The sequence below is a fragment of the Panicum virgatum genome, chromosome 1N, assembly GCF_016808335.1.
Source record: "Panicum virgatum strain AP13 chromosome 1N, P.virgatum_v5, whole genome shotgun sequence".
Lineage (NCBI taxonomy): Eukaryota > Viridiplantae > Streptophyta > Magnoliopsida > Poales > Poaceae > Panicum > Panicum virgatum.
This window is the reverse complement of record NC_053145.1, coordinates 36,848,859-36,920,608: the sequence shown is the minus strand read 5'-3', so window position 1 is coordinate 36,920,608 and position 71,750 is coordinate 36,848,859. Positions and strand designations below refer to the sequence as shown.

Genomic DNA, 71,750 nt, shown 5'->3' with positions numbered 1-71,750 from the left:
AGGAGGAGAGGACGGGCCGAGTTCGGCCCAGAAGGCCACGGAGGAAGAGAAGCCTAGGAGGACATTCGGCCCAACGACGCACGCTTTCTTTTTCTTTTCTTTCCACGGCACTGACACGCGGGTCCCACCTGTCGGTGAGACCCGCTGACTAACCAGTGGGCCCCCCGAGACCAACGGCCGTTGACCGCTGACCGGGTCAACATTGACCTGGTCAACGATGACGTCAGCATGGGCCATGCTGAAGTCATCATACCCGACCCCCCTGATGACGTCATGCTGACGTCAGCATGCCATGTGGCACGCCCAGAGGCTGCCATGTGTCATTGATTTTTCTTTTATGTTTTCCGAAATCCTTTTATTACTTCCAGAAATGCTTTTAGGCTTAGAAAATTGATAATAAATCAACCGTAGCTCTGAAAATTATGAAACTAGTTTCATAATTCTTCTAAAATCATGACCTACACGTTAGAGTAGGAGTTACTGTGTTTTGGATCTTCTTTTGAGGAGTTTTGTGCATCTTTGCACTTGGACCCTTATACTTTCCCGTAATTACAATTAGGACCTGATGCCGAGGAGCAGACCGGAGGCTACGACTACCCCGACTTCCAGGAGCACTACGAGGAGACCCCAGGTTCACGCCCATCCATGTTTTGAGTACCTATTAGGCATCACTTGCTAGACACGCTACGCCCCCAAATTGAGTGTTGAGATGAGCTTGCATGGCCATTTACTACTGTATTCCTTGTTACCCATGTTTATCATTGTTGTTGTATGCTATTGCTACTATGTATGTGAGATTGGGGTTTGGGGAATACATATATATGATATAGTCCTTGCGTGCTGGAAGATGCCTCCACCTATATAGGAGTTGGGGATAGGTTACAGCGGGGCGAGCGGACCCTTTCTCCGACCTTAGGGTTGGGAGTTGGGGGTTGTGTGTTGGGCACGACCCTGTGAGCACCTGTGATGGGTGACGAGCACCTGTGGCGGGTGCAAGGTTGTTCCCGTGGGAACATGAGTTGAGGAGTTGAGGTGGCGATACCTGTAATGGGTGCTGATCGCGAACCGTGTTTACGGAACACAAATTGTGGACGAAGACGCTCGCCCTTGCGGGATTAAGGACTTGACTTTGTGGCCCTAGTGACGGAACTATGTCAAACGTGCACACCACTTATCCTTTATGAGGGGGGACCCAGCCCGAGCTAGCTACGCGCGGCACCATTACTGCAGGAGGAGAGTGTTTCAGTGTCAGGGGGAGTGGGCAGGACCCTTTAGCCCCCGATCGCAGGATCCATGGAGATTCCATTCTAGATAGCTTCACAGCTCCGGGCGACCTACTACAGGAGGACGCGCCCCAGACCGGGAGTAGGATGGTGCCGTAGCCATTAGTTTCGTTGACTGGTGCCTCGGAGATAGTCGGAGTTGCTTGCCGGCTGGATTCGGGGCGAGTGGGTACAGGTGTACAACCCCTGCAGGGTGAAAACTATATATATATAGTCGTGTACTCGGTCATGTACAACTCTTGATCTGGCCCCACGAATGTAGTTAGATCCACATATACTTTTCTACCTTCCTCTAGTCCACTTTTCCTGCTCGGATAGCAGCTGAGGTGCGGGGAGAAGGAGTTCCCGCACCGAACTTGGGTAGTTGTTGTAGTGGAAGTTAGCTGACCGGGAGTCCGGGTGCCGGAGCTGCCCGCGTCTGAAGGTGAATGGATGACTTGTTATAAATGCTTGCATAGTAAACCATAGCCTTTTCCTTGGCATTGTTTTACCTTAATGCATCCACATATTGCTTCATGTGGATGGTGACGTGAACCTATCCCATCCTTGGGGATAGACTGGATAGATGCAGGGTATGACTCGGAGTACGATAACAATGACGACGGGTGGTACAACTGAAGGCGTGCTACACTCAAGGATGCCTGTAGAGAAGAAGATTCCCGGAGGAGAACCAGCATGAAGTCTTAGTTACCATTACGCTTTTTGTTTGCACCTCAATTAGCCCATCGGGCTTGTACTCGGAGATTATTACTTTTATCCCGAATGCTGTAATAAGTTAAACCCATGAATGTTCTGTAATCGCTGGTATGACTGTGATTTTTGCCTGAAATGAGTTCTGTATGTGATAGCGACTGATCCAGGGACTATCATGACGATACAGGGAGTCGGGTTGCCCTTTCGGGAACCCGGTTCGTTTCAACCACCATCGCCAACATCTCCGACCAGGACGGCATTGACTGTTACCACAATGACTTCTACGAGCGGGTCACCTACCGGGACTTCGGTCACAATCACCCATAAGACTGTTACGAAGCCCCGCGACATGATGCAAGGCTGGGAGGCAAGGAGGACTAGGAGTGCGAGCACTACTCAAGACACGGCGTTGACTAAAATAATGACAAGTAGAACAATGAACAATGCAACGATAATAGAGGCCAGCAGGACTACTATGGTAACTCCTGAAAGTGCAAGCAAGCGATACCGTCGTGGCTATTGAGCACCCCCCGCTCGGCAAGAAGTCATCCACAATGCAGGAGCAGTTCGTGAAACTTCTGCAAAAGCAATGCTTATGGAACCCAAACTCCATGCACTCAACCATCTAGTGCTACAACCTCCGAAGGATGTTCAATGCCCCAAATATTGACACGGACAAGAAAAAGGGCAAGGACAAGGAGGACAAGGAGGATGAGGACAAGTCGGAAGGTACCAACTTCCAGGATGCCTGCAAAGAAGTCAACGTCATCTTCAGCAGCGACTCCGGCTTCCTCGCTAGGTGGGCCCAAAAGCTCACACTCTGTGTGATTATGGTAATTGAGCCAGCTGTTGACACCAAATTTTAACACGTGTCAATGAAGAGTGTTGCGATGGAGAAAAGGTTTTGTTTAGGCGTGAGCGGTGGACTTGGCAGGGTGATCGTACGTTGCCGGTGGAAATTCTGTTGACCGAAGAAGACGGAATTGACCAAGATATTTTGGCTTCGGTTTGGCAAGGGGTATCTTATTTTAGAAGTAGTTTTTATTTTTTTGAGTTAGAATCATGTTTTGCTGTGATCGGCTAGGACTTTGTTAGTGTGGGGTATAAATATGAGCCCTCGGTCATTATAGAAGATTGATACACATCCACCAAACAAAACTTTACTCTACTTGCACTTTACTTTTCCGTCGGCGACTTCGCCATCTTTTTTTCTTTTTCGCGAGTTCTTTCGAGCTGATCAAGGACGCCTCACATTCGAGCGACTTGGTTTGCTAGTAAGTTTTTGTTTACCGAGTAAATCTGAGCTTTAGCTTCCGGGCGCATCGCTGTAGCTTCGTTTAGATCTATTCAAAAGTTATCGAATTTATCTAAGCTTTGATCTCGGGCGCATCGTTGTTTTCTCGTTTAGATCTATTCACAATTTATCCGGCTTAGCAATCTGTTTAATCGGCTATCAGTTCTTTTGTTGTAGCGTTAGATCTTGAAAAGCTGATTAGATCGGTTGTAAGCTTAGTTTTGCTCAGATCCATACATTTGTGGGTTTGTGCATTGTTATCTGGCACGTGTCGGTTTTAGATCTAGCCGTCTAGTTGCGTACCGATATCGGCAGCTCCTTGCCGATTCCTCTCAGATCGCTTTTAATACACGCTCTTTATACCCAATTCATTGTCGTTTTCTGTATCGGTAGAGCCTTGCCGATACGAGGCGTAAGAGTTATTCGGAATTCCAGCCGATACACTCTTGAATTTTATGGTTTGCTGTTTCCTTGTCAATTTACATGTCAAATTGACTGGCATGCCTTAGTTTGAATCAAGTGTAGTCTGAGCTTGGCATACGGGGCTCTCGGGCTTTGGTGTGTGATCGTTTTGCGTCAACACCAGCCACATTACGGTTCATAAGGTATGAGGAAATCCCTATTACCTTCTCCAAAGAGGACCGGTGGACTAGTTTCTCTGAGTCGAGAATATTTGCAATTGTATTGAACCTCGTGGTGGCAGGCATCAAGCTCACCAAGGTGCTCATCGACGGAGAGAGTGGGCTTAATGTACTTTTCATGAGTATTTTGAAGAAGATAGGGTTTGGACATCACCAAGATGTTCACCCCGACAAAGGCTCCATTCTACGGGATCATTCCAGGGAACACGACTATGCCCCTAGGCCTGGTGGTATTACCAGTTACCTTTGGAACCCGTGACAAATAAAGGACCGAGTACGTCAAGTTTGAGGTGGAAAACTTCGAGACCTCATACCACGCCATCCTCGAACAATCGGCCCTAGCAAAATGCATGGCAGTACCACACTATGTGTACCTACTGCTCAAGATGCCGGGAGTGCACGGAGTACCAACTCTCCACAGGGACTTGAAAAAATCGTACGACTGTGACTAGTAGGCCATCGAGTATGCCTCAACCATATGTGTGCCAGATACTTCTTCAGAAGTACTCGCGGTCGCGCAGCAACTCCAGTCTGTGATGGAGATCTCGACAAAGAAGTCGAGCTAGTCAAAGGTGCAGAACACCAATGACGTCGGTACGAAGACCATCGAACGGCAGGAGAGCAACAATTCCAAGACAACCCTGATTGGTGCAGGGCTGGACCCTAAATTGGAAGGCACACTCATTAGTTTGCTTAGACCTAATCAAGACATCTTCATGTAGAAACTAGCAAACATGCCAGGAGTTCCCATGGAGTTGATTGAGAATTCTCGCTACATGGACCCCAAGGCCACCCCAAAGAAGAAACACATGCAAATGTTTGCATAAGATAAGAGAGAGTCATTCAAGGAGATAGCAAAACTACTCGCGATAGGATTCATCGTAGAGGTGGGGGAGGGGGCAGCGGCATTTGTTGGAGACGAAGAAGATATGGAGGGGAGGGGGGGAGAGAGATGGGAATGATAGGGAGAGGAAGGTGATAAGAGGGGAGGAGAGGGGGTGGGAGGTCCTTGCTTGCGTCAACGGATGGAAACATGTTATCTTTTTTTGAAACTAAATTGTGGGGGAAATCCCCACAGCATTCTATTTCAAAAGCAAAAGAGGACCAAGTTTACAAAGAAAGTTATAAGAAAGGGGTAAAGAATGGGAAATTACATAATAGATTCTAGCCATTGTAAAACTAGAGGTCTAAAGTCATCCCTAACTCTATGAAGTAGCCGGATGATCAGTTCTTTGAACCGCATGGTAAAAAGCGTCAAAGTAGCTCTATTTCCTTCAAAAAGTTTTCCCATTTCTCAGGTTCCACAATCCCCACATTGCAAATGAAAATTTCCATGAAATAGGGTAGTTGCATAACCTATTTTGTCCTTGCAATTCTGTTATGTATACAGTTTTAGTACTGCCAACCAGGGGCGGATCTAGTTGTGGGGCGGACGGAGTTCAAGCCCCCCAACATTTCTAGGAAGAAGCAAGAGAAAGAAGGAATAGGAGGAAGAATGAGCCCCTCCTTGGCTCGTTGGCTAGCTCCACCAATGTGCCAACCAATACCTAGCTTATGCCAACATGAAATTACAAATGGGGATGATATATCTTCCCCTACCTGATCATTGCATAGGACACAATAGGTGCCTAGCTAGACTGTGAAGTTTCAAAGACTCAACATTCACTTAGTGTTGAGGCGATCAACCAAAATGAACTAGGCAAAGTACTTCAGGCGAGGAGTGCACTTTGATTTCCATAACCATCTGAACATTGGAGGAACATACAGATGGGTGGGGATTTCTCAGACTCTAAACCTCGAATGAGGGATTTCATAAATACAAGAGTTCTTAGACTCTAAACCTCGAAAGAGGGATTCACAAATATAAGAAACAAAGCTGTAAAAGAAAGAAAGAAAGCTAGAAGACTAAGCTTCAATCTTCTTCTTCATTCCCACTTCAACCATGCAATAAATTTACGCGGGATCAATCCATCACATCTCTCGTCTGCTTAGAAACTCGATGTCCGGATTATCTGTTGCTTTCCGAATCTTTCCCATAAATCATCGCCTAGCGCATGGTGTGAGGAGATATACCGACATCGCCTCTAGGAAAATTGTGCCATCTAAAGATGATACCTGACGTGGAGTGAATCTGTATGAGATATGGGATGGGGCATGTCCTATACTCATATGTCATGTAACTACTCGTGTAGATTTAAAACTAGTCGGAATAGATAGAAACCACCCGAGTAGTACTCGGGAGGGACTCTTAGATTTATACCGATCTAGGGTTCCATATAACACTGTCCTCCAGACTATATAAGGGCGGGCAGAGACCCCTCCAACGCATTCTATAACCCTCAAGCAATACAAACCACAAAAAAAGATGTAGGGCATTACATAACTCGCGGTCCGAACCCTCGTGTTGCTTGCACCATCATGTTCTTGATCTCGGTGATCCCCTACGAGCAGTCTACTACCTTAGAGTATCCCTAGGTAGGTTTACCAATAAAACACCGACAAATGTTGACACCAGCATAACGCCGAATAAGTTTCCTCAAATAGTTTCTTGTAACACTTGTCGTCGACACGGACTTGCAGCTAGGGTAGTGTATCGTCAAAGCCTCCAATGAGGATAGCGATGCAAGAACTTTTGCCGGCCAGCATGTATCGTTCCTCTCGGGTGGCACGGGCGGAACCCAGAAGCCTGGCCACATGCCAGCCGGCAAAGGCCGACCTGGCGGCTGTGGCTAGGGCTCCGCCATATCCCGAGAGGGACAATACATTTGTGCCACACTGGCCTAAAGACCACCTTTCTAAACAAAGCAGACATACAATCCGATTTATACCATAGAAAGTATTAAACCTTTGAGTGCTCAGCTTCCCTTATTATGTCAGAAGCAAACCAGTGAATACAATGTAAATTGAGACAAAACAGTGTAAATTGAAAACAAATCGCACACAGTTGGGTTGGTTGGAGATGGGACCAGTGAGCTCGATCGATCGAGTTCCATACGTTCACGCATGCAAGTCAGAGAGCTACCGATGATCAACTTACAAATGGTTTGCCTGGACAGGAAGCGCGACGGAGTTCCATATGTGCACGCAGCAGCACATCAGGAAGCGTGCCACCTTGGCCAGCCACGATCAGAACCCCAGCGGCGCCACCACTGTCAGGCAGAGACGGACTTCGCCAGCCTTGTCCGGCTTGATCGGAGGTGACCTAGGTCCTAGGAAGCACGGGCACCCCAACGCTGCCGGTGGTCGGACTTTGCGGGCAGGATTTGGTAGTTGAGAGCGTATATAGGAGGCGGATGTATATATATAGAGAGGTAAATGGTTAAAGTGCAGGTGGTTTATATCGTCGCTTGTGTTGTACTCCCTCCGTTTTGTTCAAAATAGAGCTCGTTTTGAGTTTTCTAAATTTATAGTATGACTATACATCTAGATATAAATATATATCTAAACACATAGTAAAAAATATAAACTTAGAAAAGTGAAAACGACCAACATTTTAGAATGGAGGAAGTATAGTATGAACCTACATTTTAGAACAGAAGGATTACGTACAGTATTGCTATACATCTGGATATAATGTCTAGATCCATAGCAAAAGTTATGAGCTTAGAAAAGCCAAAACGATCTATGGAGAGAGTACATGTGCTAATGTGCATGTGTACATATGCTATCTATAGATGAGAACGTGACTAACAGGATTCATGAATTGCTACGGCAGCTATGAAACTGGATTTGTGTCGAATTAGCTCTGAATACTTTGCCAAACTAGAGATTTTCCAGATAAAAAAAAGGAAAAGAGAAAAAAAATGTGAGCTCGAACAGAAGGTGGAGCAACTAGGTTATCTAGAGAAGCTCCAACCACATACCCTTACACGCGCTCTTCACTATCTGATCCTGTAACACGAAACTCAAAGCAAACCATGCGGATTTGGGGAGTAAAACAAACCTAAGATAAGGAGCAGGGATCAATGATTAACTGAGCCCCAGACCCAAAAACTGAGACTAGAAATAACCGAGTCACACCATGAGACCGTCAGCGCCATGCAAGATCACAGGGAGCTCCTCCAAGTTGAATGTGCAGTGTCACGAAATGAAAGTGGATCACACGAGTGATCATCAGAGATCTCAATCCTGGTTGCTGGATGGTTTCCGAAGCTATAGGTATCAGATAGCATGCCACTCTTCGTGCTGATTGCCCTTCAAATCCAAGCTGCGGAAAGCTCAATATTCTGCAGTTTACATTCCGCGTGTACTTGACCTGAACGTTATCAGCAATCCAAGATTAGACTTTGTGGTTCTAATTGCTAAGCCAAATCTTACCAGCCACCGATTCTCACAATTTCAGCAATATCAAAACAGAAAGTAAGTGCAAAATTGACCCTTTCCCTTGCAGAAACTACATAGTTCAGATTCAGCACCGTTAATTTTTATCAAGTTCCCTAATCTTCATAAACAAAACATAGATATCACAGAACTGGACAGCTGCAGTTCAAGCAGTCTCCCCGAAGTCTCAATTTCTTACAAAACTCCACTAAAACAAAATTTGATGGCTTAGCAGATGATTGAACACTTCTTTTCTTTTTCCCTCGAATACACAGAACTACATGTCATTGTATCAGGATTCGGAAAAGGTTCTATTACAACACACACACACACGCGCGCCTTGCTTTCAAAACAATACATTTGTGCCACACTGGCCTAAAGACCACCTTTCTAAACAAAGCAGACACACTATCAGATTTACCATAGAAAGTATTAAACCTTTGAGTGCTCTGCTTCCCTTATTATGTCAGAAGCAAAGCTAGTTAATACAGTGTAAACTGAGACAAAACAGTGTAAATTGAAATCCAAAGAATTGGCCCTGTTCGCTTGGCTGGTGCTGGAGGCTGCTGCTAGAGTGGTGTGAGAGGAAAACACTGTTGGCTGGCTGGTGCTGGAGGAGTGGTGTGAGAGGAAAATACTGCTGACTGGCTGGAGGCCGCTGGAGCAGAACAGGGTCACTAACACAGCCATCACTCGGATTGTAGTATTATCCAGGTAATCCAAAACATGAGTATAGTTCAAAACTCATAATGCACTAGCATTGTTGCTTCTATTTTTCCACGGGAGAACTTAACCAATTTGCTCTGTTTCCCGGGTATCTTCAAGTTTTACCTTGCCTAAAGATTTCATGACATAGGGCATAATATCAAAGTTTCTAGCACTGCTAAAATGATTTTGTAGAGTTCGGCAAAAGACAATGAGAGAAGTGATACTACAGATCATTTTATTGTGTACAAGTTATGCATAGGAGGTGACCAGAAATTGGTCAACAGAATTGAGACAACCTTGATGTATGCAGCGTAAATGTCAGAAATGATACATATAACGTCACGGCTCCACCAGCAGGCATGCCATCTTGGACCTCTATAACCTGACAAAGTACCGTAATTCAGTGTTCCAAGAGCAGCAGTTATAATATCTATACAATATGGGCAGTGAATATACAAAAGAAGGATGCAGTCATATTACACAATTCCAACCCACATTTGGCAGCTGGTACAATATGCAAGTCAATAATAAAACATTCAAGAACTCATCAACTGCACATTATATGATCAATGATTGATGTGAAACAGCTAGAGTTTCATCGAATAACTTCACAAAACTTCAACTTGCAAGAAGTCTGGCAAATTCGTTATACCATATAATTCATTAATGTCAAGAATATAAAAAATTTACCTTGATCAGGTGATCTAGGGAATGCTTACTTCAAAACTTGAGGCAGCATGGTTTGACAATTTGTCCATTGATTGAAAGAGCACTGTTTCAATATCAACAATTCATTAAAAAATACATTTCTTTGAACATAGAAATAAAAATTACATGTGAATTCCTAAAGTGAATACAGCTGCACAGTATTTACAATTTACCATTCATTGAATCTATTTATTGATTTGTTTTACAAATATGACAGTAACCAAACATGCAACTCATAAATCTGCCAGATATTCTACTAGCAAATAGATTGTAAAGTTCTATTTTCATCATCTATCAATAGCATGACCGCAAGAAAAGCTGATTACAAACATTATTAGGTTTAATAACTTGTTCATTTATCTTTATTCTTTCATGATAAATGTATGATAAAAGGAAAAAGAAAAAGGAATGAACATTCTGCCTTAGGTTACGTGCCTGCAACAAACCTGATGCTGCATCCGGTCCGGACCCAGATTCAGTAATTTCTATAAATTTCTGTAGAACATATTTGAATCCATCACTTAATTCTTTCAGCATCCCTGCATGATTAAGATTACAACATGTCCAGATATAACAAAAGTCCCAACTCCCAGATCAATGAAGTAGAACTAAGTATTAGTAATTTCCACATTTGTACTTATACATATTCAAGCAGGGTCACAGCCCACTGGAGACAGTTAGAAGTTGAAATATACAAATGTGCGCGCTCAGATATGGTTGGAAAAACTCTTGCAAATTAATGACAGAAAAGGTTGATGACAAAGTCATAGCAATCAATGCACAGGAAGTTGTGGCATTGAGATGAATCCAAAATATATGAACATGGAGATTGATGAGTACACAAGGGGCGACTAGTAGACATTAGTGCCAGTGCATCCTATGGGAAAAAAAGTATATGATTTGTTAAAATAAGAAACTCTAATAATTGAATAACATCATATTGACATCATGTGGTTGAGATCTAATGCTAAGTTTACCATAGCTGTTGAAGTGATGTATGGAGATACAAAGGTATCCTTTGACTCGCACAACAATGAAAGGAATCCTCTGATCATGGCACATCCCCAGTATTCGAATATAAGAGCCAAGGGCCAACTGACAAATATGTCTTGAGTTTCAGTACACATAATGACACAAAGATCAGACAACACGAGAGACCCAAGAGTAGGACAATCTTGCCAGGACCTGGAAAATCAGTCCCAAAAATCTACATCCCTAAGCTGAAGGTCACAATTGTTAAATTACTTGTTTTTCATCACTGATGTTTATAGCAAAAGTAATGTACCACATCCAGCAAGTTCATTACAAAGGAATGTGGAAGTTGATAACAGCATGGTGCAAGTTTAGGGCTCCGCACTACCCTAAAGCAAATGTTAGATGCATTTGATGTAACTCTGCAACTGCATAGCCATAAAAGCAATGTCCAGCTCTTCAACCAACAACACAACAAATGCAACCAGTTCATGTATGAACTCTACCCTCGACCATTACTTCATTAGAGTGATAATGTACAGAACTGTAGCCCTGTGCAATATTATGACACCTTATCATCCAGGGATGTAAACTTACAAGCATAGCTCGCTTTTGTGTGCATGTGATTGCAGTAGTCTAGAAAAACAAAATACAGCAGTTTACTCCAATGCTAGCATACTCCCTCCATCCTGAAATATAGGGCATCCTAGCATTTTCAATTGTCATTTCACTGATTTCAGGGAAGGCTGTTTGGTACACTTACCAAAAATGAAGCAGATTAGTTTCCAAAACATTTTAGGATGCCTTATATTTGGGTACAAAATTTTGAACGCTTCGGGGCCTTATATTTCAGGACAGAGGGAGTATTTATGAAGCAAGAAAAAAAAAGCTGGAAAACAACAAAAGGAATTGTAAAGAATACTGAAGACAAATTTACTTTGTTATTTCAAGATCTGGTGCATTTTGTACGGCGTTCATGAAAAGCCACACTGAAAAGAATATATTGTGAACTCCTAAACTATATGAATCAACTAAGCTGAACAGTTGTAAGAAGCCTTGTGAGTTTACTGAGGGTTTCTCGAGCAGAAACAGTGTCAGGATGGTGCTCGCCACAGATAGAAGTGCGGATAAATATTGCCTTTCTTATCAGGTCATCTCCAACGTCATATTGTCCACCTCGGAGCATCAACTTCGCCCTTGTTTCCAATACAGAAGCTTTCAGAAGAGCCAGCTCCTGCCAAAGATAAGTGTACTGGGCTTCCGACTGAGCTTGCCTGAAGCAGGAGAATGATGTTTCTCTCCATTTGCCAGCATGAGCAAGCATGGACTCAGCTGCTCTCTCTAGCGCATCAGTGCATAGGCGCAGCAGCTCCAGTGCTGCGTTACAACGGGAGTATGTTATAAATGTGTGTATAGCAAGTGGCACGACAATCTGTTTCACAAAGAACATCAGTTCAGATGGCCTCAATTCTACCAGCAGAGGATCAGAACCAAATCCAAAAACCATGAAGCAGGAAGCCCACAGGTGCTCAGAAGAATGTTTGATTGAGCCTTGGAGGTACACTGATTGGACCACAGCCTGAGCTGTTCGTGTGCCTCCTCGCTGTCGAGCATATAGCCTGATCAGATCATGAAACTGTACATGTTCAGGCTTTGAGCTGCATCTCGCAATTCCAAACCTCATTAACATTGCAGCTGCTTCAGCTTCAGATCTCTTCATCCTAGAAGTTGCAAGGCCACAAGTTAGTGACCGCCACAACTTCCTCCACCTTGGATCCCTCCAGTGCTTCTTTGGGACTTTATGTGCAGCCAGAGCCAACATGTGAACTGGAATTGCAGAGGGTGCAAACCAACCACTCACTTGAACCATCCGAGTTGCCAGACTCCTAGGACCATCTGCATGGTCAAATATCGATAAGCACACATCCAGCAGCCGGACAAGGATTTCATGATTTTTCAAGCTGAGAACTTCTCTCTCGTTCCACGAGAAATTTCTTATGAGTGATGTCCGATTCAATGAGTCAAGTAGCCTAGTCGGAGTGATTGGGAGCTCCGAGAGTATAGCTCCAACAATACTTAGGCCGAGAGGGAGTCTTCCAAGCTTTTCCTCAATGGTTTTGAGAGCATCAATTTCCACCAGTGGATAGTCCTTGACACCTCCCTTCATTAAAGTCATTGCCTCAGCACCAGATAAATAAGAAAGCTTCATTGGCTCCAAGTTCATTATGTGTGGAAGACGTGTTGTTATGATGAAGTGAGTCTCCCCACCAAAGTGGGGCAGAATGTCCATTATTATTCTCTTATCCCACCAGTCCTTCTCACTCTCCAAATTATCAATTATGACTAAGAATGGTATGTCGCGCATCAATTCTTGCCGGATTTTGGCAATGGCTTCCTCTTCCTGCTCTTCAAAGCATCTGTCACTTCCCTTTTCATGCATGTGACTATCCACGCTTAGATCTACTTCCAGAAAAGTTCGCAGAGCCAAATAGTTCTGTTGAATATATCTGCTTTCCCCTTTGACCCATAAAACCATCTTATATCTCTGGAAGAATCTATACGTGTACTCCAAAACCAACTCTGTCTTGCCAATTCCAGCCTCCCCTGATATGCAAGCAATACCCTTTCCATAAAGTATCTTCCTAGATCTTCTCTTCCTCCCATGGCTTACTCCATTCTTCACTCTCAATGGACGCCCATGTCGCGATGGACTACCGAGTCTCTGCATCTCAACGTCTTTCTCAGTCTCCTTCCACAAAACTGGCTCCTTACCTTTGCTTTCATCGGTATTTACTTTCTCATGATTGTTAGCGGACCGCCTAACCGCAAGGCCTTTTCTTCTCTGCTTTGTCTTGAGCTCAAAATATTCTCTCTCTCCATCTCCCGTGACGTCACCAAACAAAATGAGCTCCAATTCTGAGAGCTCTTTTTTCCTGCCGACAAAATCGTCGTTTCGGGGGAAAGGAAATTCCTCCTTCTCCATCCTCCCTTTCCATCTGTTCACCCTATCAACCACACTTCTCCTTCCTAATTTTGTGGCCAAAAGAATAACTGCTTGCAGTATGCAATCTCTCCAGTTGCCATCATTCGCTTCTAATTGCACATCTACCACCCGAGAAAGAGAATCAACTGATTCCATCCACTCATGTTCCATCCCACCATACAACATCCACAGCTCACCACCATGTTTCTCCCACAGTTCTCCTCTCTTCTCGATGATATCCCTGGCAAGGCAATCAGCTGCATCCAAGTTGAAAAATATAGGGATGAGATTTTTCTTGCCAAAGAAGTTCCTAAGCTCCTCAATGGTATAAGGGTTGCCGAATGACTTCTTCGTGAGAATAACAACTCCATATGTGGAAGCATTCATTATCCTCTCAACAGCATCGTGGCTGTGAGAATTCCGGCATCTAGACCTGTCAGAAACAAAGCAGCTGATTCCATGGATCTCTAGTTCTGCACGAAGCCAGTTTGTGAACCTCAGCAGCGAAGCCTTGCGGCCATGAAATCCAATGTACACATCATAACTCCGCAGTCTACTGACAGATGTAGCTGATGTCGTCGGTTGGGATGATGAAGATTTGCGATACATTGCCCCCAGCCTCTTCTGCTTATCTTTCCGGGCCGAACGATCGCCATTGCTGGTCGCTGATGAGCTACCTTGACAGGGGCCATTGAAAGTGGAAACGAAGCTGGGATTGTTGTAGACAATCGCTGGAGTGCCAAAGTTGCTTGAAGTGCAAAGGCTGATAGGAGGAGACGCATCTGATGGCAAGATCCCGACGTTAGCTGAAGGTAGCTGCTCCGGCTGTAAGGAGTCACCGGAGAGTATGTCACTGATTTTCAGCGCAATGCCATTCGCGGAGCACTTGTTCTCAGGACCAGCATGCTCAGGGGCACGAGCAGACAGCGAGCGTGGTGTGAAGAAAGGGGACTGGTTCGCTGAAACAAATGCCGAGGACGAGGAAGAGAGGTTCCTTGATGCTGCCGAGACCAAAGCCTCGGCATCGGAGGTTTCATGCTGAAGCTTCATGAAACCATTTTCAGCACTGCCCAGCCCTCAGACTAGCTTGGAGTTCAGCTCATCCCTCCGGTGGCAATGGTCATCTGCATAAGTTAAGAAATGATCCACTTAGTGATCTGAACGTACAGGATAAACTGATAATACATTGGACTGCTGGCAATCAACATCATGTGTAAGCAGTACAGCAGAAACGCCAAGCATTTGGGTGATCTATGAGATGAGGAAACAGACAAACAAGTACTAGCAGCAAAAATGACTTTATTTCCAGGCCAAAAGACAAGGTACTACTCGTAACCACTGACTGAAACAGGAGCAAGTAAGACTCAGAAATAAAGAGAGAAAAACGGGCTGTAAGCTTAGCGGCGCATTAAATCGGTGATCCAGAGAAAGCAGCCAATCAGTGGTTCAATCAGTAGCACGTACAGTAGTAGCCGACCAAGTACCGCGAGACAAGTAAAACCACTCAACGAAGGAAACCGAGGAGGGCGGGAAATGTACTAAAAGGCGGTGACGCCTCCCTGTGCGCGCGCTCCGCTGTGTCGGCAATCAATGCGCGGCGCGGGCACGATAACAGCGGCATCACTGGGTGGAGGTAACCACGGGGATGGGAGTAGGAAATTGGGCGATGCTGCTGCCGAAGGTGCCGAGAGCGACGACCAACCTGGAGGGACCGGAGCGGCGGTGGGCTCGGAGCGCGGCCGCGCCTTCATCGGGCGCGCGGGCGGGAAGTGCAGTCCGGCGTCGTCAGCTCGCGCGTTCGACCTTGAGGCGGCGCTGAGGTGGGGAAGCAGGGAGCACCTGGATCGAGCCGCGGACGGAGGATGGATTCGGATTAGCAGGGGCGGAGAACAACCCAGACCAATAGAGGGAGCGAGCGAGGGGGAGAGAGAGTGTGAGATTCGGATCTGGATGGCAAGCGTACCAACCGAATCTCGGGAGGAGCGGGGCGACTCACCGGCGACTCGAGTCCGCGCGGATCTCGGCTGGAAGGGTGCACTCCGCCCCGCCCCGCTCCGCTGGAGTGGGGAGGCCGGCAAGCGGCCGCCGCTTTCGGTGCTGGCGGAGGGAGGATCCAGCGGGGGGGAGCACGAGGAAAGGCGAGCGGGCGGAAAGGTGGGGGCGAGACGAGGCGAGGGAGTGAAGCGAACCGGGGGTGGGATTAGTGGGGGGAACTGGGAAGCAGCGAGGCTAATCGCCGTGGGCGGGGTGGATTAGGATTAGATTAGAGTGGAGGAGTAGAGTGGCGTGTGCCATGCCTATGCCTATGCCGGTGTGGTAATGGGCCATGGTCCTAATGGGCCCGGTCCTTAGATTTTCTAATTCAAAATGTTGGGCCATTTACCACCCCTAACCATGTCATGCCGCGTTGCCATGTGTGGACAACGCGGGGTGCGGGCTGCCAGTGCCAGGCCGGATGGCTTGCGGGAGTGGGAAAAGTGGGAACCGGAGGGGCAAGCAGCAGGGGGCGTCTATTTGTCACTAATAGCGATTGGCGATGATTGCGTCGCAGAAGTCTCTCCGGCGTCGCTTCCCCGCCAACTCCCACCTCCCTCGGCTCCGGCGCCGCCACCAACCCTAACCAAGCTCGCCGTCGTGCCGCCTTCTCGCTCCCGCCGCCACCACCGCCCACCGGGGCTCCTGCCCTGCCCGGCCGGCGGCGCTCCCGCGCCGCCTCGCCCTCTGCCGAACGAACCATCGCTGCCGCCGGTCCTCCGCCGCCCCCGGCCCCCTCTTCTATGGCCGCCGGCCATTGGAAGCCCTGGCAACCCGAAACCCTAAAGGTCCGCCGCCGCCCTCCACCACCCCGACCGCTGGCGACCTCGCCGGCGGCTGCTCCCCCCACCTTCCACCCCCGGCCGACCTCCCCCACCTCCCACCCCTCACCGGCGTGCTCGTCTCCGCGCGGAAGATGAACAGTGGCGGCGCTTCTTCTCCTTCCTCCTCCTTCTGCGACGGCATCGCTCGCACTCGCGCGCGCGATGAATAGATTCGCCGCAAGTAGCAGGCCCGATAGCGGAGCCAGGCGGAAGCTGACCCAGGCGGCCAGACCCAACCCCAACCCGCCCGACCGGGTGAGCTGCGTGTGAACGAACGGACTTGCTGCAGTGCTGCTTGATGGGGGACGCCGCAGCAAACACACGATCCCCGTGGCAGGGAGAGAGTGCCCTACCGGCTGTTTGTCATTATCGCGTCCAAGATAGAACGCATTATCGTCGCAGGACCATTTCATGAGTTCTGATTAGTGGCTTTAACGGCTCAATATATCAATGCTATCCTCACGATCCAATTTAACTCTTATTTATTTTTAATTTAAATATTTATAAAATATAAGTTTTATCTTTATATTAGGGCATCTTCAACATATTAGCAAAACAGATCAGATAAAAAAGTACAAACATCTTTAAAATAGGCTTCCAATAGTCTCTTCAAATTCCTCGCTAATCTACCTCACTTACCATCCCTACTCGTCATCTCCGAAATTCGGCACCTGCACGCCTGTTTCCTGCGGCTACGTAGCTGGAGGCAGCGGCAGCGAGCTGGCGTGGAGGTGGGTGGCGGCGACCTCGGCGCGGAGGCATGCGGCGAAGAGGACGAGAGGCGCGGCATGGAGAACGGGAGGTGATTGATTCGTCCAAAGCCTCCTCCGACCACCTCCTACCTGCCTCTTATCTCAAATCGATCGCAGGTGATCCTCTCATGCTCCCCCACCACTTCCCCACCGTCGGCAAGCCCTCCCCTTGCCGGAATTTCGCCTCCATCGCCGAAGCCATATCCCGGGAACTACATTGCAAGCCCCAAGTTCTTTATAGGGCGCTTAGTGCAAAATTCAGGCAGTGACTGAGTCAATTTAGGGGTTGTTTGGTTGGCAGAGCCAAAACTCGCCACACTCTGTGATGGTCGATTTGCTCGCCACAAGCTATGGCGCCACCGCACATATGGTGGCAAATGATAGCTGCCAACCAAACAGCCCCTTAGACTAGCTGGAGGGGTTGTTTGATTTTCTTCCTCCTCCCAACTCTCCTTTCCTTCTTTTTCCTCCTCAAATTTGTAGGAGGGAGGAGGGCTTAGGGGGTTCCATGGGAATCACGACGGTAGGGGGCTCGAGCCCCTCCCGCCTCACTGCTAGATCCGGTATTGAATCTAGGGACTTTATTTGAATTTTACGCTCTTAAGGTTTACCTAGTCTGTTGGTTTTCTCACCATTTAGGAGGTTCTCTATTTTTTATAGGGTTGGAAAAACTCCAAATTTAGCTACGAGGATACTATTCTATTGGAGTTGCTCTTATCTAGGCCCTATTTAGATTCATGCGTTATTTTTTTATCCCTCCCTCAAATAGCTCAAATAACCCTATAGGGAGCCAAACATGTGGGTTATTTTAGGGCTATTTGAAAATAACCCACCCTAAAAACTATCCCCCCAGAGGTGATATTTGAGTTATTTTGAGCGGGGTCCACTGCAATAAGAGAGAGATAATGGGCCCCAATGATTGGAAAAATACATTAAATGCCAAATAACCTTAGGATCCAAACAGCTCAAGGGTTATTTTAGTGTAGAGGTATTTCTATGGGTTAAAGAATAGTCTAAAAAATAACCCTGGGAATAGTCTAAATTTTGAAACGTTTTACCACCCCTAATTATGATAGAACATGCCTTTCCTCGTTAGTATTAAACAACTTCGGGTGTGTTTAGTTGGTGAAAAAGATTGGGTTTTGGTACTATAGCACATTTCGTTGTTACTTGACAAATAATGTCCAATTATGGACTAGTTAGACTTAAAAGATTCAGCTCGTGCTAATCAGTTGGACTATGTAATTAGTTATTTTTTCAACTACATTTAATGCTGCATGCATGTATCCGAAGATTCGATGTGACGGGTACTGTGCAAATTTTTTTGGGAACTAAACACTTTGTCGCGGAAGGGGGAAGTTGCTTTGTTTTTGTTTGCAATATCGTCAGCAGCATTCCCTCCTTTCTGCTTCGATTTTAATGTAAAAGAAGATGAAAGCTCTTCCAACTCTTGAATACTAGCAAGAATCGTAGTGTGCTCAATGTCTGTGCTGAGTGTAAATTCTACTTGCACTGTTTCGCCATTTAATTCTAAATATCAAGTTTCAGTTGACAAAGTTTCTTTTTATTCCAAATGTGTGTCCAAGCGAGTTAAGCACGAATATTTTGTTCAGTAGGTTCGTGCCCGTGCGTTGCAACGGCACACAATAAATATTTTTCAAACAAACAAATGGCCTTAGCATTACAATAATTGTAATGGAAAGTATGTTACAAGAGTTAGAAACTTAGAAGCCGGTCTAAGCATACTAAGCATATAACTAAATCAGCAATAGATTAAGTGACTCGCTGAGGGCACGAGGCTATAAGATTGTATATACGCCAGCACATTTTCGCGATGCTAGTGGAATCTCGGAAGCGCAGCATAACAAGAGCGTGGTTTTCTCGGAACCATTAAGAAGACCCAATTATCATAGACTCACTGAAATCATCTGATAGGGCAGCAACTATGATCTCTCATCACCATAACATGAAACAGAACAGCTAACTACAATATTTTATACTCCCAAAAAAAATTGACTTATATTGCCCACCATCATAAAAAGTCAGTGCTGCCATCATCAATGGTCATCTGCTTTCCAAGGCAAACTGGCCAGCCTCAAATACAAATTCGAAGTCCTTTTTATTCATCTCTACTAAGCTCAAATTTCAGCAAGTCAAAGCCAAAGTTTAGGACATTATCATCATAAGCTCAAATATCAATACGTTGATCATGAAGTTCTGTACATATGCTCGCCTCAACAGGACTGGAGGTAACCTGAGCTTGATTCATGCACGCACCAGTGATGCACAAAATCATTTGGCAGGGGATGCTCAATTTCAGGACCGGCCAGCGTTAGAATAATTAAGGGCTGCAAAAACCTCTGATTTACGGTGCGTGTTTCAGACCATATGGAATTGCTACTAAGACATCTGATACCTGTCTTGTTTTCTTTAGTGGAGGCATCTGCTTTCTTCTTCCTATAAACCTCTCATCGTGGTGCGTCAGATGGCCATCCAATGATGTTGTGTCTTTTTACACATAAACCCTCCCACCACACCATCTAATTGGCAAACAAATATACCAAAAAACCCCCTAGGAAAATTAATCCCGACCAATCTCTCTAATCCCTGCATATCCCGCTAATCGCTGAATCATCGCGACATCTGGACGTCCTCATTTCAGGTGGAGAAGCCGCCGTCCTCCGAACTCGTCGTAGAGGCCGGCGCGCGGCCACCGGCAACTACCATCTCGACGGCGCACGGATTGCCACCATGTGCATGTGCCAGTTTGCCACCATGCCGAACAACAATTCTAAGAAGCTAATAAGATCTTGACCTGAACTTGCACGTATCTGGGATGGAGTAACGATGGGATGGAGTAACGATGTGTCGCGGCGTCGATTTCCGTCGGCAAGATGGCAGTGCCCGGTGGCCGTCGGCGAGATGATAGTGGCCGGTGGCCGTGCGCCGGCGAGATGGTATTGCCGGTGGTTCTTGTTCCATTCATTCCTCTACTCATTAGTCATGGACGCATTCTTAATTCTCTCCCTCTGCAGTTTCAAATCTTTAGAGCCTACAATTTGAGTGCCTGCGAGACGTAACAAGCATATGACCAGAGGGTGCAGATGTCAGATTCAACAAGCTTACGTAAACCTGAAAACTTAAGGTGAAACCTTTGGCATTGCAGTTTGTAACATCGTCGAAACTACAATGCGAACGACATCAGGCACGTACCTTACGTGGTCGCGACGTCGAACAGCTCCACTGTGGTGGCGACGGCACGTGGCCGCAAGAAGCGCGGTGGTCGCGACGACCAGTGGTCGCGACAGCGAGCGTTGTGGGCCGTGGTCGCGGCGGTGAGGCGCGAGACGGCAAGGGCCGTGGCGGCGAGAGCGAGACGGCAAGGAGCGCCGCAGCTTCGAGGAGTGAGGGTCTCGGCGGCAGCGGTGGTAGGGAAGGATCCCGTACCGATTGCAGACAGGTGCACGACGAGATTTACGCAGGCTCAAATTTGAATTCTCGTGGCGCACGATGGGAGGCACCGCGGAGGGCGGAGCCCGGCTTCCCGTGGAGCAGGAGAAAGATTGATCCGACGAACCATGGTGCTTAGCGGCTGGACGAAACTAATCAGACGTTCCACAGAGATTAGTGGGTGAACGAAGGTAGATTAGTGGTGAGGGTCGCACCAGGGGAACCATGACGGAAAAAAAAACGTCCCTTTTTTTGCTTTTTTAGTAGTAGAGATTTTTTTCGTCTTGCAAAATTCGTACTATGACATCTCGCCACAAAACTCCCTAATAAGGTGGATGACGTGTGAGATTCGGGGTAGGGTTCCATTACCCTTATCCAATCTTACCCTTTTTTTCCCAGAAAGGATGGATTAGTGACTCTTATGTGCACCTTCAACCCTCTTTAGTTCAAAGTTTTATACTACTTCTCCAAAATCAGATCTGATTTTAAAGAAGTAGTACAAAATTTTGAACTAAAGATGATTGAAGGTGCACCTAAGGATCACCAATTTGCACTTCTAGTATCATACCCTATTCCTTTTTATCGAACATTTTGGGGTGTATAATATCACAGCATTTTTTGGTTAGTAGGATGAGTGTCAAATATCCACTCTATTTGCATGGCAACACAGCACATTAAACAATATAGTGGTGCAATCAAAATAAGCACAATGAAAATACTTGCGTAACAAGAGCACACACTATTCTTTTTGTCCACTAATTTGTGGCAATTTATCCATGTGGTACCATGTTCTTAAGTGAACTGTAATAAAAAATATATACTTCATTATATATAACATTGAACATTTGAATATATACTTTGGATGGACACCCCTAATCATGTATCTTATCCAACGTTTCTAATCATGTATCTTATCCAATGTTTTTCCCTCACAGTATGTAACATCCCAGCCCTTTTCAAGGGCGAGCCCGCTTACACCTCGGCCTCCAACGCCGCACAGCCCAGCCCTTCCAAGGGGCGAGCCCGCTTACACATAACACTTTACTTATACTTTCGTCCTCGCTTCGTGTAAAAAGGGTTAATCTGAAGGTGCTATGGCTGGAAGCCAAAAGTTTATAAGTTGGCTCTATCTTTGCTCAATTAGCAATGTGACAGCACTCATGGAGCACACACACCCTCGAACGTCAGTCCAACTCACACACCCACACGGGCGAATGTCCAGGACCGCCTCCTCTTGTTAGTCCAACTCACACACCCACCATAGGGTCCGCAAAGCGGAGCCCTTCCGAGGGGCGAGCCCGCTTACACATAGCACTTTACTTACGTTTTCGTCCTCGCTTCGCGTAAAAGGGTTAACTCGAAGGTGCTATGGTTGGAAGCCAAAGACTTATAAGTTAGCTCCACCCTTACTCAACTAGCAATGTGGTACTAAATATGTGCACACAGCACTCATGACCACTACTGGGCCATATCCAAATTAGACTGGATGTCACACAGTCCGAAGCACACATAAATAGTGCCGAATAACATTGCTGCATTCTATATCGTGTCGTTAGCGTTTAATTGGTCAGGAAAAATGTACAGGCAGTCAGATTATAATTGAAGTTTCTTGAGAGGAATCTTTCTATAGCTCTTTTTTCTTTGATAAATTGGTTCATAAATCAATTTATCAAAGAAATCAACTTTGCGTGTCCTCTATGTTAAATGCTATTTACAGTGGTTTATTGATGCCCTTCAGACTATCAGGATTCTTTTTTTTTTGCCAACAGACTATCAGGATTCATGAAAACTAACTGCAGATGAGAATGGTTTCTTAGGTCCTTTGCGAGAACCAATGTTATAATCATTCTATCATTAATTAATATAACAAATAAACTCCATCCTGCTAAAATATATTTTTTCGTGACCGTGCCCTAAGAAGGAGAGTTTTGTTCGACATGGGTTGTTATACTAAATCATATCATATTATATATTTAATGTGTAGATCTTCTCATGTGGAGTTCAACAAAATTGAATTTTTTATTTTATGATTTTTCTATAATTTACAATGATTTTTCAAAGATTCAACTGATTTTTTAAAAAAAGAAAAGTCAAAACTACTGTTACTGTAGCAACCGCGGTTACTGTGGTGAAACATTTTCAAAACCACTCGAGGGAGGTAAAATGTATGATTTGAAAAGTTGAGGGAGGTGAAATGCCCGGTTTCATGGTTGCGGGAGGAAAACTAAACTTTCGTGATAGTTGGAGGGGTAAAACCGATTTTTTCAAAAAAAAAAAAACTACTGTGCCGCTGCTGCTCCAAACCCCACCTTGCAGTATTTATAGCCTGCCTCCCCCCGCCCCTCTCTCCCCCTCATTACTGCAGCCTCACTCACAAGGAGAGAGATTGAGTGAAGGCAGAGATTAAAAAAGAAAATCAACCAGGGAGGCAGAGAGCGGAGATGAACGGTGGTGGTGTGGAGGTGAGCATGGAGGGGAAGGGCGGCGTTGGCGGCGCTGTTCGCGATGGCGAGATGGGGGCGGCGACAGAGGCGGCGGCGGCGAGCCTGGAGGCGCTGCGGAAGCGGATGGCGGACTTCGCCAGGGAGAGGGACTGGGAGCAGTTCCACTCCCCTAGGAACCTGCTCCTCGCCCTGGTCCGTTCCCCCCTTGCTACTACTCATCTTTTATGTTCTCTCGTGATCTCCATGGCCAATTTATGTTTCTTCATTTGGAGATTGCTGCTCTAAATTAATTGGCTAATTAATTAATGTTAGGGCTTATTGGGGGGGGGGGGGGGGGGGTTCTTGGTTGATTCTGCGCCGGGATTTTTTTTGTAAAAAAAAGGTAAAAAATGGGGATAAGGATGGGTGTAGGCGGTCCAGTTCTTGCTCCGACAGAAGAGAAGAAAGAATGATTGGGCGCAGAAAAGCCTTTGCCGTCCTTGCGTCCGGCCGTCCTCCCCGTAGTAGTCAGGTCTGCGCCCTTTTTGTTCTCTTTCAGTGCCACATTGCGAGGAGCTGCTGTCCTGGTCGAAATCCCGCACGATGCGTGTGGTTTCGCCCGCGGGGGAACAGAAGGGAGGAAAGTGGGTACTAGTGGAAAAGGGAAGAAGACACTCGAGAATCGAACGAACCCTTGTTGAAACGATTCCCATACATTGTGATGCCGGGATGCCTTTCATTATCTGATAAAAAAATATGGGCGGTCAAATGAAATGCTAGTCCTGTTGATGTCGCAGGGAGGACTGCATCGTAGCGGCTAGAACGCTCATCTGTACGGATCAAACAGTGAAGTGCAGTCCTTTTGGGGGAAACGAGTGATGTGCTACATTGCTTCACCTTTAATGCTGGCATGTATGGACCAATGGTCCAAAAATGCATGTATGTTCATTTGCCAAAATCGTGGTCAGTACCAGCAAACTTTATTAGGGGGTGTTACATCTGCCAAAATCATGGAGTTCTTATAGATGTCATGTGTTTCGCAGCAACCCATTTTCCATTTACGTTGAACAGGGATATGTATGGATGGCTGTATTTCCTTCGTCAGATATACTAGCTTTAAATCTTGATGATACTAGAAATTCGGCTTGGCATATGAAAAATTGATGGCATAAACCTAACTAGCTAGAACTTGTTTTTACTGGGGCCCTCGTGTTTCATGAAAATCTATTTCATCAATCTGGTATCTAATACCTTCTGAAGTTGTTTATTGGATTGTTGAAATGTTCATAGTTTTCTTTGAAGAAAAGAGCATTAGACTCTTCTACCTTGTTGGAAATGTATGCTCATGATTATCTAGGCAGTCCACCCAAGGCAAAAGGTTTGGTAGGAGAAATTGATTTTTTTGGAACATTTATATTAGCTTATTTACAGGGAAAATAAAAAATAAAATGTATTTCGTTTTATCAACCTTCTGTTGTGGACCATGTGAAGGATTTCTTTTAACTTCTCCACTAGTAATTTTACTAATTTATGTGAGGGAAATGAGTGGGTACTATAGGCACTTGTTTATTATTTTTTGCAAAATATGAAATAAAACTAAACAATATATAGAGAAGCTGCTGCTTACTCCAACCTTTTTGAAAAGTTTTGCTTACTCCAACCTAGAAACGACATAAGCTATCCATCATCCATGCCTGAATGGGTTCTCGCAGAGAGACTGGACAGTACATCAGACAACAAAACAAATCTTCTCCTTCAAAAAAAAAAAGACAACAAAACAAATCTTCGATCCTGTGTACATGGGAGTACATGCCAATACGCATCCTGTTGCAAATTCTCTTTCTATTTTCTTTTCGCCGTCAGATTATCCAAATCAATAGTTTATACAGCCTGGTTGGCTCTGATCCTTGTGTTGGTGGGGTCTAAAAAAAGTTTATACAGCAGCACAGCACCCCTTTGTGCCCAAGTGTTGCCCAGCTAGGAGATGCCCATGATGGGCGATGTGGGAGCAGTACCAACCAGCTCCTGGGCCTAGTCTAGCTAATTGGCACCCAGCAAAACCTTTTTTCATGGATTTTGATCATATCCCTGATCATGGGTGCTTGCTTCATATTGTGCAGGTTGGGGAGGTGGGGGAGCTATCTGAGATATTCCAATGGAAAGGGGAGGTGCCCAAGGGGCTGCCAGGCTGGGACGAGGCTGAGAAGGAGCACTTGGGTGAGGAGCTCGCCGACGTGCTCCTCTACCTGGTCCGGCTGTCGGACATGTGCGGTGTCGACCTTGGCAATACTGCCCTGCGCAAGATGGAGATCAATGCACGCAAGTATCCAGTTGGCCAGTGCAAGGGCTCATCCAAGAAGCACACCCACTATGGCTCCACTAACAGCGTTAGCGCCAACGACAATGTTAACACCATGAACAAGGAGCATAACAATGGGGTGTAAAAAGACGCTAGAGCTCCTTGAAATGGTAGTTCGGCTGGTCCTGCGTTACTTAACCTAGGTTAAATGCTGATGGAACAAGGATCCTCTATTTTGGTGGAAAAGGACAAGTGTGTGGGTTCAAGCCCTATATATTAGATGCCGAAAGAACCAAGTGTTAAACCATAAAGCTCAGTAGGCTCCATGTGTAATTGGACTGGCATTTGGCTTGTGCTATTTCGGTTACCAAGCTGCATATGATGCAAAAGCAAATCTGGCTGCTATTGACACTGCTTTGTGATGCAAAGCTGTTTTCTGGCGATTTTGCTTTTGATGCAAAGTCGTCTATTGAGCCTATGCATGGCGTTGACGCTTAGTACAAATGAACGAAGATTATTATGAGAGCTTTATGAAGAGAGGCTGACAAGTGGACCTGACATGTCCAGGTTCAGCAAGCTTTGCTGGTAGGTGGAGTCCAGTGGATGCTGCCCCCATTTACTTGCTCTGCTTGGGGGACCGCCGGGCTGCAACCACTGGTGCAAATCGTGGGGGCTTTTTTCTGGGCAAAATAGCCGAATTCGTCCATGAACTATCGTGTTTGGCTCAATTTCGTCCCTCACATATGAAAACGTCCAATTCAGTCCTCTAACTATCCAAATCCGCCCAATTTCATGTTGGAGTAATGGGCTTGGCCCATTCATTCTAAAACATTAAAAGAATTTAAAGCCCACTATTAATGCTAGGGAATCAATGCTTAATTCCGTACCGGGAATTGAGGAGGATCTCAACCGACTTAAAAGGTGGACTTCGTGTACACCACTTGTGAAGCCGGTAAGAGGAGGACGGTGAACCACACGCGCGCACGCGCTCGCTCGCCGGGCCGGGCCGGGCCGGGCCGGGCCGGGCCGGGCCGGGCCGAGGCCGAGACGAGGCGCGGCCGGGCGGTGCGCGTGCGCGGCCGGACGTGACGTGACGTGCAAGTACGGTGCGACGTGATGTGCTGAGATGAGAAGGATGTTTTGCAGTAAAGTGTATTAAAACAGAGGGTTAATGTCGTCACTAATGACCGGACATTGAAGGCTCTTTACGACGTCCAGGTTCGTTGAACCTGAGGCACATTAACTGCCGCTCATCAAAGCCATTCATGACGTCCAGGTTCGTTGAACCTGAGGCATATCGTGCCTATATAAACCAGCACCCTCTCCTCTCATCCTCACTCATCTCAAGCACTCATCCAGGTACTCCTCTTCAGGAGACCTCTCCCTTCTCTGCTTTCTGCCTTCCCCACCGCTAGCACTGCGCGCACAGGTCTAGCGAGAGCAGGGCCTCCGGAACCTCTGCTCGCTGAAGGTCCTGCACGGGACGCGGGCAATTAGGTTTTTGGGAAGCGTCTTGACGCGACTGCTCGCTCCCTGAACGACTCCTTCGTCTACTTCCCGGCGTAACCGCTCGTGCGAACGACTACTTCCCGGCGTAACCGTTCGTGGGACTGCACTGCGAACATCTTCCTGCATCGACATAGTTCGGCTACTTCGAGCAAGACCAGTCGAATAGCATGTCTATTCCAACTGGTAATGGCGCAACCGATGCCTCCGGCACTGGTCCCGCCTTGGGGTACTCACTAAACCTACTCTGGTTTAATTCTTTGTTCATGCTTATTAGTGAGAATAACATGAACACATGCACATATCTTGTACACACATTATCACTCATCTACATCATGAAATTGATATTAATATTTGGAATTAAAATATACCGAAAATTGCCTAGATATTTAACAATCCAAAAACCTAATTGTGTTAATAGGCTTTCGGTATCTAGCTTTGCTGCATCAATCAAACCATCACCTTTTGATGGTTCAAATTACAAACGTTGGCAAGAGCGGCTTATACTATGGTTAACACTATCGAGAGTGATCCATGTGAAAGAGGGTAAGCCTGAACAATTCTCTCCAGAAGGGAGTGCGTTCGATGAGGCTGATATCCTCTTTCGAGGCTTGATCATTAGTGTTCTCGGTGATAACCTGGTGGATTCTTATATCCGGCTGCCAACTGGCAAAGCATTGTGGGATTCTCTTGAGGCTCAATATGGAGTATCTGACGCCGGGAGTGAGTTGTATATCATGGAGCAGTTCCTTGAGTACAGGATGGTCGAAGACCGTTCTGTAGTGGAACAGACTCATGAAATACATACTCTGGCAAAAGATCTCAAAAATTGCAGCAAAGAGTCCCCATGTGTGTTACCCAATAAGTTTGTGGCCGGAGGTATAATCTCTAAGCTGCCACCTTCTTGGAGGGACTTTGCTACTTCTCTAAAACACAAGAGACAGGAGTTCACAATAGATGGACTCATAGGGACTCTTGATGTTGAGGAGAAGGCGAGAGCAAAGGACATACGTGGGAAAGGAGTTGTTGGTGCTTCAAGTGCCAATCTTGTTCAGAAGAACAACTCCCACAAGAACAAGAAAAAGCCACCGCAGAACCAACCAAAGACTAAGAAGACAACCACTTTTAAGAAGAAGAAGAAGACGGGAGCTTGCTATGTGTGCGCTAGTACAGATCACTTTGCTGCAAAGTGTCCGAAACCGCAAAGGCAACGACTCCGCCAACATGGTTATTAGCGAGCCTGGAGGAACTTCGGGGTACGGTAATTTATTACCTACTGTTCTTTCAGTCTTTGGTTCACCCGAGTGGTGGGTTGACACTGGTGCTAATATTCATGTTTGTGCTGATGCTTCTTTGTTCTCTTCTTACCAGACCGGCGGGACTTCCTCCTTGCTGATGGGGAACGGATCACATGCGCGTGTTCTTGGTGTTGGTACGGTAAATCTGAAGTTTACTTCGGAGAAGACCGTGCAGCTGAAGAACGTGCAGCATGTCCCCACCATCAAGAAGAATTTAGTCAGCGGCTCTCTACTGTGTAGAGATGGTTTCAAATTAGTCTTTGAGTCCAATAAATGTATCTTGTCTAAGTTTGGTACTTTTGTTGGAAAAGGTTATGAAAGCGGAGGCTTGTTCCGTCTTTCTTTGTTAGATGTTTGTAATAAAATTGCATACAATGTTATTAACGTTGATGAAACAAATGTTTGGCATTCGAGGCTTTGTCACGTTAATTTTGGTTGTATGATGCGCTTAGCTAATTTGAGCTTAATTCCAAAGTTCACTTTTGTCAAAAATTCTAAGTGTCATGTATGTGTTGAATCAAAACAAACTCGTAAGCCTCATAAGACCGCGGAGGCAAGGAGCTTGGCACCCTTAGAATTAATTCATTCCGATTTGTGCAAAATGAATGGAGTGTTGACAAAAGGTGGTGAAAAATATTTCATGACTTTGATTGATGATAGTACTAGATTTTGTTACATCTATTTGTTGAAGTCAAAAGATGAAGCTTTACACTACTTTAAAATCTATAAAGCTGAAGTAGAAAACCAACTTGAGAGAAAGATCAAAAGAGTTAGGTCAGATCGTGGTGGCGAGTATTTCTCAAATTTATTTACTTTATTCTGCGAGGAACATGGTATTATTCATGAGAGGATGCCTCCCTATTCACCTCAGTCAAATGGGGTTGCCGAAAGAAAGAACCGCACTCTAACGGATTTGGTTAATGCCATGTTAGATACAGCGGGACTTTCCAAGGAATGGTGGGGTGAGGCTATATTGACTGCATGTCATGTCCTAAACCGTGTTCCTACAAAGAATAAAGAGATAACTCCATTCGAGGAATGGGAGAAGAAAAGGCCAACACTGTCATACTTACGTACATGGGGTTGTTTGGCAAAAGTGAGTGTGCCAATAACCAAGAAACGTAAGCTTGGACCTAAAACTGTGGATTGTATCTTTCTAGGTTATGCTATTCACAGCGTTGGATATAGATTTTTAATAGTGAAATCTGGAGTACCTGACATGCATGTTGGTACTATAATGGAGTCCAGAGATGCTACATTTTTTGAAAACATTTTTCCCATGAGAGATGAAACAAGTTCATCTAGGCAAGAGTTCATCGAGGATGATTACTCTGCTGAGCCGATAGAACACAATGAACATACACTTGTAGAAAATCCTGAGGAGGATAACAATGATGCTCCGAGAAAGAGCAAGAGACAAAGGACTGCAAAGTCTTTTGGTGATGATTTCATTGTATACCTCATAGATGATACACCCAGAACCATTGAAGAGGCATATTCATCTCCTGATGCTGACTATTGGAAGGAAGCAGTAAGGAGTGAGATGGATTCTATTATGTCTAATGGAACCTGGGAGGTCGTTGAACGTCCTTATGGATGTAAACCGGTTGGATGCAAGTGGGTGTTCAAGAAAAAGCTTAGGCCAGATGGTACTATTGAAAAGTACAAGGCTAGGCTTGTGGCCAAGGGTTATACCCAAAAAAGGAGAAGATTTCTTTGACACTTATTCACCAGTTGCCCGATTGACCACAATTCGAGTGTTACTTTCCCTGGCAGCCTCTTATGGTCTTCTCGTTCATCAGATGGACGTTAAGACGGCTTTCCTCAATGGAGAGTTAGAAGAGGAGATCTATATGGATCAGCCGGATGGGTTTGTATCAAAGGGTCAAGAAGGAATGGTTTGTAAGTTGTTAAAATCTTTATATGGTCTCAAGCAAGCGCCTAAGTAGTGGCATGAAAAGTTTGATAGAACATTGTGTAAGGATCACCGGGGTGTCCGACCCTAGAGGGGGAGGGGGTGAATAGGGTCGCTAATCGCTTTTCTATCCTAGGGCTTAATCTAATTGCATAAGATAAACCTAACACGTCCTACACATTCTAGTTATGACTAAGGTTTATCTATGCTACCCTCTACTTACCCCAAAAGACTTGCTACCTATAGCCAATCCTAATCAAACTAACTAGGAAAGTAAAGGTAAGCAAGAAAGAGTAAAAGCGGAAACGTAATGCGGTAAGTAAAGCGGTAAGGGAGAGGATATGCAAACTCCCGTGAAGACACCAAGACACACGATTTAACGTGGTTCGGTTAGGACACCAAAGTCCCTCCCTACGTCCACGGCCACTTGCTCACAAAGAACAAGTGTGATGTCGAGTCTCTTCGCTTGATCACCGTCTTGCCACGCCTCCAAGGCTCCCGACAAGAAAAGGCTAAGTGACACCAAGTCACAAAGACGAGGTCACCGCCACCGTCTATCTCGAAGCGTCACCACGGCACCGTCTTCACTATCTTGGAGCTTTAACACCAAGTAGGGGCCTCCTTCCCCGCACAAAGTGTCGTTGCCACTCCACACCAAGTCGGAGGGTCACACGACGAGTACACAAGGTGCTTGCCGCAGCAAGGCTTTCTCTCAAGCTAGTTCTCTCAAGAACTAAGCCTAAACAAGCACTAAGCACTCTCACAAGTGTGCTTAAGCCTATATGATGTACAATGAAGCTCTATGGTGGTTGGAGATGTTCTTGGGTGTGTTTGGGATGTTCAGCAACTCCAGCACACTTCAAATGGACGGGGTGAGGTGTATATATAGGCCACCAAGTCTTGTAGCCGTTGCTCCAACGGTTAGCTAAAAATCTGCGTATCACCGGAAGAACCGATGCCTCTTGGCAGGGTAGCGTCGGTTCATCCGGTCACTCATAACACGAAGTAGCCATTGAAGTCCTGACAGCTGACGCAGAGACCACCGGTTGAACCGATGCAATGCACCGATGCTTCACCGGTTCAACCGGTGCTGAAAGAATCTTTTCCTGGACGCTGACGTCATTACACCGGTGGTATGCACCGATGCACCGTCGGTTGAACCGGTGCTGAAGAAACTTCTTCTGGGCACTTGACATCGTCTCTGGTACAAAGGACGGCCATTGCACCGATGCCCTATTTTGGACCGTCGGTTCAACCGGTGCCTGTAGACTGACTTGGCTTCGATTCCCTTCTGCACCAAAGTATCATGGCGTCGGTTCTTCCGACTACCACCGGATGCTCCGATGCCCTGGCGTCGGTTCTTCGGGCGGCCCTTCGGGCCTAGCTACGCCTATCTTCTCTTTGTCATCACTTGAACCTAAAGGCCTGAGAATGGTCATCTTAACAATCATATTAGTCCAAGTGTTGTGTATGCCATCAATCGCCAAAACATTATATTAAAATATGGCATGAGAGGCCATTTTCGCTACACTTTGACCTCTGCCGGCTTTGTTGTGAACGAAGCTGACAGATGTGTGTACTATCGCTATGGTGGGGCTGAAGGAGTGATTTTGTGCTTGTATGTGGATGACATACTAATCTTTGGCACTAGCCTTAATGTGATTAAGGAAGTCAAAGAGTTTTTATCTCAAAATTTTGAGATGAAGGATCTGGGAGAAGCTGATGTTATCCTTAATATAAAACTGGTAAAAGAGATCAATGGTGGGGTGATTCTTACACAGTCTCACTATGTGGAGAAGGTGTTAAGTCGCTTTGGTTATAGCGACTATAAACCTGTCTCAACACCATATGATGCCAGTTTAATTCTTAGAAAGAACAAAAGGATAATGCGAGATCAGCTGAGATATTCTCAGATCATTGGTTCATTAATGTATTTAGCGAGCGCTACAAGACCTGACATCTCGTTTGCTGTAAGCAAACTGAGCCGGTTTGTTTCAAACCCGGGAGATGATCATTGGAAGGCTCTTGAAAGAGTAATGCGCTATCTGAAGGGGACAATGAACTATGGAATTCACAACACCGGGTACCCAAGGGTACTAGAAGGGTATAGTGATTCAAATTGGATTTCTGATGCTGATGAGATAAAGGCCACAAGTGGATATGTGTTTACACTTGGTGGTGGAGTTGTTTCCTGGAAGTCTTGCAAGCAGACCATCTTAACGAGGTCAACTATGGAAGCAGAACTCACAGCATTAGATACTGCCACTGTTGAGGCTGAGTGGCTTCGTGAGCTCCTTATGGACTTGCCGATAGTTGAAAAACCGTTACCGGCAATCTTAATGAACTGTGACAATCAAACGGTAATTGTCAAGGTGAATAGTTCAAAGGATAACATGAAGTCATCTAGACATGTGAAAAGGCGGTCGAAATCTGTCAGAAAATTGAGAAACTCCGGAGTTATAGCCCTGGACTATGTTCAGACGGTTAAAAATCTGGCAGATCAGTTTACAAAGAGTCTTTCACGAAATGTGATAGACAATGCATCTATGGAATTGGGCTTGAGACCCACGTGAGTCATTCTATAGTGGAAACCTGTCCTATGTGATCGGAGATCCCGTGAATTAGGATGGTGAAACAAACTAAAGTCTGACTGTGAGAAGAGAACCTTTGTGAAAAGGGCTCATTCTGTGTATAAGGTGCATTTCTCTTCTAATCTGTATGGCAGGTTGGTCTATACCTTAATGTGTGCCAGGTGGTTTCTTTTAAACAAATGAGTTGTTTTCTTGAAACAAAGATGTTGTCCTACAGAACATCTGAAAGGAACACACCTATATGAGTTTGACCACTGGTCATGGTCTATGAGAATTAGGTATTCTCTAGAAACTCATGAAGGGCCTGGAGTATGACTTATAAGCTCCAAACCGTGGGGATGCTTTTGCAGCCTAGTACCAGTGTAGGGCTCTGGTCAAACTTGTTTGCACAAAACTGGCAATTCAAGGCATAGTCCATTGCACAGTTGTGAATAAGTGTAGGCTTTGTCCTAGATGGAAGTTCAACTTAACAGTCTCTGTCGAATACTGGTATATCAATGAGGGAATGAGGGTATTTCTAGTGTGGCTTGAATTTCTTGGTGGGGATTGTTGGAGTAATGGGCTTGGCCCATTCATTCTAAAGCATTAAAAGAATTTAAAGCCCACTATTAATGCTAGGGAATCAATGCTTAATTCCGTACCAGGAATTGAGGAGGATCTCAACCGACTTAAAAGGTGGACTTCGTGTACACCACTTGTGAAGCCGGTAAGAGGAGGACGGTGAACCACACGCGCGCGCGCGCTCGCTCGCCTCGCCGGGCCGGGCCGGGCCGGGCCGGGCCGGGCCGGGCCGTGCCGTGCCGTGGCCGAGGCCGAGACGAGGCGCGGCGCGGCGCGGCGCGGCCGGGCGGTGCGGTGCGCGTGCGCGTGCGCGGCCGGACGTGACGTGCAGGTGCCGGTGCGGTGCGGTGCGACGTGATGTGCTGAGATGAGAAGGATGTTTTGCAGTAAAGAGTATTAAAACAGAGGGTTAATGTCGTCACTAATGACCGGACATTGAAGGCTCTTTACGACGTCCAGGTTCGTTGAACCTGAGGCACATTAACTGCCGCTCATCAAAGCCATTCATGACGTCCAGGTTCGTTGAACCTGAGGCATATCGTGCCTATATAAACCAGCACCCTCTCCTCTCATCCTCACTCATCTCAAGCACTCATCCATGTACTCCTCTTCAGGAGACCTCTCCCTTCTCTGCTTTCTGCCTTCCCCACCGCTAGCACTGCGCGCACAGGTCTAGCGAGAGCAGGGCCTCCGGAACCTCTGCTCGCTGAAGGTCCTGCACGGGACGCGGGCAATTAGGTTTTTGGGAAGCGTCTTGACGCGACTGCTCGCTCCCTGAACGACTCCTTCGTCTACTTCCCGGCGTAACCGCTCGTGCGAACGACTACTTCCCGGCGTAACCGTTCGTGGGACTGCACTGCGAACATCTTCCTGCATCGACATAGTTCGGCTACTTCGAGCAAGACCAGTCGAATAGCATGTCTATTCCAACTGGTAACGGCGCAACCGATGCCTCCGGCACTGGTCCCGCCTTGGGGTACTTACTAAACCTACTCTGGTTTAATTCTTTGTTCATGCTTATTAGTGAGAATAACATGAACACATGCACATATCTTGTACACACATTATCACTCATCTACATCATGAAATTGATATTAATATTTGGAATTAAAATATACCGAAAATTGCCTAGATATCTAACATTTCACCCATTCCAAGATGTGGCACACCATGTTGGCTCATCTCATACCTGCCCAATGAGCTAAGGTGTAAAAATACCCCTTTTACCCTCCAAAGAGCAGCTCACCCCTAGATAGGATAGCTTCTGTCAATTGTAATGTTTGTTTGATATCAAATGGCGTTGTGAGAATTATAAGCACGTCTCCAATTGAAATGATTAAAGTAGTTATTCATTCAAAGTGACAGACCATGCCAATGTTTAATGCAAATGATACATGTGTCATGCACTGGGCACTCAAACTACATGATGCTCTATTGCTCTTCTATGATGACATTATGTGTTTTCCTAATTTTTTTTTCCATGGGAGATGCTTTGTCCTCAACGGCCAGTTGAAGTGAATCGAATCTTGGATGAGCCAGTTCCTCCTGAAACATTGATGGTTGCCTTTCCAGATGTCCCAGCAGCCATGCCAGCACTAGTCTTGATTATAAAAGATGCATTCCCACCACCAGCTGCCTTTGTGGATGCTTGTGCAATGAAGGCGGCCATTGCTGGGACTAAGTTTTGAAACAAAGGGTGAGCTGCTAGAGGCGGACAGAGGATAGGGACGTGCAGCCTCTAATTGACGGAACCTGCATGGGCGTGAGCTGCTGTATGGAGGGTAAAAAGAGTATTTTACACCTTAGGTGATTGGACTGGTGACAAGGCGAGCCAATGTGGCACGCCATATCAGCGAATGGACGAAATTGGACCGATTTGGATAGTTCGAGGATTGAATCGGACGTGTTCATATTTGAGGGATGAAGTTGAGCTAAGCATGATAGTTTAGGGATGAATTCGGCTATTTTGCCTTTTTTCTGGGTGTACGCTGCCAAGTTACCGGACTCTAGCAGGCCCTGACAGACAATTTGATGATGGATCATCTCCTTCCATAATGAAATAAATGTCAAATTGTTAGTATGATCCATGTAACGTGGTGACGCCTTTCTTGATGTTATTATACATTTGGAAGAATGTTATGTAGATTTCTGGCTGCAGTACAATGAGGGCATACACAATGCGCAGGGGACTACTACTCGTACATGCTGTTACATATAAAAATGTTAAACCAAGCTGCTGCTGACAGAGTATCAACATTAACAAGTGCTACTGCTATATATCTCCTTGCATTTTTATAGTCATAGGTTCTGCTGCTGACAGAGGTTTCTGCTTAGTAGCTGTAGCTGACCTACTCGGCTCTATGTCGCAGCCTATTCATAAATCTCACGCCATTGAGGGGGTCCGCAATGATAATAGGCAATGATAATAGCTAGTGCTAGCTATTTGGTCAGTTGATGTGGAGGTGAGATAGAAAAAGAAAAGACTATTTTATACTATTGAACTCACATGCTACTCTTACATATTTTTGGGCCACGTGAAATAGATTAGTTATTTGATCGTCACTAGTGACTACTCTCTTTCCTACTTTTTTATTGCCACATCAAATCTAGCTAGTCAAATAGCTAACCATTACGGATGCTCTAAGCGCGCAATCGTGGTTGAGCGCGCAATCGTGGTTGGGAACATCATATATGCAGACGACAGGCAGTACCTGTAGATCGGCCTTTTTGTCTCGGTCATCTGAGACTTGGCCCTGTTTGATTTGTTTCGTAGATAAGTAGCATAAATTTTGACCAATAATTAGAAGTACTAAATAAAAGTAGTTTACAAAACTAACTTCACAACTCCGGCTCTACTTCGCGAGACGAATCTAATGTTGACCACACGATTAAAAGATGGTACTGTTGCATCGCTGTAGTCAATCATCAATTAATTACCGTCATTAGATTTATCGCGCAAAGTTATACCCATCCGTGAAATTTTTTTGTAAATAAGCTTCATTCCGTACTCTATGCATTAAATATTTTTTTCATAGCACGAGTAGCGCAAGAAAAACAAACAGGGCCAACATTTCTTGGCGGATCATTGCGTAGCCTACCACTGCCTCCAGCGTTTCAGACAGAAAAATAAATCAAACTAAAAACAACAAGCTCTCCCTGTCGGGACGTCAATGATACAATTATAACCGACTAGAGCTTAGTTTAGTTTGATTTTAGCCATCATCGTGGGCTGGGAACGACAAAGCGTTTTGTTCAGAAGAAGAAAAGAGCTAACAGCAATGGGGACATGCTGGGCCCGCTGTTCCTTGGGCTGAATGCGTGGGCTGGACAGTGAGGTGATGTGGTGGCATTCCGGAGACAAAAAGCACCCCAGCAGGGTGCTTATCCGCTTATCTGCTGTGCCTCTCGCCGAGGGGACGTGATCATGGCAAATCCTGTCAGCTGGGATCTCGTCTCCGATCTGCTAGTCGTTGTTGTTTTCTTCCGAACTTTATCTGCTCGGTTGTCGATGGAGATGGCGACGCATATGGGTATGGATCGGAGTTGGATTCGACGCCATTGCTGAGCATTGTTCGTCCTGCATGCCCCACCAGCAAACTAGCAAGTGTGTGGCTTAAAGATGGTACGGTATCGTGTGCATGTGACCTCGTGGCTTTGTAGGCTCCTACAGTATGAACAATCTCACATGCCTTGTTTGTCCATTCTATTTCATTCTACAAAAGAATCTTATATGCATGGTGTACAAAATGAAATCTATTTGTAAAATCTTTTCAGGGATGGGTGTAACTTTACACGACAAATCTAATAACGGTAATTAATCGATGATTTGCTACAGTGATACTACAGTAACCATCCTCTACTCGCGCGGTCAAAGACCTTGTTAGATTCTTCAGGGTCACTAGCGCAGGGGTTCTGAAGTTGGTTTTGTAAACTGACTTTGTTTGACACCGTAATTAGCGGTCAAAATATCACTATTCACTAGCACGTTACAAACCAAACGGGATCTACGAAAGAGCTCTTCAATGCAACAAGCCAACAAGATATGTAAACCAAAATTGTTTTCGACAATCAGTTGCTGGGGACTGGGCGACATCAATTTTTCTCGAATCCATCAATATATCTATATCTATACTATAAACATCGAAAACAATTAAAAACCTAATGAATACTACTAACAGAAATCATTTGTATGGACAGTCCAAATAATATTTTTAGGGGCGGACGGCGCACGCACCCCTACTTTTCGCTGCTAAAAATTGCGGTTTGCAGAGGGGCGGGTACGTAATGCATTTCCAGAGGCGGGTGACTCCCAACTTATCTCTGAAAATCGATTTTCATAGACAGGTTTAGGGGGGGGGGGTCACCCGCCCCTGGAAGTACATTTTTAGGGGCGGGTGGGGGCCACCGCCGTTGAAAATCGATTTCAAGCCTACCAAAAAAATAACCAATTTGAATTTAAACTATTCGAATATGTTTTAAGCTATATTTTAAAATTTGTATTCCCACAATTTTATTCTATCAAGATAGTTCGCGATCGAATGTTATCGGGATCGACATGGAACATGTTTCATAAGTATAAATAAGTATGCATGAAAAATTAAATCATGTAGAAATAAAACACGCACATATATATCATTACAAATTAGTATATAGTACATCATTAAAATTGAAGCTCGAATGCATGTTTTTCTCCTATTTACCTACGCTACTGGAGGAGGCACGATGCTCACGAAAACCAAGATACTTAGGACCCGGCCAATTCTCACAGATCCCGGCACATGGATATTTAGCATTGTCAAGGCATTCGTCGATATCTGAAGAGCAAGGATATTTATAATTAACTATATTTCGAGATTTTGGTTGGCTAGATAAGGAATACACGGCGACTAGTGTTGTGTTTACCTTTGCATCCGTTGGAGATGTAGGGATTGCCCTAATAGCCATCCAAGCACCTGCAGCGGTATCCTGGGCCGTTGGTGGACTCCACACACATACTGCTGCTGCTGACGCACTTGCTGTTGTTACTGCTGCTGCTGACGCATTTGCTGTTGTTATGTCGGTCCGCGGTTAAGCATGTTTGTGGCCTAATTGCCCAGTCTGCCACAAATGGGAGTTTTCCATTGTAATCGTCAAATTAATAAGCTATTTGACGAATACAAATACTTAGTTTTGAAACTAAATATCGATTTGTCCACCACAAATGCATAGCTGCACGTATTGTGGACATCGGTGCCCTTGCTTTCGCTTCTCATGTAGGAAACTAGGTCCTTGGGCATGGGCACTGGCAGAGCTACGATGTGGCCAAAGAGGGCCATGCCCCCGGCTATGCAAATTTTCCACTATATAAACAGTAATTTTAACACTGTTTATCAAATTAGCAGCTTAATTACCACATCCACCCCCCTGATTCAGTGTTCAAGCTCCGCCCCTGGGCATGGGGGCTTCGCAACAACCAGCACCAAAGCAGGAGCCATTCTTAACCTGGTTGTTGCACTGATTGTGGCACTCCGAGTGGGCCACTTGTCCGGATTTAGGTGTCTCAGGCAAAGAAGAGAAAATTACTCAAATTTTAGAGCGTGCCCTTAGCGGTCTTTGTATTTATTTTCTGAGAAGCCTGACAGTCCTATTTTTTTCAAGAGCATGCTTAGCACCTTTTGTATTAAGAAGAAGCAAGAGTGTACAGTGACCCTAATTACTCCCTAAGAGTTGGCTACCCAACCTATTACTAGTTGCCCCATTGGTCCTAGTTGAGTTATCGAAAGGTACAAGGTAACATCGTTTTATCAGTTCGGCCATGCAACATTCCTTTGCTGATTCGGTGATGATGGTTGATAGCTGGGGTTTGAGTGCTCTGTCGCTGAAAAACCCTGGCATTGCGCTGTAGCCAAATATTCCATGCAACTAAAATGACGACGGAGTCGAAAGCCATCCTGCGGGCTTTGGCAATCATCTTCCTTGTTGCAAGCCACCATGTTATGAGTTTAGCGTCGGTCGACGGGGTAAACTGGTGCCAGTTGTAAGCTCGCAGGACTCTGAAGTCTGAACCATACCTCTCTACTGTAGACGCATCCGATGAGTAAATGGTCGAGGAATTCTGGTTCTTGTGAACATAGGGCACATTATGGACCGTTGTTCCTCAGGTTGTGGTGCCGAAGCCTGAAGGCGTTCAGAAGTCCAGCATCGACCATGCAAGACTAGCCATATGAAGAAGCGATACTTGTTTGAGGCTCTCTTTTTCTAGAGTTGCCGAGATCCCAGGAATTCTGTATGCCCCAGGAAGAAGGAGCGGTACGCGGATCTTGGGGAGTATGTGCTGGACGTTTCCAATATCGCCAGATAAAACGGTCAGGCGATCCAGACAGCTCGAGAGAGAGCAATCGATTCTAGATGAAGAGGTATTCAATGATCACCTAGACCGTGAGCGCACCTGTGATGTCACAGACCCAACGGCGATTAGTCATGGCCTCCGCTACCAACAGTGAATTCCTTGCGCGAATCTGAACTGCCTGGAAAAGATTGGGTGAAAGGTCTTCAATGGAGTGGCCGCCGATCCACTTGTCCACCCAGAACAGTGCCGATTGTCCATCACCGAGGGTCACCGTGATTGAAGAAGCAAATAATTGAGTGGAGCCAGGGTCCTCTTTGATCTTCATAGATGCCCATGGCCGGGTGGCGTCAGTGCGCGCTAGCTAGAGCCAACGCATGCGTTGGGCCGCGCCCATGCACCGCAAGTCGAGCAAGCCCAAGCCCTCGAGCTCCATCGGTCTTTGGACCTGTGCCCATGCCACGAGACAGTGGCCTCCCTTGACGACATTGGTTCCCTTCCAAACGAACGCCTTCATGAGCTTGTTGAGTGCCGAGATCGCCCAGGGCGGTAAGCAGAGGGAGATGGCTGTGTAAATTGGAATCGCCGTCAGAGTCGACTTCGTGAGCGCCAGGCGACTACTTCTGTTCATGAGATGGCCCTTCCACGTTGGCAACCGATCCGCGACTCGGTCGACAGTGGCTGGACCGTTGTTTTGGGAAGCTTTGTTACCGAGAAGGGGATCCCGAGGTAAGTCATCGGGAACTCAGAGATGACGCACGGGAACAGGGAGCGCACCAGTTGGATATGCTCCCCATCGCACCGGATTGGAGCGACTTGGCACTTTTGCAAGTTGGTCGCCAGTCCTGAGGCTCCCCGGAAGCAGTCCAGTATACCGTTGAGCATTTGCAGGTCCTGGGCTACTGGGGAGACGAACAAGACGACGTCGTCCACGTAGAGAGACGCACGATGGTGGATTGCACGGTGACCGATGGGCTGCAATATTTCGTGTTCGTCAGCCTTTCTGAACAGTGCATTGAGGGCTTCCATCACAAGTAGGAAAACAACTGGGGGGTGGGGGGGATTGGATCACCCTGGCGAAGGCACCTCGCATGACAAATATGCTGCCCGGGCGCCCCATTGACAAGCACCTTCGTGATGGCCGATGACAGTGAAAGTAATCGGGTGCTCTAGTCTAGGGGAGGGGGTGAATTAGGCACTATTAAAATCTTAAATTATGGTTCCAACTAGTTTGCACAAAACTTAAACTAGATCAAGCTATCTAGATGTGCAACTACAGTTCACCTTAATGTGAAACCCTCATCCCAAAAGAGTTTTGCAACCTATAGCCAATCCTAGCAAGATACTACACTAAAAAAATAAAGGCACACAAGTTGTAATATAAAATACGGAAACTTAAAGGGAGGGATGAGAGAAAACGAACTCTCGACACGAGGATTTATCCCGTGGTTCGGATTGCCACAAAGGCGCCCCTACGTCCATGTTGTTGAATCACTCACGAAGAGTATCGCTTCCCGACAATCAAGTCTCTTCCGTAAACACAATCACAGTTACCTTGATCCCGATCTTCACTAAGGGAGATTGCCCATGAAGGAGGGGTCTCCGTCCCTCACACAATGTCGTCGACGCCGCTCCACACCAAGCCGGAGGGTCGTTGACTTGCCAGCGAGCCACCAATTGCTCCAAGGGGCCGGCGCACTATAATACAAGTGTGGTTCACTCTAGATCCAGTCACAAGGATCTCAACCTTGCTTGTTCACTCACTCAAGAGCTAATCTAGCACTCACACTTTACAAAGCTAGTGCTAAAACCTAAGGATATGATCAATAAGATCTTGTATGGCTTGGAGGTGTTCTTGGGTGTGTGTATGACTTCTAGCAACTCCAGCAAACTTCAAATGGCTGGGGGAACACATATATATAGGCCACCAACTCAAGAGAGCCGTTACTAGCCGTTGGCCAGTTTTCTGCGTAAGCATCAGAACATCCGACCAAAGAGCATCGATTCTTCCGGTCACTCTGCGCTCTGAACTAGCCGTTGGCTTCTCTGACACGGCCGCATCACCTTCAGGGACCATCGGTTGAACCGATGCCTAGGCGTCGGTTCTTCTGGTGACACTTGATCTGCAGATAGCCGTTGCTCTTGCTAACGTCATTGCACCGACGCCTTGCTCCGACGCACCACCGGTTCAACCGGTGCTGAAAGCTTGGCTGCTACACGCTTGACAACGTCTCTGGAACATAGTACGTTGAATGCACCGATGCCTCTCTTGACACCGTCGGTTCATCCGGTGCTTCGCTTCTTTCTTCACTTGATCTCCAGAGGCGCACAGGCTTGTGCCAATGCCAGGACGTCGGAACTTCCGACAACCATCGGATGTACCGATGCTACAGGCATCGGTTCTTCCGGTGCTGCTGTTTTCTGCAGAGCTCATCCAATTAAGTGTTTCTTTGAGTTCTTTCTTCGTGTATTGCTTTGTATGATTTTTTACTTCATTCCTGGGTCTAGAAATGTTCACTTAACAAAGGCATTAGTCCCATTGATTGCATTGTCATTCGATCACCAAAATCACTCGAAATGGCATAAATGGTGCCATATTCGTTACAATCTCCTCCTTTTTGGTGATTGATGACAACACAATCAAAGCAAGCATAAAATTTGCAAGAATTGACAAATTAAACCACTTACACTTGCTTGGATGCTTACCATCATCCAATGACGGTTTGGCCTCCCCCTAAAACCATGATCCCACTTTGTTCCTCCCCCAATTTTCTACTCTTCTATCATATGTTGACTTGATCCAGTCGGCATTTTCCCCCTTTGGAATATAATTTTCCTTCTTGGGAATATCTCTTCCCCTTTGTTGGGAACATGCCTTGCTTTGATCCACATTTCTCCCCCTTTCGAATCAAATCACCTAAAAGGACTTGCACCTAAAATGTCTTGCAAAACAATATTGCTCAAGAGAAGATTAGTAGCCTAGGAAATTAGTTTCATGGATTATGATCCAATTGTATGATATCAATGAAGATACCAATTGAAAATTTAATATGGTAGATCACAAAACCACGAAACTAGCATGACACGAGCTAAACTTTCCACAAGAGTGTGCACAAAAAGATAATGTGAAAAACAAGTGCACAACTAGATGTTATAACTAGAAAGTTTAGATCATATCATGCACGGAGGTAGCTCAAAAAAAGATAAGAAATTGACAATTATACTAATTGAATGAATTTAGAACCTTGCATACCTCCGGGGGGTTTACTTTGTTTACCTTGCATGTACCAATTGAAAGTGACTTGCAACCAATTGAAAGTCTTTAAATAAAGAGCACTTGGTACACCAAGGTTAAGCAAATGTATGAGCACATAGCCTTTGAACTTAGATATGAACATTTAAGTTCAATAGAGCATGGCTCAATATGCATGAAGCACAATCTATCTAATCACTCTTATAGAGTTGTTTGTTCACATTGATCGTGAGAAATATTCTCTTAGAGTGTTAACTCCACGTGAGACTACAAAAGATAGACTTGCAAATATATTAGTCTCAAAATCACAAGTCATAGGATGAACTCCCCCTAAATGTGTGCATTTAGTGTTTGAATCACCAAACAAATATATGCACATTGATTTTGACACAATTGAGAAGTTTACCCTATAGCTTGTGTTCATGGTACACATATAAAACACTTACCTCATAAAGTTCATGTACCATGAAGGATAACCTTGTGTAGCTTTCTACACAATTATCAAACCATATATGTTGCTCATGGGTTAGAATCATGACACAAGCAACCCACCATATATAACATTAGGAGATGCAAAACATGCAAACATCCTAGTAAAAGCAATGGAGCTACATGATACTCGGATTGAAATCTAGCTACCATTACCTTATGGGGGACTTGGGCAACGAATGTCCAAGTTGTGAGCTTAGCTTGTTTTGGCTTGAACCTTCACTTCAACTTGTAAGCTAAGCCTCCAAATCCCCCGAAACCATTCTTGGCTTTAAGTTTCCTTTGGAACCCACACCATTTGAGGCCCTTTCATGTTGGTGATGATGTCCTTGGGCACCCAAATGGAGTGGTTCCAACTCCTTTCCTTCTTCCCAACCTTGTGAGCAACCACCTTGCCATTGGTCTTCTTTTTGATCACATAGGAGGTGTTATTGCTTTTGTTCCTCCGGTTGGGCTTGGTGCAGATGAGAGAACTGTTGATTGTGAGTTTCTTCTTGTTCTTCTAATCCGAAAGCTTCTTCTTGGGTTGAGGACACTTGTTGGACTTGTGGCCTTCTTTGTGGCACTTAGAGCAAGTCACGGTGGACCCCTTCTCAAGCTTTTTCACCATGTTTTCATGGTTATCTTGAGAAGGTTGGACATTGCTCTCTATGTCTTTGCCCTTCAATCTATACAAGTCCTTCATGAGTCTTTTCACTTCTTACTTGAGCTCATCATTCTCCTTGGCAATGAGATCATCACATGATTCTACAACAACATTCTCATTGCATTTCTCATTGCAAGGGTTAGAGCAAGATTCATCAATTAAATCAATGCAGGAAGTTGAAGCATCTATCCTCGAGATTGGAATTGCACAAGGGATAGTTTGTTCCATTTCCAGAGAGTCATTAGTATCATTAATGCTCTCAAATTTTAATTTGAGCTCTTCATGCTCCTTGCTAAGCAATTTGAATTTGCACATCAAATCTTCAAAATTTGTAGCAAGAGAAGCATTTAGATCATTGAGAGCATTAAGATTTTTAATTTCTTTTGATTGCTTCTTAATGACTTTTTGGTGCTCATGAACAAGGTCAAGAAGTTCATCAATTGAAGGAGAGTCGGAGTCATCATCACTTACATCGCTATCCATACCTTTGGCCATAAAGCAAGTGTTGGATGATAATCCCTTGCGGGTGGTGAATTTCTTGTTTGATTCATCATCTGAACTTGCACTTGATTCTTCACCACCGTTTACCCATTCACCAAATACAGCATATGATTCATGCTTGGGCTTCTTCTCCTTCTTTTGCTTGTTCTTCTTGAACTTCTTCTCAACCTTCATAAGTTGATGGTGAGTCCCATCTTTGAGGAAGACCATATACCCCATTGAGTCGATTTTCTTTAAGCATTTGTTCATCTTTTTTACTTGCTTGTAGAGGTTAGGGTTCATTGGCTCTTTTCCATCATTTGAGGAGCTTCTTGCATCCTCTTCTTCCTCATCACTTGAGCTATCTTTGATGGCCATCTTCTTCAACATCTTGAGATGTTTGCATGCAAGTGCGCTGTGTATTGGTGAAGAAGATGACGCTTTTGCCTTGATGTCATTGCGTAGCTCATGGGTGATCACCTTGTTGAGGACTTGATTTGGTGTCATTGTGTTGAGCTCTTTCTCATATAGAATTGTGGTCACCAAATCATAGTCCGGCCTTCGGAGTGAGTGAAGGATCTTACGAATGAGTTCTAAATTTTCAATTTGCTTCACGCCTAAGGAATTAATCTCATTCACAAGAGTGTTCAAATGTGAGTACATAGATTCGGCATTCTCATCATCAAGTTGCTTAAAGCTATTAAGCTTATCAAGGAGAACATGATATCTTTCGTTGGCAACATCCTCTGTGCCCTCATGGTTCTCAATGATAGTCTTCCATAGCGCTTTAGCATTTTCACAAGAATAAACACGATTGAACTCATTGTCACTAAGAGAAGACAAGATTATGCATTTAGCGGTAACATCATATTGCTTCTCTTGTTGACCATTATTTTTTACACCTTCACTCACAACTCTCCAAATATTTAACCCCGTGGCTTGGAGATGGACTTGGATCAAAACCTTCCATCGTTGGAAGCCCGTGCCGTCGAACCGTGGAGCGGGTCTAAAAGGATCCATCCTTTCCCCCTAATAGGTAACTCACTAGGCGGTGAAGCCTACCGATCTAATGAGCCGGTAAACACAAATTTGCCAATGGAATTGGCTTTCTTTGTGAGAGAAGTGAGTCCCTACTCTGATACCAATTGAAAGTAATCGGGTGCTCTAGCCTAAGAGGGGAAGGGGGTGAATTAGGCACTATTAAAACCTTAACCTATGGCTCCAACTAGTTTGCACAAAACATAAACTAGATCAAGCTATCTAGATGTGCAACTACGGTTCACCTTAGTATGAAACCCTCATCCCAAAAGAGTTTTGCAACATATAGCCAATTCTAATAAGATACTACACTAAGAAAGTAAAGGTACACAAGTTGCAATATGAAATGCGGAAGCTTAAAAGTAAGGATGAGAGAAAATGAACTCTCGACATGAGGATTTATCCCGTGGTTCGGATTGCCATAAAGGCGCCCATACGTCCACATTGTTGAAGCACTCACGAAGAGTATCGCTTCCCGGCAATCAAGTCTCTTCCGAGAACACAATCACGGTCACCTTGATCCCGATCTTCAATAAGGGAGATTGCCCACGAAGGAGGGGTCTTCGTCCCCCGCACAATGTTGTCGACGCTGGTTCACACCAAGCTGGAGGGTCGTTGACTTGCCAGCGAGCCACCAATTGCTCTAAGGGGCTGGCGCACCGTAATACAAGTGTGGTTCACTCTAGAACCAGCCACAAGGATCTCAACCTTGCTTGTTCACTCACTTAAGAGCTAATCTAGCACTCACACTTTACAAAGCTAGTTCTAAAACCTAAGGATATGATCAATGAGCTCTTGTATGGCTTGGAGGTGTTCTTGGGTGTGTGTATGACTTCTAGCAACTCCAGCAAACTTCAAATGGCCGGGAGAACACACACACACACACACACACACACATATATATATATATATATATATATATATATATATATATATATATATATATATATATATATATATATATATATATATATATATATATATATATATATAGGCCACCAACTCGAGAGAGCCGTTACTAGCCGTTGGCTAGTTTTTTGCATAAGCATCGGAACATCTGACCAAAGGGCATCGGTTCTTCCAGTCACTCTATGCTCTGAACTAGCCGTTGGCTTCTCTGACACGGCCGCAACACCTTTAGGGACCATCAGTTGAACTGATGCTTAGGCGTCGGTTCTTCCGGTGACACTTGGTCTGCAGATGGTCGTTGCTCTTGCTGACGTCATTGCACCGACGCCTTGCTCCGACGCACCACCGGTTCAACCGGTGCTGAAAGCTTGGCTGCTGCACGCTTGACAACGTCTTTGGAACATAGTACGTTGAATGCACCGATGCCTCTCTTGATACCATTGGTTCATCCGGTACTTCGCTTCTTTCTTCACTTGATCTCTAGAGGCGCACAGGCTTGTGCCGATGCCAGGGCGTCGGAACTTTCGACAACCATCGGATGCACCGATGCTACAGGCATCGGTTCATCCGGTGCTGCTGTTTTCTGCAGAACTCATCCAATTCAGCATTTCTTTGAGTTCTTTCTTCTTGTATTGCTTTGTATGACCTTTTTACTTCATCCCTGGGATCTAGAAATGTTCACTTAACAAAAGTATTAGTCCCATTGATTGTGTTGTCATTCGATCACTAAAATCACTCGAAATGACATAAATGGTGCCATGTTCGTTACAGACAGGAGCAGTGAGATCCAATCCCACCATTTGCGGGAGAAACCTGCATGCTGCAGCAGCTCCAAGAGGAACGGGCCATGTTACCGAGTCGAATACTATGGCTATGTCCAGCTTCATGAGTAGCCGTGATAGTTTCCACAGGTGTAGCAGTATGGCCAAACACTGAACATACTTGAAATTGTCTTGAATGTTTTGACCCTTGACAAATGTGCTCTGGTTTATGAGTACTAATTCCGGTACGGGGGGGGGGGGGGGGGGAAGCGGTTCGAGAGCATCTTCGTGATGAGTTTCCCGAGGCAGTGGATGAGACTAATGGGGCGAAAATCCTTCGCTTGTCTCACGTCCACCGTCTTTGGGAGGAGAATGATGAGCGCCTCATTGATCATGTGGAAGTTCCTGGGATCCATTGAATTGACATCGTAGGCCTTCATGATGTCTGTCTTGATGATTGGCGGTGCCACCTGCAAGAAACGTGACATGAACCCGTCTGGGCCCGACGATTTGTCCGGCGGGATGGCTTTGATGGTCGACCATATATCATCTTCCATGAACAGGGCGTCGAGGGCTTGGAGGTCCAGAGTGGGCAGACCTAGGGCTTCAAAGTTAAGAGTGTGGGAGCTTGCGGCCGGGGTGCCCAGGAGTTGGTAATAAATGTTGAAGCCTAGGAGTTTTGGTGCTGCCATTGTTTTTCCAAGGTCCGGATAAAGTTCTTGCGTCTTCGGAAATTAGCGTGGAGGTGGAAGAAACTTGTGCCTGCGTCCGCAAGCCAAAGAATGCACGACTGTTGTTTGGCGATGGATCGCGGTAGGGATGCTAGGCCCAGCGATTTGAGCTTCATACTTCGCAATAGCTCCTCCTCGTGCTGCGCCAAGAGTCTCTGTCCCATGCCATTTCAAGTCTATGCACAACCTCCTTAGCTATCTCCAATTGCGACCGAACAGAGCCCACATATCTGGCGCTCCAACTCTTGAGCACCTTACAGAAGAGCCAGTCGAGGCAGTGGAAGGGATTAGCATCTCTGAGTGGATAATGCCATGCCGCTTTGACCACTTCCAAGAACCGATGATAGCGTAGCCAGATTGCCTGAAAGTTGAAAAGGTGACATGCACGGAAGTTGGCATCTGTTTGCATTAGCAGTGGTGCATGATTGGAGCATGATGAGGCTAGGGAGTGTAGGCCGCAGTCCAGGAACACGATCTCCCATTCTGCCGACACGAAACACCAATCGATACGCTCCAGAGTTGGGTGATGCCGTTTGTTGCTCCAAGTGAAAAAGGCGACAAGTGAGATGGATTTCTTTGAGATTCGCATTGTTTAGGAAGCGGCGAAACTTGCCCATCAAGCGTTTGTTGAGGTTGTTTTTATTCTTGTCCTCAGCGCGATATATGAGGTTGAAATCTCCATTCAGCAACCAGAGGCCAATGCGCACTTGGTGTAATTCATGGAGCTCCTCTAGGAAGGTTTTCTTGTCTCCGTCGCGCGAAAGGCCGTACACTATAGTTAGCCAAAATGAGTCCTCTGTCGCGAGCACAGTCATCCGAGACGATATCGAGAATGTTTTGAAGGAGACATCGGTGGCAGACCAGGTATCAAGTTGCCATGCTAGAAGAATGCCACCATGGGTGTGGTAGGTGGGGAGGTAGACATAATCAAAGCCGAGCCCTAGGATTTTATTCATATCAAAGTCAGTAAATAGCTCAAGTTTCATCTCCTGGAGACATATGAGCGAGGGGCACTCTGATGCGACCAAATCTCTCACAGCATCGCGATGAGCGCCAGAGTTCAAGCCTATGACATTCCACACCAAAACATTTTTGGAACTCATTGGGGGCAAAAATGAATTGCCGACCATGACCGCTGAATATTGGAGATGTTCACTCTTCCTCCGAGCCGCTCTCCGCGCCTAGCCCTTTCGGGACATAGTTGGGGAAGAGTTCGGCGATGGCTGCTACATGCTGTTCGCTGAGGCCCTCCCCGAAGATCTCCTGGTAGCGGATGAACGACTCGGTGTCGATGGATCCGTTGACCACTAACAGCCCCAGCTTAGCACGATCTTTGCCGCTGCCAGGGCTGGCGAGCGGCTCCTAGATTTCTTGGCCAGCCTGTTGCTGCGACGAGGCGGTAGACCAGACATAGGGCATCTTGTGCGGCGACGGCTTGGTTGTGGTAGCGCCTGAGGTAGAGGAGGAGGCGGGCCACGACGCTCGTCCGCCTTGAAATCTCTAGGGTGGCTCGGCGGGGCACCGGAGGAACGACCAGGCTGGGCAGGGGGGGTGCAGAACGGGCGCTTTTCCCCGTACCGCATCGCTGAAAGAGACGACCGGCAAGACCCGAGGTGCGGAGCTCTCTGGGTTGGATTTTTCCTCCGAGGACAGGGAGAACTCGAGCCATCCCGGCAGCTCCCGGCTTGAGGATCGAGTGGAGGTGCCCTCATCAGATCTAAAGGGGGAGGCGAAGGGGTTGAGGGTGGACGGGGAGGCTGACGAGGAGGGCTGCGGGGAGGAGGATGACGCCGACGACGAGAGGCCCTGCTCCGGCGTGGAAGGGTCGGGGGAGGTGGAGGAGGCTGGGGGCGAGCTGGCTGTACGGAAAAGGTGCGCTCCTCACCCATCGCGACCTCAGTATCCCCATAACAGTACGTGAGTCCTATGCAATTGTGCTTTCAGATTTATCTAGTCTAGTCTTTAGCTTCTAGCCTTGTGGCCCTGCGTGGCCTTTTCATCTACTAGCTATTGACCTTGCATGGTCTATAAATAAGTCATGACCTTGGCTATGAGGGGGAGAGATAGAAGATGAATTCATCCACTGATATAAGTGAACGCTAGAGGGAAGTTGCGAGTTACAATTCCACCTAGTTTCTATGTTGTTCGGGTGCCTCTTGTATTGATCTTTGGTGACTCGTTCTAACCACTATATCATTTCTATATCCAATTTACCCATCATACAATTATATATGAGTACAATAATAGCTAAATTTGGAATAAATTGACAAAAATACACCTAATTTTCCAAATTTGGATTAATAAATAAATCTATTTTGTGAATATAAAACACTTACTGTGATGGTTTCCACACCGAGGGTTCCTCAACCCAGCAGTACAAGCACGTTCTCAGTGTAGGAGAACCTGAAAACATTGACGTCATCGAAACCTATTGTAGGCGCGGCGGTTTCTTTATCATTGCAATTTTCGATTGCCGAGTTCATCCAGAGTTGGCTGTCGGCTGCCGAGATAGAAATCACCTCTAAGGAGCCTTAAAACGGCCTGTAAGAGCCTTCCACAAAGATACAGTCGAGGCTGAAGTCTAAATTCATGGCGCAGTTTTGTCCAACCCCAAATGGATAAGGGATATTCACGTCCCCGCAGGTGCTCTGGCAGGCAACTGCTGGGTCGGGGCAGACCTAGACGACTTCCTCCGCCGGCGCCGGTGCCTGGGCGCTGGTCAACCAAGGGACTACACAGAAAAACCCCTAATCTCATTGCTAATATTGTTCATTAATAAAGTGTGGTCCATCCAGATTGTTGGTATTAGTAAATTGGCCCCCTATGTTTCAATCCTGACTCCGCCCCTGTGGTCAAGGGAGAGCCGCATGACGCGACGCGCATGACCATGTGCTGTCCGGCCTCGCAGCGCGCCGGCGAGCCGGAGATAAAGTAAGAGAGGCCGTGGCCGAAAAACTCGAACGTGGTGGTTTGGGTGGTGCCGTCCGCGAACCGCAGGAACGGGCTCACCGTGCCGCACTGCTCGTAGTCGGCGTGCCGCACGTGGAGCACGGAGCCATTCCACTTGTTGAACTCTGCACATATACATGTAATGCGGGTCAAAAGACAATTCACTGACATGTGGAGCTCTTGCGCATTTGAAATGGCCGAGTAACAGATTGAAATTATACTTGTGAATGCAAATCTCGTTGGAATTCTGGGCCTACTCGGTCATTCAAAACTGGGAGACAGAGATAGAAAAATCTATTATCTATTATCTTATTTGAAGGTCAAAAGGTGCCACCACGTTCGCTCTTAAGGCCGCAAAATTCCCAAGTTAATCGAAGAAAGAGAAACTATTAGTCGTTAGATTTTATGAGGATTGAACGGGCTAGATTGAGTCTATATAGAAAACACAAATAGAAATATCAGAATAAAAAGGTTTAAGTTTCCTTTCACTAAACGTATTTACAACATATAAAAACCTATTCGCCTTCACGAGCGTTGATTTTTATATGGGCAAGCACAATCTTATGCTTCCGTCCAATAGCTTCACATTCCAAATAAGGCATATAAAGAAAGCAGAGACCGTGTACACGAAGGCATCCCAGATCATGCATGGAGTGCAGAGGGCAGCCGGCAGCGGGAGAAGATGGAGTCAGCGCACAAGGCGATGGCGCTAAGAACTGAACATCACACGGCTTAACATCAACCACCATCCAATCAATGAAATCAAGACGATGCATGGTTGTCGAGAGAACCAATCTGCATGCCGTCACAGCCTAACAGGCATCGTCTAATAGTCTAATAAATTAGTAATTCATGCATGCAAAAGGGCTAGCTGCATGAATTAGGTGCATGCATGACTTAGGTGCATGCATGAATTAGTTTATTAGACTAGCTGCACCCAATAGTCGAGAGAACACGCAAGAAGGGGAAGAAGAAGGCTCGCTGCATTGGGTCGCGGTCGCGGATCGGAGCTCGTACACGTACCTAGGATGTCGCCGACGTTAAAGTGGTGCCTCGTGGCCCAGTGATTGGGCATCTCGCCCACCGGCGGAGCTTGATCGAAGAATGAGGGGCCACCCTTCTACTACAGTAATAAACAGTGTCAAAAATCACTGTTCACATAGTGTAAAATTTGCAAAGCCAGAGGGTCATGGCCCCCTTTGGCCCTAACGAAGCTCCGCCTATGGTCTCGCCGTTGGATGGCGCGGGCGGCACCATCACAGCGCTGGTAGAAGCGCCGCATGAATTCGACGCGCACGACCATATTCTGTCCGGCCTCGCAGCGCGCCGGGGATCCGGCGATGAAGTACGTAGTAGAGGCCGTCGTCGCCGAAGAACTCGAATGTGGTGGTTGGCGTGGTGCCATCCGCGGACCGCAGGAACGGGTTCGCCGCGCGGCACCGCTCGTGGTCGGCGCGGCTGACCCGGAGCACAGACCCGTTCCACTTTTTGAACTACGCACATGTAACGCCGAGTCAAGAAGCTGATCTCGCACGCAGGACGACGAGAATCTCGGAACGCAACAAGACGCTAGCTAGATGGGAGATGGTACCTAGGATGTCGCCGACGTGGAAGCGTTGTCTCGTGGCCCAACTGCTGGGCGTCTCGCCGCCGGAGCCGTTGGCTGGCGCCGGCGGGACCATCACCACCACCAGCCCCTCCAGCTCGTCGCCACGGATGGCCGCGCAGCTAGTGCACGTACGAGGCCAGATCACGCGATAAGAAGTCGCAGTCGCAGCAGCGTGTTCGAAGCTGAGGCCTGAGGCCGGTGGTCTGGTAAGCCGCAATTTATATGGGACGGGTGTGCCCGGGCCAACGGGTTCAACCGGCTGGTGAGATGATCGAAAAGCTGAAGGCTTCCGTAGTACGTACGTAGTAGGAACACATGCAGTGAAAAGGAGTTACGGTGGTTTATTCGTGAACATGCAGCTGAAGGCGTGGTTGGGAGCTAGGAGAACAGCTTCCTGCCCAAACTTATCCGACCCCGGATTCAACATACACTAGCTAGCAAGCGATCAAAACCCCAGATTCGTGACGTGACTTGTCGACGAATTGAAGGAGGAACAATAATTGGAGGAGCTGAGCAAGCACGTTCGGCGAGCCCGGCCGCCTGAGTCGCGAGCCAGCAGGAGAGACGTTCATCTCTCAGGTTCTTCGATCGTCCGTCCGGCACGAACCCCAATTACCAACCGGGTATTGTTGGTTGCATGGTAGCCGGCACATACCACCGACGGCTGAATCGACTTACCGGTATGACTGGGCATTTAATTTATCATACTATACTGGTTTTAGCAGAAACAAATTTGCACTTGCTCTGATGATATGCACTAGATCATAGGCGGAGCTTAGTTGTGGCCAAAGGGGGCCATGGCCCCCCTCCCCCGGCTTTGCAAATTTTACACTAAGTGTGATAGCAGCTTAATTACTCCGCCCCCCTCCCCCCGATTTAGTGTTCAAGCTCCGCCCTGCACTAGATGGAGTTGAAACAATTACACTAGCTAGGTCGGCAATTCTACATCTCGCATATAAGGCATTAGACCGACGACTTTGACTGCAGACAGACTTGTTTGTGTCACGCGTGGGGAGCTGGGGCTAGAAGGATATGCCTGGTTTTGCACCATTTTGGAGAGGAACAGCGAGCTTTTGAGGACTTGAGGCGATGAGCTTACTGCCCAAACACAGCCGATCAAACGTGACTTGTGGACGAATGAACACTTGGAGGTGAGAGTACGCTGCCCAATTACTCTCATTGGCCGGTAGCTGAATGGTAGCTAGGTATTCACCAATTAATTGCGAGGTGCGGTTTTGCAAGGCTTCAGTTCAATGTACAATGCGATCCCCACCCGCCCCTATATAGTGGCAGCGCCTAAGCATCATCCCACCCGAAGATCGCATTGTGGATAGATAACAAGTCAAGGATCAAATCCTAATGTAGACGGTTATCCCAACTTACAAATCTGAACTGATTAAGCGTACCCTTATACCTCATGTACATAAAATATATGATAATATGGAAATTAAAATTGGAATTCAAAATCTCACTGCTGGTACGCTCCATGCATGCATGGACCCTCATGCTCCCATCAGTTTACTTGAACTGGTGTCACGCACAAACTGAGCTGTCACATGCATATCTTGAGACTGCTCGATAGCGAACTGCGCGCTGCCGGGGCTGTAGCCAGCAGCTCATGGCGCGGACATAATAGCGCCGCGTGCGAAGCTGACCAGGCACGGCGCGACTCGTCAAGGTGGATGGCTGGTCGTGTGAGCCCCAGCAAGAGACGAACGTGCGTGCTGGTCGAGCAGGGGCGGAGCCAGGATTGAAGCATAGAGGGGGCTAATTTACTAATGCCAATAATCATGGGGCCACACCTTGTTAATGAGCAACATTAACAATGAGATTAGGGGGTTTTCTCTGTAGTTGCACCAACGTTGGGGGGTTTGGGGGGGGGGGGGGGGGGCATGCCCCCCTGTCTCCGCCCTTGAGGTCGAGTCACTGCAGGAGCTAGCTATGTAGGAGATATATCGAATCACTACTACATGAGCTAGCAGGAGACGAACGTCTGGTCGATTTGGTTCGTGCTGCGAATGCACAGGAGAGCTAGCATGTAAGCATCGCTTTCGTTGACTCGATTTGATAAAGAGAAGAGAGACGACGTCCTAATTAATTCCTCTGCGCCGCTAAAACTGCAGCTAGCAGCTCGTGCCGCAGACTTTGTTCGCGTCGTCCTCGTCCAATTCTCCGATCGCGCTGTTCGTCAGCTGATAATCTAACTTTAGTCTTTATTAGATTAGCAAAGCAAGGTTTTCGTTACTTTGTACTACTAGGAGCTGTGTGCATCGCTATGAGATTCACGTTTAGGTTGATAGGCTCTAGTATAGTATGACTAATGGTCATGCCAACTTCTGGCTGAGCTTGGCTCATACTCCCTCCACATCCAAAATACAATTCGGTTTGGACATGGTTTAGCATACCAAGTCTCTTGGGTCGGGGGGGGGGGGGGGGGGGGGGCTAGGGGCCATAGCCCGCCCCCAACATTGGTGTAACTACACAGAAAAGCTCCTAATCTCATTGCTAATGTTGTTCATTAACAAGGTGTGCTCCCCCTGATTGTTAGCATTAGTAAATTGGCCTTCCTTATGTTTCAATCCTGGCTCCGCTCCTGCTTGGGTCCTTATTAAATAGAATCTTGGGTCCATTTCATTCACGCGCCCTGTATAATTCTCGGTAGTTTTATTCAGTTTCGTTTTTGCCTTCTCGTGGCCTCCTGTCACCCCTTGAAATACGGCTCGTAAAAAAAAAAGCTTCCGATGAGTGAGTACGATGGGGTTTGACTTAAACCTGGAGGCACGTAGTGACGATCGGACTTCAACTTTGAACCACAAGCAGTAAGTGTTCGTGATTTTTTTAGATAATAGGAAAACGTCCCGGCCTTCATCCCTTGCGGGGCTTATAGCCACTTATTACAAACTGCAGCTCATCCAACTGCACACACCGAAAGTGAAACAAACGCACACAAACTTTTAACAAAGTTCAAGTGGAAACACATCAGGAACAAATCCTATTAGTAAATCTCCACCCAAAGTTCGCGAACATCTGCATTGCCAACACCTCTAACCGTTGGCATGCCTCCTTTATTGATTCTTTGGCTTCATCCTTCCGCTGCTGCTGGCCCAGAAGAGAAGCCAGTACGTCCCTCTATATAGCACCTGCAAATACGTTTTCATGGGTGATTTATCAAAAACAACATCACTCCTGCTTAACCAGATAGCCCAGCAAAAAGCTGATGCCAAACAACTGCTTTTGTATTTGTGAACCCATCCCCTGAAGCCAAGAACCAAACATATGATCTATGCCTCGAGGTGGTTGCAGATTAAAGCAGAAGTGGACTCGTCTCCAAAGAAATTTAGCATAGTGACAATCAAAAAATAAGTGCTGTATAGTATCATCCTGAGAACAAAAACTACACTTTTTGCTTCCATTCCAATTTCGCTTTGCCAGATTATTGTACTCAGTTTTGTTTTGAAAATTATCTGCTACTCATTTTCTTTTCACTATATTGAGTATTATTTTTCTAGCTCCCTTTGACTTGAACTTGCCGGTACATGAATCGGATGTGACCGATTCCAACTTTGAAGGCAACACTGCTGGGCAGATAAACGAGCAAGCGAATGATACATTAGGAGCGCGGCGCTCTCGGGAAACAAGCAGCCACCATGCATGCGTTCCCTCGGTTCCCTTGGGAGTTATTGCTTGCATGCATGCAGGGGCAAACGGGTCCGCATGGGTGAAAAAAGTCTAAAACGAATTCAATTGTGGCCATCTTGTTGACGCAAATCTGGTCAACAAACAATCACTAGAACGCGCGGATCGCAACGATCAGAACCAGACGATGCACACCGGCGACCAGTCAGACCAGTCGCGCCAACCGGTCAGACCGGTCGGGTGCAGAGAACTTCGCGAAGACCTAGAACCTCAAGCTCGGTAGGGACTCCGTCGGAGCTCGAAGATCTAGAGTTGTCTTGAGGTCGGCATGTCACCCAAGACGCCCTTGAACGTCGTCGAGACGAGCAAAGAACAGCACGAGATTGAAAAAGTTAGAGTTTGGAGAAAAATAGTAAAATAGTAAATTATTTGATTTGATTGGGTAGAAAGACCTCAATCGGCCGTTGTCTTTACATTTATTGGCCGGGGAAGACGCACCCCTTCCAAATTGAGTTACAAACGGATTCCAAAATACAAACCTAACTCTATTCGGACTGCACGGGCCCAGACCGGTCAGCCTCGGTGTTTGCCAATTTTGGCTGCCAACATATGGCCTCCTACCTTTTTGGTGAGCTTTGCAAGCCAAAAAACAAGTACCAGAAACTAGCCTAGATACATAGATTTACACAAAAAATACAAGGCTAAAAATAATACTAAGGGCGATATTCTATACCGGCTGTTTTTGTCTTCAAGCGTCTTGCTATACGCTGGGATAATATTTCTTCAAATATCTTCCATTAAGAGCCCTCGGAAGACGTTCTCCTTGCATCATCTCCACCATATAAGAATTACCGAAGATAACATTGATAATCTTGTATGGTCCTTCCCAACTTGGTGGCCACTTGCCGAACTTGTTACTCTTTGTCCCAAGGGGTAATATAGTCTTCCAAACCAGCTCACCAACCTGAAAAGATTTTGCTTTTACTTTCTTGTTGTAAGCTCTAGCCACCTGAAGCTTGTCCTTCTCAATTTCCTTCAAAGCTTGCAACCGTTTGTCGCTTACTTCATCGATATTATCCATCATCAAATCATAGTAACTAACAGCAGTAAGGTCATTTTGTTTAGCCAATCTATAAGCGTCCAGATTCACCTCAACGGGCAAAACGACATCTTGACCATACACAAACTCAAAAGTAGTAACTTTACTAGCACCATATCTAGATATACGATGAGCCCACAATGCTTCAGATAGAACCTCATGCCACCTCCTGGGATTCTCCTCTATCTTCTTCTTGATGAGCTTTATCAAGATCTTATTGCTAGACCTGGCCTGACCATTGTCCTGAGCATAGTATGGAGATGAATTGAATATCTTAATCTTATAAGATTCGGCAAAATCACGTACCTCCTTTGAAATAAAAGATGAACCTTGATCCATTGTCAAAGTTTGAGGAATACCAAATCTATGAATAATATACTCTGTAATAAACTTAATTACCTCCCGATGTGTCATATTCTTCAAAGGAACTGCTTCGGTCCACTTAGTGAAGTAATCCGTAGCCACCAATATGAAGCGATGTCTTTTTGAAGAAGGGGGATTAATCTGACCAATAAAATCCAACCCCAACCTTTGAACGGCCATGGCTTGATTATAGGATGCAATAACGCAGCAGGCACCAACTGAACATTACCAAACCGCTGATATTCTTCACACCCCTTATAGTATCTGAAATAATCTGCCATCATAGTTGGCCAATAAAAATCGGCTCTCCTAAGTAACCACTTCATTTTAGGAGCCGATTGATGTGTTCCACAGATGCCTTCATGAACTTCTCCCATAGCAACACGGGTCTCATCAGAATCTAAGCACTTGAGAAGTACATCGTCGGCGGTTCGACGATAAAGCTCATCGTCAATCAAAATGTATTTAAATGCCAAACGCCGAATATTTATCTCTGCACCATGACCAGGATCCTTTAAATAAGTCACAATAGGCACCCTCCAATCCGCAACCTTGGCGTTCCCTTTGGACTTGGAAGTGGCAGCCGACTCATTGTTTTCAGCAAGCCCACCGGTCAGACTAATCTGGGCGGTCAGACCGATCGGAGTATCCGGTCTGACCGGTTCGTCCAGAACCAGCAACTCGGCTGTTGCTCGCATCGACTTTCTCATGTTAAAATATTTTTTAGTAACATTATAGCCAGATGCTTGCTGAGCCAGAGCATTTGCCTTCTTATTACTATCTCTTGGAATATGCCGAATCACAAACTCGTCGAAACAAGAGATAATATCAAGGCATTTATCAAGATATGCATTTAAAGGTCCGTTATAACATTGGCATACCTTGGATACTCGTTGCACCACCAGAAGTGAATCACCATAAGCTTCCACATGTTTAACGCCCATTGATTCCAAGAATTCCAAGCCAAATAGAAGTGCATCATACTCAACTTGGTTATTCGTGCGCTCTTCCTCCAACCGGTTTGAGAACTCAAAAATAGTACTATTCGGAGAAATCAGAACAGCACCAATTCCTTGACCATCATCACAAGCCGATCCGTCAAAGAACAACTTCTATGATGTGCAAGTAACTTAGCCGACTTCCAAATCATGCTCATCATTAATCTGATGTTCAACAATGAAATTCGCTACAATTTGGCCTCTAACAGCTCTCAAAGTCTCATAGGCCAAATCATATTCAACAATCGCATAAGCCCACTTTCCGATTCTACTACTCAAAATCGGCTTTTGTAGCATATGCTTAATAACATCGGCTTGACAAGTAACTATGCAAATACTTGATAAAAGATAATGCCTCAACTTGGTACAAGCATAATATAATGATAAGCACAATTTTTCAATAAATGTATACCTTGTTTCCGCATCAATAAGCCGTCGGCCAACATATGTGATAATATACTCCTTCCATTCGGTCTCTGTCAGACCCGGGGTAGCGGGACTGCTTATAGGCATAGAATGTTCTAGAGTAAGGGATAGCTCATGGATGTACCTTACCTCTTTTGTATCTACTCGGATAGGCGTAGAACTAGCTGCAGTACAAAGGAGACTACCTGATCGTGTTGTAGTAGGAATCCAACTGTACTCGGCTAGGACTTTCCATGTAACCCTGTCCCCCCGGATATATAAGGGCGGGCAGTACAAAGGAGACAAACCACACAGAATGTAGGGTATTACGCAAACTCGCGGCCCGAACCTTTCTAAATCTTTGTGTTCCTTGTACCATCGAGTTCTAGAGTAGTCGGTCCCTACCTACAAACCCTACTGCTAAGGGTATCCCTAAGCAGGCTTGGCGGTAAACATCGACAGCTGGCACGCCAGGTAGGGGATTCGGCGAGTTCACCAACGAATTCGATGGCCGGATCAAGCGACGCCAACAACGTGCCGGAAGGCACAACCCTCGTTTTCGGTTCTTGGGTATGTACGGCTGACGGAACGGGAGGCTTCTCCAGCCAACTTGTCACGCCTAACTCGCCTAAATCGAAAACCCGCTCCCAACTCGCCGACATCTGCGAGTCTGCGGATCTCGACGAGAAAAGAGTTCCACCCAAACTCGACTCGGACAACCCGGGAAACGTGACAACTCAAAACCGAACTCTTGGCTCGGTCGAGTTCATCACAAATTCTGATTCCGAAAAGTCTCATTTTTCCAAAACTCTTGGAAAAATACCTGGCTCATCTCAAGACGATCAAACGCCCTAAGATCAAAAACTCAGAACTACTCGCCGGAGTGGATCAATTTTCACGATCGATAGAGGGCTGCATCAAACTTGCAGAAACCGCTCTCAGCCCATCTGCGCCACAGCAGAACCCTAAAGCACTAAACCCACCGCAGAAGAGGTCGGGCTATATGCTCTCAGGGATTGATCGGGTCAACTTGAAGCTTGCCGACTGCATTAAGATGGATGAAAGCACTCTGCAAAGCAAAGAGCAAAAATCGGGAGGAGGAATCTACGGGGGGGGGGGGGGGGGGGGGGGGGGGCTGGTGAGACAAACCCCCAGCTCGTTCGGATGGGACCGTCTATCTCCAGGATACCTCAGAGCCCTTCACCGAAATCTGCTCACACTCGGACTCCGAAACTAGTCGAGTCCAAATTCGATCAAGACTTTGATCGCTTCATGAATAGTCACGAGAACTTTGAACCGTTCGTTGATCTCGAAGAATGGTCAGACAACGTTGAGCTGTTCATGGACGCTATGACCAGCCCACCCAAACACGCCGACGCTCTTTGGAAACTGGCCAAACTTAAAAAGGGAAAAGCCAAGGCTCCAGAACAATCCAGCGACTCAATCTATGACAAACCCTGGATTAAGGAACCTGAGGGGTTAACTCCTACTCAATCATGGCTACACTGGATGAACGAGAATGCCCTCCGTGTAGAGATGAGCATACCGCTTCTCGCTCACCCAAAGCATACATACTCAAAAATCGGTGGGCTAACCGACTCCGAATCCGAGTACTCTTCCGATCCGGAGGAACACCTGGACGACCTAATCCAGTATAGTAAACAAGTCGAGTCCAGCTCGGCTAAGAACCTCAAGTCCGATCAGGACTCCATCTCTAACCTGATTATATATGCAATGCTGCAAGGACGGACGGTGCATCTCAGGAAGGCACAAGATCGCAACGCCTTCGGCTCACAACCAGTGGATCTGCCCTACCAACAGAGCACTCCTCTAGATCCGTCCTCAGGCAAACAAGACCAAGAAATTCAAGACCTTTGCCGTGAAATCCTCATGGTTCGTATCGCCGAAGAACCTGAGGGTGATCCCACGGAGCGTCTCAACCTCGACGACTACAATTCTGATGATTTCGACGAGTACCTTTCCGACAACACGGAGACTACTCCTCCTACAATCACAAAAGTCCAAGCTGCCACCAATGAGGATCTACCTGCTCCTCCTCCTCCTCCAGCGGTAACCGTCACCGTCCAACTAGACGAGCAGAATCCAGCAGAAGACCTCTACGAACGTCGTCGCCAGCTCAACCAGAAGAGGGCGTTCAGGCGTCAGCGCCTCGCTAACACCCTACAAGAATAACAAGGCGACAACTACGACTACTCCAACTGCGACCTCCGCAGTGTGATCAATGTTGGGCGTGATGCGCGCAACATCATCATCTCAAGGAGAAAGGAACGGCAAGAAGTCGAGGCGTACAACCCTTCTTCCAACTACCGCAACCCGCCAAAGGCTTCCGCATCCTTCAAAAAGCACAAGCCGGCAACCATTAGTGCCCGTCCTCAGGGTAAACCACACACCCAGCATCAAGGTGAATCATCTCAAAGCGGAAACAAGATCGACAAAGTAATGCTACGCAAGTGCTTCATCCACCCAAAGAGCTCTCACATGATTTTCCAGTGTGACTCACTCCGCAAGGCCCTTGGGGCACCTCTCCTGAAGGAGACCCTTCCACAAATCTAGTCGACCCTTGTATCGACTAGTTTTATCTTCCAATAAATTTATTCATGTAAACCGTTGCTCACGTCCAACGAGTAAGGGGTAGGTCTTAAGAGTCAGAGTCTGTCACTTTACAGTTATTGTAATTTCAACAAATCCAAATAAAGTTGATTTCTCATATATCGACTACTTGGCTCTCACTCACACGACCAAAACCCCATTTCGAAAGTCTTGCTCAGCACTAGAGCAGCAATCGATTAGTCTTTATGGTTCACACTTGAGTGCTTTTTGGACATTTACATCTTGGGCAACCCGATGGGGTTCGTACCTAACAGTTATGTCCTAAAAGACACTCTAGTCCTCCGGAAGGACAACCTACTTGCCTTGCTCGAGTAGGTCTTGGATACTCTTTCGGCATCTTCATCTTGGGCAATCCGAAGGAGTTAGTACCTAACAGACTTGCCCTAAGAGTTACTCCAGTCCTTGATTAAAAGGACACCTTACTCGCCCTGCTCGAGTAAGTTTTGGATATCCCTTCGACATTTACGTCTTGGGCAACCCGACGGGGTTCGTACCTAACAGTTTTGTCTCATGGATTACTCCAGTCCTTGGTTAAAAGGACACCCTACTCACTGGCTCGAGTAGGTCTTGGATATCCCTTCGATATTTACGTCTTGGGCAACCCGACGGGGTTCGTACCTAACAGTTCTGTCTTATGGATTACTCCGGTCCTTGATTAAAAGGACACCTTACTCACCCTGCTCGAGTAAGTTTTGGATATCCCTTCGACATTTACGTCTTGGGCAACCCGACGGGGTTCGTATCTAACAGTTCTGTCTTACGGATTACTCCAGTCCTTGGTTAAAAGGACACCCTACTCGCTGGCTCGAGTAGGTCTTGGATACTCTTTCGGCACCTTCGTCTTGGACAACCCGACGGGGTTAGTACCTAACAGACTTGCCTTAGAGTTACTCCAGTCCTCAAGTAGGACACCTTACTCGCCCTGCTCGAGTAAGTTTAGGATGTTTCTAGAATATTCATGTCTTGGTTAACTCGACGGAGTTCAATCCTAATAGTCCTATTCTAGAAATCAATCCAGTCCATTAATGGGACATACTACTCGATACGATCGTGTAGTTTGGCAAATAGTTGCATACTATCTGGGTAACCAAACAAGGTCCATCCTAACTGGTCAACTATGTAAACCCTTCAAGGAGTACAGATGAGTTCTTGATACTCTAAAATAAGTTGACACAAGTTTTCCGCTTGCTTAGTTTGCTATGGGAATCTTCGATACAGAATCTTTTTGCCTCGAGTACTTGACGGGTACTACTCGCTTGCTCGAGATACAAAGAGAATTCCTGTTCTCCCTTTGTACTCTGAGTAGTTGTCAAGAGCTGCATGTCTTCTTGTCTATCAAGAAACTTCTTATACCTCCTAAATACTCAATAAGAGTTCTTCCCCATTTGGACAACAAAGTCCGCATTAGCTGTGTGCTAATTGAAAAATTTCCTCCAAAAAGGAAATATATTCTAAGCTACGGCTTCTTTCATCTTCTAGTGCTATTCCTTGGTTAATCTCGAGGGATTCAATCCTAACCGGTCAGCACCATGGTTTCAGAACCATACAAACTCGATTCTAATCGAGAAAGGCCTTGCCTATTAAGGCACTTACGGATACAATTTCCTGTATCTGCTTTTATGACTGAGTGGGCCCGATGCTGCCTACACTCAGGATCCTCGAGTACAACTACTCGACACATCAAAGGATTTCATAATCCAAATACTAAACGAGTACTTAACATTACAACAAATATCTAGTATTTGTTTCACAGTACTACCGGCCCACACGCCATTTCAATTACAAGTAAAGATCAAGGAGACTCAGCCTTGCTCAAGGACTACTATCTAATCAGCCACCCTGGAAGTTTCCGCCAAATACTGACGGAACTGATTCTCCGTACAGTCAGCTTTGGCTCCTTGTCCAAGGGCGTCCAGACGAGTGGTTGGCCAATAAGACTTCACCAACCCAAGTACATGACCTACGTACTAGTGAGTAATGTGGGAGACAAACCTCTCGAAGGATCCAAGCACCCTGCAAAGCCTCCCAGACAGCGTGAGCGGCTCATCTCCATCCTTTTGTGGGATTTCCATGGCCTCGGTCACCTCCAGGGCGGCATCCCTGACATCTCTCAGCTCCACGAGTTCTCGGTGCATCGATTCTCGTGTCTCCGACAAGCTCTTGAGCTGTTGGAGAGTTGACACTGCCTCTCGATTAGAGTCCTCCTGGATCTTCTTGAACTTCTCTATTTCATCTGTGTTGCGGTACATAAGAATCTTTAGATCCAGTACCAAGCTTTCTTGAATCTTTAAAGATTCTGCACAAGCTGTGTACACGATAAAAAGAAAATCTTATAAACACTAAGCAGATCTACTAGTCGAGTGCATATCAAATGCTAAAGACTGACCTTTCTTAGATAGGGAAAGCTTCTTCAGCTTCCCCTCAAGAGCAGTCTTCTCAGACGAGAGCGTCTTAACCCTCTCCTTGAGAGCATTCAGCTCTGCCTCATCTGGAGACTGTACACCCTTTCGTCCCAGTGCCTCCTGCATAACAAAAAGATCAGTATACTACTCGATCTATTCTAAAAGTACTCGAAGTATTCGACTACTTACCTCCAGCAGCTTGACAGCTAGCTCCACCTTATCTCTTGGCAAGTCACTTCCCGATATGACTTGGGAAGTACTCGCCACAACAACAACCCTCTTGGGCACTTCTTCAATTTTTCCTACAGTATTCCCTGTGATTTGGGAATCTACAGGAAGAACATGCTACTTAATCACACTAAGGGCAAATAAAAGGATACCTTTCTACAAGGTACTACAAGCTTACCTGCAGGGGTCTCCACAGGCTGTTTATCATCGCCTCCCTCAGGAAGCTTCTTGCCTTCTCCTTCTCCTGTAAGCTTGCTGCTTCCACCATCCTTCGGGATTTCCTCATTGGCCCTCTCAGGATCGAGCAATGGAGAGTCTAGAAGCATAGCATTGGCCATCACCTCTGCATCATGAGCACTCATTTCAGGAGTACTCGGGGGCTTCTCCAGCCCCAGCTGAGAAGCCAAGTGGCTCTCAGCCCCCACGTCCTCTCCCAGGACCGCATCTCTGCAAAGATAAAGTAGTTACAAACTACTAAATTCGAAACAGATCCTACACATACAAGTTCTAAAGAACTTACGCAGGAGCTATTATTAGGGCAAACCCTTTGATGCCAAATTTGCGGGCAGGCTTTGCGATCACGGCCAGCTTACCCGCATCGACGGTCTTATCCACATCGGAACTACTCGTGGAAGGAGTAGCTCTGATCCCACTTGACAGGTCCACTGTGGTGGAGGGGACAATTTGTCCCACCGCAGTATCATCCCCAGATGATGAGGTCCGTGGCATCTTAGCCGCTGAACTTGGAAAAACAAAAACACAAATCAAAACTTGCAAATCGACAACTAGAAAGTACTCGATTACAAAATAACTAGGAGGAGCTGCTACACTTCCTTGCCACTGACCAAGTACTCCTTGGGCGCTCGGTCTGGATATCAGCACTCGGAGTAGGGCTGTGCTCCCCATCACTCCTTTCCCCAGACGCTGCCTCATCTGCACAACCAAGTCTGGACATCAGTCCTATTTATATGAAACCTCATATGAGCATACTAAGATTTGATTAACAGATCGAGGAAATTGTAAGAACAAAAGGGCGAATAAATGCCTGGTAGCGAAGGACTACTCTTAAAGCGATCCACGTCCTCCTACAGAAAGCAAATCCTATCAGATTTACACTATGGTAAAGTACTCGATTTCTACGTATCGACTACTCTTATCAAGTACCTGCTTTGGCGGATTCACAGTAGAATATGTACCAGGAACAACTAGGATTTTCTTTACATTCTTCAGAAGTCGTTGTACTCGACTAAAAACTACATCATTTGAGATCTCTTCCTTCAAGTATCTTGACGGATCAGTTGTTCCCTGACACTGGAATCCAAGCGATTCCCGAGCCTGCAATGGCTGGATTCTTCTCTTCATCCAGTCAAATACGACCACCTCTCCAGTTAATAAGTTTTGTCTCAAGATGGCAATCCGCTCGAGTAGTTCAAAGATCTGACTCTCGTCGGCTGGTTTTTTGTTCCACTCGGACCATTGGATTGGAGGGCCGGGAGTAATGGATGGAAAACTTCTTGACTGGTTTTCGACATAGAACCACTTGGGTTTCCATTCGATTACTTTATTACTAAGGTCATAAGGGATATACACTCTATCGTTTCTTTGCCTAAGTTGGAGACCCGCGCCCCCTACTACATCTAAGATGAATCGGTTGGGCTACGGTTTCAAATGAAAAAGAAAGCGAAAGAGTTCGAAATGGGGCTCGATGCCCAGAAAAGCTTCGCATAAATGCACGAAGATGGAAATACGAACAAAGAAATTTGGGGTCAGATGATGCAATTGGATCCTGTAATAGCGCAGGAGTCCAGAAAAGAAAGAAGAGCAAGGAAACCCCAATCCTCGTTCCACGTATGAGGTAAAAGCAATGATTTCCCCGTATTCTCATACGGATGATCTTTTCCCAAGGCATGATGCCATTGGATAATAGATCTGGGAACTAAAAGACCCTGTGACACTAGATATTCCAAGTCAAATTGGGAACACTTACTTGTGTTCCACTCCTCATCGCAGGTTGGCTCCGTAGCCGCACCCTTCCCCTTGGTTGCTTTCTTGGGTGCCATCCGGAAATCCACAGAGCGCTTCACGCGCATAAACTGGCGGAAACCCTAAGAGGAGGATGGGGAACGACAAGGAGTAGGATTTTTTGGATCTGGGAGCTCAAGAGCGAAAAACAGATCTCAGAATAATTAAAGTGAATGGCGGCCGGTGGGGTAAAAACCTAAGTTACTGTTTCATTTTATAATAGCGGTGGCAGTATGGTAAAACACTCGACAAGCCAACAGTCAGTTGCAAATCATAGAAAAAACAGGATTTTTAAGAGACATTCTTTTTACTAAGATTACATTCTGGAAAAAGAAAACACTCACATCCCTAGACGACTACTTGATTCTTCTTTCTTTAACTGAGATTACATTCTAGAACAAGGAAAAGTACTCGACATAGTACAACTACTCGATATTGCAATTCGAGTACTTTTTCCTAACTAAACTTTACAATGACTCGGACCTGCATGCCCATCGCCTGGATCTCTTAGAGCTTCTAGTCGACGTTTGCTGCAGCTAGATCGGCCCGAGGCCATGACAAAGTACAAACTTGTTATTCCCACTAAGGGAATAGTGATACTCGTACTCTGGGAGAAAAGTTTCAAGAGTATGGAGGCAGATTAAAGTAATCACCTCGCAAGTCCTCTTGTAGCATCTTCTGGAGAAACTTCTCCTTCTCCCAGAATACGTTGTGGCAAGATCAAGCTTCCCCGCCAGAGATGTCAGTTCTTGGGCACTCAGAATGAGGCAACCCCAAGGATGTGACACAATAAGACTCAGCCCAGCGACCCCAAAACTGCCTCATTGGAAGATACAAGGACATGATGTCCAGCATGGATCCGATGAGAACATTGGGGATGCAGGAAGAGGCAGCAGAGACTTCTCTTGTCACTCGCAAGTTCTCTTCTAGCATCTTTTGCTGGGAGGAACTACACAAATCTCAGGAGGGCGAGAGCAAGAACACCAAGGAAAAGCCATGGCTGCTACACTTCGGTGCTTCTGCTAAAGGCCTCTCTCCTACCTTTTATATCCATAAGGGGGATTACTGAGGAGACCCCATGAATCAATAGTGCACATTTCATGGACGCATTCATGACTGCATTCACGGACGCAGTCAAAGATGCAATAATGCAGATTCTCCAAACAGTAACATCCCACGTAAGCACTGAATAAAGAGCCGTACATCCCTTGTTTTATTCCTGAAGTTATTTCGGATGCAATCAGGGTGGCGGATCCAATTATATCATTTTCTGGGATTTTACCCGAAAAAGAGGTCTTTTCGGATTCCGGACCTGATGAATCCTGCAAATAATCTGAAGGATAAAATCTGATGCCACGACTTAAATTCTTAATTCCAAATCTACTCTCAGGGGCTACTCGCAGCAAAAGGGATTTTGATTTAAGGCTCGGGGGCTGCCGGATATAGGCATCAGAGATTTATTTTTCAATTTTTTTGGAAAATAGACTGAAGTGACCCTCAGCCTGATTCTGCGATTCAACCTAAGGCTCGGGGGCTACTCCATATAGAGTGCGAGTACTTCGCGCACCATATATGAACAAGATTTCGGGGCTTGAGCACCTCACATCTTTGAAGCAAACGGAAGTACTTGAAGGACTACTCGACGTATCTGAAGGAAGGACCAGAAGCAACCAGAAGGATGTTCTGACTGCCTGAAATACTCGAAGACGCCCAACCAAGTACTCGACGCCTGCAGGACTCGGCTACGAAGAGCTCGGGGGCTTGTCAGACCCGGGGCAGCGGGACTGCTTATAGGCATAGAATGTTCTAGAGTAAGGGATAGCTCATGGATGTACCTTACCTCTTTTGTAACTACTCGGATAGGCGTAGAACTAGCTGCAGTACAAAGGAAACTACCCGATCGTGTTGTAGTAGGACTCCAACTGTACTCGGCTAGGACTTTCCAAGTAACCCTGTCCCCCCGGATATATATGGGTGGGCAGGGACCCCCTCCAAACAATCATCAACACTTAAGGCAATACAAACCACACAGGACGTAGGGTATTACGCAAACTCACGGCCCTAACCTGTCTAAATCTTTGTGTTCCTTGTACCATCGAGTTCTAGAGCGGTCGATCCCTACCTACAAACCCTACTGCTAAGGGTATCCCTGAGCAGGCTTGGCGGTAAACACCGACAGTCTCTTGAGTCAAAACAGCATCAATAACTTTGTCTTCCGCAGCCACATAAAGCCTAAAAGGAGTACCTCTCTTAGGCGTCTTGACAACCAGTGGTGAAGACAAATATTTTTTGATCTTTTCAAAAGCCTCTTGCTGTTCTGCCCCCAAGTAAATTTAGCTTCATCTTTCAACCGAAGAATAGGTGTAAAAGCAACAACATTTCTGGGCAAATTAGATATAAATCTTCTCAAGAAATTCACTTTGCCCAGAAACTTTTGCAAGTCCTTCTTGCAAGCAGGAGCCTCTACTTTCTTCATGGCTTCAATTCTCTTTGGATCAATCTCTATGTCTTTCTCATGAATAATGAAGCCCAAGAGCTTACCAGCTGATACACCAAAAGCACACTTGATCGGGTTCATCTTCAATCCATACTGACGCATCCTCTCAAGAGCAAGTCTTAAATTAGCTAAATGATGACTCAAGCCGGCCGATTTAATTACAATATCATTAATATAGACCTCCAATATAATGCCAAGTAAATCATGGAAGATCAAATTCATAGCCCTCTGATAAGTAGCACCAGCATTCTTCAATCCGAAAGTCATAACAACCCACTCAAATAAACCAACGAAACCAGGACATCTAATGGCCGTTTTAGACGTATCTTCTTCGGCCATAAAGATTTGATTATAACCCGCATTACCATCAAGAAAACTGATAATATGATGCCCAGAAGCCTCATTGATCAACATATCGGCTATAGGCATAGGATATTCATCTTTAGGAGTAGCTTTATTAAGATCTCTAAAATCAATACATACTCTAATCTTGCCCAAATCTTTCTTCTCAATGGGCACAATATTAGAGATCCAGTCCGCATAATGACAAGACTAAATAAATCCAGCATCTAATAAACGATTGATTTCTTCTTTTATTCGGTCATACATAACAGGATTAAAACGCCTAGAAGGTTGTTTATAAGGTCTAAAACCGGCCTTAATCGGCAGCCGATGCTCAACCAAATCACGACTCAAACCAGGCATCTCAGAGTATTTCCTTGCAAAATAATCGACATATTCTTTTAATAACTTTATTAAATCGGCTTTACAATCATCCGATAAGTTTGCACTTACAAAAGTCGGCCTAGGAATAGAACCATCCCCAATATCTACTTTTTTAATGGATCAGCCGACCTAAAACCTTGACCCAATTTATCAAAATCACCGAAGTCCTCAATGGCCTCATACATATCATTCGCCTTGTCCTGATAGTGCTCGATGCGCTGCTGTAACTAGTCTGCGCTGGACCGGTCTGACCGGTCGGGTGCACCGGTCTGACCGGTCAGAGATAGCAGTCTGACCGGTCGGCTCTGTATTGCCGCCCTGCTGCATCATTGGAGTAAATGTAGCCGATTCTTCATCGGCTTTAAGACTGCAGACACATAACCTTCTTTGGTGCAACTGATCAAGTCGTAATCGGTCAAGTCCTGACCCGATAAGCACTTGATGTGATCGTGCCCACAAATGAGCTCGGCATCGGCGGTACCAATGAAAGAAGAAGTATCACCATGCACAACCTCAACCTCATCGCCGATCCACTGAATAAGGAATTGGTGCAAATAAGATGACACACATTGATTGGCATGAATCCAATCACATCTTAGTATGAGATTGATGTTACCTTGCACCTCGAAGACGAAGAACACCATCGCAACCGTCTTGCTTCCAACGGTCAACTCCATTGAAGCAACCCCCTTGGCACCAATGGGATCACCCCCTCTAACACCGCTGACCATCATATTCATCTTGATTAGCTCTTCGTCCGTCCCACCAAGCTTCTTGTAAAGTGAATAGAGAATCAAGTTCACAATTGCCCCACTGTCCACAAGCATTTGAGAAACTGGCTTCTAGTTGATATGCCCCCTCAAGTCGAGAGCTTTCAAGTGATTATCCGAATCTTTGGGCTTCTGAAAAATAGCTTCGCGCGGCCCAAAGTCCAAATGACCAGTCTCCTCCTCCGGAATCGCCCAGTAGTCATCAGAAAAATGCACAATATTGATCTCCATGTTTGTGCGTTCCGGAGAAGCTTCATAATCCACCAGCTCTTCGTCTTCTGGTACTAAAGGAGCCGCTGGAACCTCTGTTGCGCTTGAAGCCAAAGTGAGAAAATTTTCTTCGGCCTTCTGCTCAGGCTCAGGGTCGACCGGTCTGAACGGTTGCTCTGAGCGGTCAGACCGGTCTAGGACATCAGTCAGACTGGTCGGTTGGAGCAGTCCGACCGGTCCTGTGGGCTGGTCAGCTGCTTTGACCTGCCACACCTTGCCTTGAGGGATCCTTGGTCTGTACTTGTCGAATTGCTCATCCCTCAACTTCTCTGCCTCTTTTTCCATCTGTTCTTGGCGGCGAAGGCGCTGCAACCTCCTCTTCTGAGTATGCGTCAACCCTGGTGGGCACCACCTAGGTTGAAAGTACTTTGCCTTGTCTTGATCCTTGAGGTTGCTGCTACTGGCCTCATGATCATGGGCCAACACAAGCTTCTGAGAAACATTGACCGGTTCCTCCACGATCACTAGTCCCTCTTGTGCATCTTGAGCATTACCTTTTCCGTCTTCAACTTGCACAACCTTGACTGGAGCCTTCTCAGAATCAACTTGCATTGGCTTAGACTCGTCTTTCTTCTTCCTAACGCGATACTCCTGGCAAACTGGATGAGTTTGGGCCGGCCTCTGCTGAGACCGGTCTGACCGGTCGGGGTAGACCGGTCTTGTCGGATACCACGATTAGGGGCACCCTAATCGGGGTACTAAAATCACCCTAAAAACGCAAACACATATTAGGCAACTGAGCCCACGAAGGCCTACGGCCTCCTTCCAATCTGGAAGAAAGGAAAGGACTCAAAGAAGCCTAGCACGCGGCCCATCCGCACCCCCTCGGACAAGCGGAGTGATCTCCGTCTCACTCGAGGGCTCCCAACGAGACCCTTGACCGCGCCCCGCGTCTCCGCCTCGGACGAGAGTAGCGAGCCTACCCTCGGGGAGGCGAATCTTCTCCGCCTCGCTCGAGGGTAGCGAACCTACCCTCGAGCGGGGCGAATCGTCTACGTCTCGCTCGAGGCTACCCTCAACGAAAAGGACAAACGGCCCTTCCGCTCACCCGCCCGTCGTACTGAGGCATTAAATACCAACCACTCCTCCACAGCGCTTAGGTCAGACGGCGTCAGGCCGCCATTCCGCACAGTGGCTGTGACCGGAGTCCCGTCCTCCAACTCCGGTCACTGCTCTACCATCCCGGACGCTGTGGCAACACTGTGGGAACCTGCGACGCGGTACGAGACGTGCTCGGCACAGCTCCCGTTACTATTCT

General features: G+C 46.2%; 2 protein-coding genes across 4 annotated transcripts; one reads left to right on the top strand and one right to left on the bottom strand.

The window, feature by feature from the left end:
• Positions 1–11,296: 11,296 nt before the first annotated feature.
• Positions 11,297–15,805, bottom strand: LOC120655734. 3 transcript variants are annotated; one of them, XM_039933700.1, is made up of 3 exons: positions 15,599–15,805; positions 15,305–15,441; positions 11,297–14,726 (listed from the first exon to the last, which is right to left on the bottom strand). In XM_039933700.1, exon 3 carries the CDS (start codon positions 14,650–14,652, stop codon positions 11,647–11,649), a length of 3,006 nt encoding a protein of 1,001 aa, XP_039789634.1. In that variant the 5' UTR covers positions 14,653–14,726; positions 15,305–15,441; positions 15,599–15,805; the 3' UTR covers positions 11,297–11,646. The 3 variants fall into 3 exon arrangements, with proteins under 3 accessions (XP_039789634.1, XP_039789636.1, XP_039789635.1); XM_039933702.1 differs by lacking the exons at positions 15,305–15,441; positions 15,599–15,805 and adding an exon at positions 15,570–15,585 and having other exon boundaries at positions 11,510–14,726; XM_039933701.1 differs by lacking the exons at positions 15,305–15,441; positions 15,599–15,805 and adding an exon at positions 15,566–15,581 and having other exon boundaries at positions 11,510–14,726.
• Positions 15,806–23,032: 7,227 nt separating this feature from the next.
• Positions 23,033–25,825, top strand: LOC120655733 (dCTP pyrophosphatase 1-like). Its single transcript, XM_039933699.1, has 2 exons — positions 23,033–23,298; positions 25,206–25,825. The coding sequence occupies exons 1-2, from the start codon at positions 23,104–23,106 to the stop codon at positions 25,527–25,529; spliced, it is 519 nt and encodes a 172-aa protein (XP_039789633.1). The 5' UTR covers positions 23,033–23,103; the 3' UTR covers positions 25,530–25,825.
• The last annotated feature ends 45,925 nt before the right edge of the window (positions 25,826–71,750 follow it).

Bases quoted from the DNA above. Each gene is read 5' to 3' on its own strand.
- LOC120655734 (XM_039933700.1), bottom strand. From the start codon at position 14,652: ATGAAGCTTCAGCATGAAACCTCCGATGCCGAGGCTTTGGTCTCGGCA.
- LOC120655733 (XM_039933699.1), top strand. From the start codon at position 23,104: ATGAACGGTGGTGGTGTGGAGGTGAGCATGGAGGGGAAGGGCGGCGTT. The intron at 23,299-25,205 runs GTCCGTTCCCCC...CATATTGTGCAG, and splicing joins GGAACCTGCTCCTCGCCCTG to GTTGGGGAGGTGGGGGAGCT.